The sequence below is a fragment of the Humulus lupulus genome, chromosome 7 (genome assembly GCF_963169125.1).
Source record: "Humulus lupulus chromosome 7, drHumLupu1.1, whole genome shotgun sequence".
Lineage (NCBI taxonomy): Eukaryota > Viridiplantae > Streptophyta > Magnoliopsida > Rosales > Cannabaceae > Humulus > Humulus lupulus.
The window spans coordinates 130,033,148-130,105,236 of record NC_084799.1 but is presented as its reverse complement, the minus strand read 5'-3'; the positions used below and the strand labels follow the sequence as shown (position 1 = coordinate 130,105,236).

At 40.4% G+C, this 72,089-nt stretch overlaps 4 protein-coding genes across 4 annotated transcripts; 3 read left to right on the top strand and 1 right to left on the bottom strand.

The window, feature by feature from the left end:
• Nucleotides 1-27,429: 27,429 nt before the first annotated feature.
• Nucleotides 27,430-27,972, bottom strand: LOC133792191 (uncharacterized mitochondrial protein AtMg00810-like). Its single transcript, XM_062230105.1, has one exon. It carries the CDS (start codon nt 27,970-27,972, stop codon nt 27,430-27,432), a length of 543 nt encoding a protein of 180 aa, XP_062086089.1.
• Nucleotides 27,973-31,927: 3,955 nt separating this feature from the next.
• Nucleotides 31,928-57,082, top strand: LOC133788629 (phosphoglycolate phosphatase 1A, chloroplastic-like). Its single transcript, XM_062226187.1, has 11 exons — nt 31,928-32,266; nt 33,071-33,138; nt 33,279-33,371; nt 33,452-33,523; nt 38,095-38,166; nt 38,860-38,919; nt 39,076-39,128; nt 39,420-39,517; nt 55,724-55,823; nt 56,570-56,673; nt 56,759-57,082. Exons 1-11 carry the CDS (start codon nt 31,987-31,989, stop codon nt 56,863-56,865), a joined length of 1,107 nt encoding a protein of 368 aa, XP_062082171.1. The 5' UTR covers nt 31,928-31,986; the 3' UTR covers nt 56,866-57,082.
• Nucleotides 57,083-58,845: 1,763 nt separating this feature from the next.
• On the top strand, nt 58,846-59,469 carry LOC133792190 (uncharacterized). Its single transcript, XM_062230104.1, has one exon. It carries the CDS (start codon nt 58,846-58,848, stop codon nt 59,467-59,469), a length of 624 nt encoding a protein of 207 aa, XP_062086088.1.
• On the top strand, nt 59,470-60,057 carry LOC133792189 (uncharacterized). Its single transcript, XM_062230103.1, has one exon. The coding sequence runs from the start codon at nt 59,470-59,472 to the stop codon at nt 60,055-60,057; it is 588 nt and encodes a 195-aa protein (XP_062086087.1).
• Nucleotides 60,058-72,089: the final 12,032 nt, after the last annotated feature.

Genomic DNA, 72,089 nt, shown 5'->3' with positions numbered 1-72,089 from the left:
TGAAAATTATCTCCTGTAGCCCAGCGATGAACAGGACTGGGGGTTGGGGCACATTCAGAGAGCTACGCCGAAACACCCCCAACTCCCTGATAAGTCCTTCGCAGAATACTCCGCGACCGCTGTAGAGCTTTGCTTCCCAAGCTCCAGCTCCGGGTCCCGCAAGGCGAAAGGTGGCAAGATCCGCGACCGTTGTAAGCCTTGCTTCGCAGGCTTCAGCTCCGGATCTCACAAAATAATGCATGGCGAGCTCCTCGACCACTGCAAGTTTCAACTCCAGGAGCAGACATGGTCGATCCCCCACTCACAGCAGGCCTTACTTCGCAAAGACCCTGCTCCGGGATCGCACATGGTGGGCGTGGCAATTTCCCCGACCGCAACGAGCCTTGCCTCGCAGGGCTCCATGCCAGGTCCCTGAAGTCAGCCACCATGAGGTTCGCAACGACAGTTAGTTTTGCTTCGCAAAGATCTAACCTTTAGTCTAGCGACGCTCACCAAAAGAACTCCCGTTCCGAGCCATGGAACGGCTCACCTTAGCAATCTCAATGAACAGTATAACTACAAGTCCCGGGATTGGCTATTTGCCTTAGGAAAGCTAAAATACGGTGAAAGGAGTCTGGCCGTTGGAACCAGGAAACCTTCGTAACCTAGAAACTACGTGGGAAAAGACATCCACTGTTAGAGCTTCAAGTTGGAAGTGCATAGGTTCTGGCCGTTGGAACCAAAACCTCATGCGCCCCTACAGCAGTTTCTACCGTATAAAAGTCTACCCTAAACGCAAAGTTAAATAAAGAATTCGGCATAAAAGAAAGGAGAATGCTATAATTATGGAAAATATGTCTGCAATGAGAAAAGAGTACAAGGAGCTTCGCCCCAAAGAAAAACACAAATGAAAAATAATTAAAGATAAGGCCCCTTCAAGCATTGGGGGTGGTAGCAGTATCCGCGTCCAAGGCCTCGAGGTCAGCGGTTTCAACTGGGGCTGGCGGAGTCGGCTCATTGGAAGGCGGAACGTCATCGCGGGCAGGTTCAGAGGTCCCCGCCTCTCCGGGATCTCCTGCCTCAGGGGCTCCAGCAGGTTCGTCAATGTTGTAAGTTTGGACGTACACCTCTGGGCCTTGATCCCACACTTGTAGCTTCTCCCTCATGGCGTCGGCATCCTCTCCCAGATAGCCTAGTACCTCCGGGTTCATTTTCCAGAGTTGATGCATGAGGACCACGTGCGATATATTAATCGTCCTGTTCAGTACCACCTCGGCATCCTCCTTCTCCTTCAAGCGCTCCGCCTCAGAAGTTGCCAGCTTTGCCTCCGCGACAGCTAATTGATCTTTCAGTTTTTCCACCTCGGCCTTGGATGCATCCCGCTCTCCCTTAAGAGAATCAATCTCCTTGCGCTGCACCTTATTCTGGCTCAGCACGGATTGCTTCTCGGTCACATGCCCCCTGGCGGTGAATTGCAAGGCTCCGATCTCTTTATCCTTCTCGGCGAGCCCCAACTCCAGCATAGACATGAGATCCCTACTCCTCTTATGAAGTTGCTCCTCCTCGTGCAGCTTGTTCTGAAGAGTGGCATATTCCTCTTGCCGCTTAAGGAGGAGATCATTTTTCGATTTCAAGCGGGCTTCCAAGGTATCCTTCTCCACCCGGGCTTGGGATAGCTCTTCCCGGAGCTTGGAGTTTTCGGCCTTCAAGTCATCCGACCGCTGTTTGAACTCAGTCTCTGCGCTGGCCCGGTACTCTCGGTATTTGGCTAGATATTTCTTCTCAGCCTCTTCCTCAGCCGTGCGCCGGGCCTGGTCAATCTTCTCCGAAGCCTCCCCCCTTGTGCTCTCGACCTTTTGGGACAGTTTCTGCTTCTCCGCCTCCAAGGCCTGGCGAGCCACCTGGCTCTCCTCCAGCTGAACCAGAACTGCACCCACCTCCCGGAACGAGCGTTCCGCGATCAGAGAGGCCTGCAAGGAAAGACAACAGAATGAGTTAAGCTTAACCAAATGTGCTAAGACAGATGATCCCAAAGCTTAACTGACGGCTTACCCCGGACAATTGTTGCTTCACGGCATGTGTCAGCAACAGCGGATCCTTACTGCTACTGATGGCCCATTTCTCAGAATTGAGCTCGCACAAGCTCAGGGCCATGTCCTCCATCATCTCCGCTCCGAACGGCGCCAATGCACGTCCGAGCCTAGGCACCAGCCTCTTCTCCAAGGCTGGGCCATCCAAAACCGCTCCAGCCGGGTGAAGAGACCTCACCCCCTCAGCCAACTCAGCTCTCTTCACGGCAGACAAGTTGTCTGCCCTTCCCTGAGTAACAGCCTTCTCAGCCTCCAACCGCCTCTTCAAAAAATTATCGGCCCGTCTTACACCCTCCAAGAGGGCAGCGGGGAAACGGGTTGGTTTCTGCGGGAAGTGGAACTTCAGGCCAGGCAGAGGAAGGTTTGTTTGCTGAGAAGAAGGAGACCCCGAAAGGGTGGACTCCCTTTGGGCTGGAGGAGGAGGCAGACGGGGTATTAAGGACGGAAGGGAAGACACTATCGCCCCAGTCTGTTGTTGTTGCTGGTGTTGCTGTTGTTTTTGCTGCTGCGGTGGCGGAGGTGACCGCCTTTGTTGTTGTTGTTGCTTTTGCTGCTGCGGCAGCGGAAGTAATTGCCTTTGTTGTTGCTGCTGGTTTGGCTGTTGCTGTTGTTGTTGCTGCCGCTGTGGCGTTGGTGATTGTCTCTGTTGTTCTTGTTGCTGCTGTTGTTGTAGTTGTGGTTGTTGTTGTGTTGTTGTTGTTGCCTTCGACCGGGAGAAGAGTGTCTAAGGCGTTTCTTCTTGGCGCCCTCAGTATCTCCTCCGGGACGCTTGCTCACCCCAGTCGTCTTCACGGGGAACACAAGCCCTTCCCCGTCGCTGCTACTACTCGAGTTCGCCATGGACTCGAAGGGCCCCTTGGCAGGAGATCTCTCCACTGCCGAAGACACATGCGCCTCGCCACCCGTCTTCTTGGATGTGGCAGCCTTACCTCCCCTACCGGCTCCAGCTTTTCGTCCTTTCCCCTTGGACGGATCTTGGCTGGTGGCGGCTTTCTTGATGAGTAAGGTAACTCTCCCCAACATCTTGGCTTCGGGAAATTCTGCAAGAAACGTACGAAGCAAGGTTAACGAACCAACAAGCAATGTGAAAGAAGATAAGCAGAAGACAAGACAATCAACAATATAAAAGCACAAGCAAGTCTGCCAGCAGGGAACAAGGAACAAGAAAAAGAAAAGTTTGAAAGGGACGACCATGCACGAGAAACGTGGATGGCCTTCCCCGAGAAAAACAAAACACCGCTTCCTGCTCCAGGAAGCTCCCGTACTCCTTGAAGTCCGGGAATGACATGCTGAGGGAAGAAGGGTCAACCATGATGACACCTTCTGGCAGACTACCGTCACTCAGACACCCGAGGAGCTCATCTACCCTATCGCAATATCTGTCAAAGGGTATCCTACGCGGATCTAGCCTAAGGAAGCGGGGATCGAACCCCATCTGAGAGGTCCGGGAAACCTCAGACAAGCTGGGGGTGTGGATCAATCGAAAACTAGTCTTACCTCTCCCGGAGGTACCAGCCCCCGGAGTCCCTTCGTTGGGGTAAGCTGCGGCGTGGCGAGCCTCAATCTCCTCTTCCTCCGGCTGGGGGTCGGGGAACCTCTCCGCCCAACTAGGGGATAAAGTATTCTCGTCCCGGGCTGCTTGGCTGATCACCTTGGACAGCTCCAGGGCAATCTGCTCCCGAATGTCAACTGACACCTGACTTTGCCCCCTGCCACTCACTGGCTCAATGTTTTGGAAAGAGGCGAGTAGCCCATACTCCCTCAAAGATTCGGAAGTCACAAGTCCCTCCACTTTCAACTCTTCCTCCGAGAGCCCTTCGTAGAACTTTGACCTCCTTATCATCTCCGCACAGCGAGGTGTCTGCGGAACGACTTCTGCAAAATCCAAATACAAGCATTAGAGATCCTCCCGAAAGGCAAATCAAACGTAAAGAAACAAAGTTGAAAAGGAGAGGAAGGAGCACTTACCAGGGACTTTGAAGTCCAAAGATAGGGCTGGCACCCTCTTCAGTGGGAAGCCAGTCGTCAGGAACCAGTACTCCCGGAGGTCTGGAACCCTCGCGGTATGACAGGTGGGACACATCACGTCCGGGTGCCTCTCCAGCCTGTAAAATCCCACCTTGTCTGGATGACCTCTCATGGGCTGAGACTTCAACCCGTAGAAGTACAGCACCTCCTCCGGGGTAGGAGCCTCCAGGTTCCAGGACTTGCAAAAGATGAACCACCCCGCTAGGAGCTTGTAGCTGGGGGGAATCAACTGGAAGGGGGCAATCCCCGCCTTCACACAGAAATTGGCAAAGTAACTTCTTAGGGGAAAGTGCGCCCCACACACTATGTGTGCCCAGCTCCAGGCACCAAAACCCTCGTGGCTCTGACTAACCGACTCGCCCAGCACCGACAGACGGTGCCACATCAGGCCTGGGATGTTCTTCAGGCCTGCCTCTGAGGAGTACAGCTCCAGCATGCCGTAGTTCCTGAACAGGTTCGGCTTCTGATCCATCTCCCAGATTGAACTATTGGTAGTCGGTGGGCTAGCCGCGACCACTTTGGTTTTTCCTTTCCCCTTTGCGCCGGCGACAGGGGAACCCTTCTCCTGGGCAGAATCAGCCTCTACCACAGCGATGAGTTGTTCCTTTGAGATGTTCGTCGCTGAACAAAAGAAACAAAGAAGAAAACACTCTAAGCAGTCAGCACCCTTGTCATACCCTAGTGGTATCAAAGGCGTCGGGGAGACCCTCCCCGAAAACTGCTTGGAGAGGCTCCCACCGAGCTTGCCGAGGGGTTGGCACCATGCCACCCGAAGGACAGCAAGGAACCAAACTCAGACTCCGAGCCTAAGCCCGCCGAAAGAAGTGTTTTTCCAGAGAAAGACACCCTAAAGGCGTTCATGCTTATGCCCTAAAACAGCAAACCAGAACAGCGCAAGCAAGACAAGGAACGACTTTCCAAACGCAAATCGTCAAAGCATGCAAAGAGATTACTTATTGACTCACATCAATCGCATGCCTATCAAAGCCCTATTCACGCATGCACATAGGCGATACTGGCAGAAAACTCAACTCTAACAACTACCAACAACCTTAGGTTAGGGAGGAAAGAGCAAAGTAGAAATACTTACTGGTATTCGGGTAGTTGAAGGTTGAAGGAGTAACCGGATCACTGCACAGCACGATCGCGAGAAGTAAAAGCTGCAAAGACGAACGGCGATTCAAACCCTGAACTTCGGCGAATAAACCCACTGCCAAACCAAAAGAAAAGTTTCTAGATTCCTTACCAAAAGAAGTGGCAAGTTCGAAGGAATGGAAGCTTGGAAGCCTGAGAGTTCGAAGGTTTGGGAATCTGAAAATCCGAAAGATAGAGAATTTGAAAGCGTAAAGAGGAAGAAAGGTCCGTTCCCTCGTTTTTATAGCAGGAAAGGAGTCGTTTCGAATTCCTCAGATGGACGGTCCCGATCTTCCCATTCCGTGTGCATCAGATCCAACGGCTGGAGATGAAGCGACGATCCTATTTATGACTCCTCGGATGGGAATAAAGTATTTATTTCCCATCATTATACCACCTCGAGCCCAGTGTACCATTAAAAACCGTCAAATCATTACTCAGATGCCTGACGCACGCATACTCAGCCAGTCGCCTCACGCACACGTCTTGGTCACAGAGCCATTCCCGGCATGACGCGTGGCCCTTGCCGCACTTGAGTACTTGAGTTAAAACAGAAGAAATTTCCTTTCTTTTTCATACTAACACTCAGGCGGGAAAAAGGAACCCTTCCAGGAACACAGGAGGTGGCCCCTCGCCTAATCTAAGAAAGCGGAATACCCAGAGGACTGTACAAGCTCCCGGATCTCTCAAAGCTCCGTGACCTTGGGGGGTAAATGTTATCCAGATTTCCGGATAGCGTTTAGATGGATATCCTCGGGGAAGCAGAATTATCAATTTCTTTCACGGTAGGTGACCAGAGCTCGCGGATGGACAGAAAGGCTTCGCCTCTCCCGTGTAGTGTCCGGATTACTCTTTCAAGCCTCGCACGGAACAAGACCAGGCGGTCGAGTCATGGAGGAGGCATAGTTGGAATGATATCCGTCTGACACAGAATCCCGCCTGACACGCCCGACAGGTCAAAGCCGCACACATCCCAGCACGCCTAAAAGTACTATTTCGCCTACTGTTCCGCTGACAACTTGGAAAAGACGGCTGCCTTTGTGCATTCCCCATACTTTCACGTAAATATACCTACATAGAGCCTGGTAGCCAGGTGACTACGGTAATTGTATCCCCTATTTATGGCTAGTGTAATTAAGACTCATGTGAGTAGAGAAAAACCCTAATCCAAAACCCTAGCTATAAAGACCCCCTCATTTTACAATAGGGGGGGCGGCCAACAAATCACAGAGCAAGAACTCAACTAAAATCTCTCTAGCTTCATCTTCTCCAAGAGAACCCGAGAGAAACACGGTGAGGTGGTGAGTTCCTTATACACCAGCTGTTTGACTGTTATTCTCTACAAGTATAATAACATCGACTCGTGGACTAGGGCTCGTTAACGCCTGAACCACGTAAAAACACTGTTTGTTTATTTACATTTCTGCATTTCTATAGCTCTTGTCTTTTTATTATTCCGTTCGTATTCGTTTCCGAAAAACTCGGTAAACACCACAGTACATCAGGAGACTACCTATGCCCATGTGGTTGAGAATGCCTTTACAGCTAAGGAGGCAGAAAATAAGATATGGAGGGAGAGAACTGCTAGATGAGATGCTCAGAAGGAAGTGCCTCCATCTGTGGGATCTGGTAGGGGCGGAGGCCTCAGTGATCAAAAGAGGAAGATCCTTGACGCCTCAACCACTGCTGGTACTGATCGGAGAGGTCGGGGTGTCCATGGCGGCCTCCAGGGCAGTAGTGAGGCTTAGAGGAGTTACCCAAAGTATGCTAGATGCAATAAGCGCCATCTGGGCGAATGTCAGGCGAAAGCATGCTACTTCTGTTGGGTGATTGGGCATCTCAAGAAAGACTACCTGACTTTGAAGAAGGAGAAACCAAGGAAGGTGGACAACTTGACTCCATCTCAAGTGTTCGCCTTAACTTAGGTAGAGGCTTAGGCTAGTCCCTTGGTGGTGACAAGTCAGTTTTCTAGTGTTGTCACCTCATATACTATATTGATTGACTCTAGCGCTACACATTCATTTGTATCTAGCAAGGTGATTGATAGATTTTGTAGGCATTGTGATTATTATATTGTGGGGTTTGGGACAATATTGCCTACAGGGGAACTGGTAGTTTCTAGGAGATGGGTTAGGTCATTGCCAATGATGGTGGACATCAAGGAACGATCAATAGACTTGATTGAGTTGGGTATGGATGACTTCAACATGATTTTGGGGATGGATTGGTTAGTTAGGTATGGGGCGACTATAGACTACAAGAAAAAGATGGTGAAATTTGGGTTTGAGGGTGAAGACCCCTTTGTTTTTGTTGGTATTGTGCATGGACCTCGTATTCCCACGATGTTAGCGTTGAGGGCCAGAGACCTATTACAAAGAGCTTGTATAGGTTTTCTAGCCATTGTGGTGAATACAAATAGGGTCATGCCAGTGGGACCAGGGGAGACCAGACTGGTATGTGAGCCTTATGTGTTCCCTGAGGACATATCGAGACTACTACCGCACTGGGAGATCGAGTTCGTCATTGAGTTAGCGCAAGGTATAGAACCAGTGTCAAGGACACCATACATAATTGCTTCGGCGGAGTTGAAGGTACAGTTACAGGAGCTATTAGACCTGGGATTTATCAGACCTAGCTTCTCACCATGGGGTGCTTTGGTTTTATTTGTGAAGAAGAAGAATGGGACCCTGAGGATGTGTATGGACTATAGGGAGTTGAACAAGTTAACTATCAAGAACAAGTACCCACTACTGAGGATAGACGACCTATTTGATCAATTGCGGGGTAAGATAGTATTCTCGAAGATTGATCTTCGATCTGGCTATCACCAGCTGAGGATCAAGGACGAGGATATCCTGAAGACAGCCTTTTGCATGAGGTACGAGCATTACAAGTTCCTGGTCATGTCACTTGGATTGACCAATGTCCCAGCAGTGTTTATGGATCTAATGAACAGGGTGTTCAAAGATTATTTAGATCAGTTCGTGATTGTCTTCATCGATGGCATTCTAGTTTATTCCCATTCAGAGGCAAAGCATGAGCAGCATCTCCGATTGGTATTGCAGAAATTAAGGAAGCACTGGTTATATGCTAAGTTTAAGAATTGCGAGTTTTGGCTACCGTAGGTGATATTCCTTGGTCACATTGTTAGTGGAGACGGGATTAAGGTAGATCCAGGCAAGGTAGAAGCCGTTAGAGATTGGTTGAGGCTAAGGAATACCTCAAAAGTTAGGAGCTTCCTTGGGTTGGTAGGGTATTACAGGTGATTCGTGGAAGGATTCTCAAAGATTGCCACACCATTGACTTAGTTGACGTGAAAGAATCTGAAGTTCGTGTGGTCAGACAAATGTGAAAATAGTTTCCAGGAGCTTAAGCAACAATTGATTCTGCTCCAGTGCTCAGCCTCCCTTCAGATGGGGATAGGGATAAGTTTTTTGTATATTGCAATGCATCGAGGCTGGGGTTAGGATGTGTGTTGATGTAGAGTGGTAAGGTTATTGCCTACGCATCGCAACAATTGAAGGAATATGAGCAGCGGTACCCTACTCATGATTTGGAACTAGCAGTGGTTGTATTTGCGCTGAAAGTGTCACGACGCTATCTATATGGAGAGAAGTGTGAAACATATACTGATCACAAGAGCTTGAAGTATTTCTTCACCCAGAAGGACCTAAACATGAGACAGAGACATTGGCTAGAGTTGGTAAAGGATTATGACTATGAGATTCTTTATCACCCAAGGAAAGCCAATGTAGTGGCAGATGCTTTGAGCCGGAGGGGCCCACGACAGTTGTTTATCTCGAAGTAGATATTGAAGGAATTGGTAGAAGACATGACCAAAGCGAAGATAGAATTGGTAGTGGGCCAGTTGGCCAATATTACTTTGCAATCCACCCTCTTGGAGAGAAGAAAAGAGGGCCAGATGAGTGATACACAGATGATGAAGCTTAGAGAGGATGTCTTAGCTGGAGTAGCTAAGGACTATTATGTTTCAAAGATGGGTTTGCTGAGATACAAGGATCGGATTTGTGTTCCAATGGATAAGGATATTAGATGAGAGATCCATAATGAATCTCATACCACGCCATATTCATTACATCCAGGCACCACGAAGATGTATCAGGATCTACAGTCGTTGTACTGGTGGCTTGGGATGAAGAAGGATGTGGTTGACTATGTAGCGAAGTGTTTAACCTGTCAGCAGGTAAAGGTTGAGCACCAGCGACCAGTGGGGTTGTTATAGCCTTTAGGTATTCCTAAGTTGAAATGGGAAGATATTACTATGGATTTTGTGGGAGGCTTGCCTAGGACAGAGGGGCAACATGACTCGGTATAGGTGATAATGGGCAAATATACCGAGTAACCTCCTTTTCTGTCGATGAAGACAAACTATAATGTGGACCAGTATGCAGAGTTATATGTGAGGGAGATTGTACATCTCCATGGGGTTCCAAAATCTATAGTATCGGACCGGGATCCCACTTTTACCTTCAAGTTTTGGGGTAGCTTACAGAAGGCTATGGGGACTCAGTTGAAGTTCAGTACAACCTTTCATCCTCAGATAGACGGACAGTCTGAGAGGATGATTCAGATACTGGTGGACATGCTTAGGGCATGCGTACTGGATTTTGAGGGGTCTTGGAGTAAGTATCTTCCATTGATAGAATTTTCTTACAATAACAATTACCAATCAACGATTGGAGTAGCTCCATACAAGATGCTGTATGGAAGGAAGTGTAGTTCACCCATTCATTGGGATGAGATGGGAGAAAGGAAATATTTGGGTCCAGAGATAGTCTTATGAGGAGCGACGAGTTCAGATCCTAGATAGAAAGGACAAGGTTCCAAGGAACAAGTCGATTCCTCTAGTTAAAGTCTTATGGAGGAATAGCAAGGTCGAGGAATCGACCTGGGATCTAGAGTTGGTTATGCGGGATCAGCATCCCAAGTTATTCATGTAAATTTCAAGGATGAAATTTTCAATAGGAGGGGATAGTTGTAACGTCCGAAATTTGTTAATAAGGCTTAGTGCCTTGATTAGTGTATCGGGGGGAATAATTTGATATATATATGTGTGTGTGTGTGTGTGTGGAATTAATTGATTAAATGTGTGACTATGTGGCATACATGATTTATATGGTAATATGATTATATGTGCATGTTTATGTGTATTAAATATGCATGTGGGCCTGTTCTTGTTAATAAAGGCATATTTGCAATTTTGACCCGTTAAGGGTATAAATGTGATTATATGTGTTAAATGATTGAGACCGCATTATTATATATTTGTGATATTTGGCTCGAGGCGATCCTAGTAAGCAGATTAGCGAAATAGTCACAACGGGGTTAAATACCCAGCTCGAGGTGAGCCTAGGGCTATTTCGGGAACTTAGTTTGTATTCAAGATTTATCGGGTAACGGGTAGTTATTTGGTGATTATTTGGGCACGTCGGGATTAATTGGGAGTTTATAGGACTACTTGAGGATTAGGGGGAAATGTGGTAAATGACGGGTTTGCCCTTGGAGGCATTAAGAGGCTAAGGATAAGTCTAGGGGCATTTTGGTCATTCTCTAAGCTTAGGATAGACTTAGGTAACCCTGAGAAACAACCAGAAACAAAAGGCATTCTCTCTGTTACTCTCTCTCTCTCTCTCTCTCTCTCTCTCTCTCTCTCTCTCTCTCTCTCTCTCTCTCGTTCTTCTCTTCTCTTCTAGGTGCCTTGGTGAGTTTTGATCTTTGGGAAGGAAGAAGCTTGAAAATTTGTGGATTGAAGGTGGGATTGGAGTAGAGAATGGTTCAGGGTCGCAATTCGTAGCTAGGGTAATCTCTAAACCTTGTTTAGAATAAGTTTTTGGTCTTGTTTCTTTAGTGTTTTGAGTTTTGAACTCAAGGGATTAAGTTTGAATTGTGATGAGGCTTTTGGTTAAGTTTTTGGGTTTATGCACTTCTTGAGTGTAGTGAAGATGTTTTAGGGCTCAATTCTGGGTTCAGCTGTTATTTAGGATAGACTTTGAGAATTTGGCTTAGAAAAAATGCTGAAAATATAGGAGTTTCTGAGTTCGCAGGGTCGCGCCACAACGCTTTTCTTGAGCATCATGACCCGCATGAACTCGGAGGCCTAAGGGTATTCGCTGAATCGCCTTAGAGCCACGACGCTGGGCAGGGCACGCCGCAACGCATGTCAAGGAAATAGCTTTATAATTATCTCTGACTTATAGAGGGTCGCGGTGCCTTTGAGGATCATCGCGACTCAAATAGAAAATGTTGGGCAAATAGGATTTTTAAGCACGAGAACTCAAACCTAAGTGCTTGGGAAGGATTCTATTACCCGGGTTTAATAGAATTCGAGGACCCAGAGGCTAGTATATTATTGTGAAGCTTTTAATTGGTCTAGGTTTTGATGGTTATCCATTATTGCGCTGTGAATAGGTAAAACCGCTAAGGCTCGGGATTAAGGTTCGTACTCGGGATCGCCTTATACTTTCAGCTTGGGACTCGAGGTAAGAAAACTGCATCCGGGTTGTGATTGGGGCTTGGACCTTTGTTAACGAATATGAATACTATCATTATATGTGAATGATTATAACTGTATTTGAGAATGTGTGGCTAGGCGTGTTGATTATGCTGCAACTGATTGTGTGTTATGCAATCTATTCATTTGTTTATGTTTAATCTGAATGTCCGACCTAAGGGAGCCGGGGCTGACGATAAGCGTGTGGATTGTGGCCCGACCTAAGCTTGTCGGGGTCAACTATATAACCAGAGGACTCGGCCTAAGGGCGTTAGGCCTAAACGTCACTAAAATAAACATAAGTGTTGTTTGCACTTAACTAATTGTATTGAATGCTGAGATTGAATTATGTGTTCGATTGAGTAGATTATTACTGTCGAGCTTGTTTCTTGTGTTCTATTATTGTTTGAATTGAATGATCTGAGTTTACTATTTATATATTGTTGTTCATTTGTGTTTGTGATTTAAGTTTTCTTGTTGAGCCTTGGCTCACGGATGCCATGTGGTGCAGGTAAGGGAAAGGGAAAGCTAGACCAGCCGTGAGTTGGAGAGCTTTAGAGGGGACATGTACATTTGAAGTTGCTCGACCACCACGGCTGAGGGATCAACAGGGACTAGAGCCAAACTTACTTTTGTCGCATAGGCTGGCTTAAGTTGTAATTATTTTAAGAGTTGGAAATGCCTTGTAAATACTTATTTTTGGGATCTCATGTACAAACTCACTCGTTTTAATGGAAAATAACTATTCCTATGATCAAAATCTTTTAACTGTAATCCATTAATTATCCTTAGTAACACATTTACATCCCAACAACTTGATTAGCAAGTCCAACACTATTTAAAATACATAGTGTAATGGTCTTGGCTATCCAGTGCATTACACAATGTCCCTCTTCTTTTTTTTTCTTGATGTTATATTCTATTAATATAACAATAGAAAAAAGGCATAGCCCTAATCATATTGGGCCTATGCGTGGGCCATAGTCCATTTGGACTGTGGTGGGCGCCAGCTACAGGGCTTTCGGCCCTATGGTATTTTATATTTATAAAATGTTATTTGTTGGGTCTTTATCATCCTATTTTATGTAGTATACAATTATATCACAAAATTAAATATGTTTAAATAAATTTTCCTTAAAAAAATTAATTTCACAAAGTTATCAATATAATTTTATTTGGTATTAAATATTATTTCATCACAAATAATATTTTAAATATTATTTCGCAAATAATATTAATTTGTGAGATTAAAAATAATACTTTATTATTTTTAATTATTTCCTTTTAATACCAAAATCCTACATCTGTGTTATCGAGCTAGTACGGGGACAGTACGGACCCGTAGTTCTAAGCTCCAATAATTTAATTAATTTCACTAACTCTTAGTTTCATCAATTAATTTATTAAGTATCAATTATTCCACTAGAAATTCATAGTTGGACTCTCAAAACTACAGTATTATATTATTAGAAGCTATAACTATAAAGTCGTCAATTGATTTAGTCATTGCATGAGTTATGACCCTCTGCTAGTTGTTCATAATTAAAGCTAGGCCTTATTGTCTGTTAACCTCTCTAATTATGTCTTTATCAATTATTTTCATTGATCCTCTAATGAACATTATACTATAAATTTAATTATAGAATGAAATTTATGTTCTCTAATAGAAATTGAGCGCTCTATGTTCAAGCCCTAAATCAACATGAAAAGGAACAACTAATCTACTTTCACAAGATTCCATATATGTGAAGTATGTTCCCAACCACTTGTATTTCTATGACTCCAAGACATCATGAATCCAGTCGCGGGAATATTGAACCTTCCCGATGAGTCAAAAGTCATAAAAGCACAAATATGAGTTCATTACTCACTTCAGGATTGAGGTCAAGTCTCAAACGACCATCGAATGATGAATGTTGAACTTCTATATTTAAGGGAGATGATCAGAAGTTCTTTCTTTCACAGTGTCCCGGTCTAATACAATCTATATTGTATATGCTACCTATATCTTTTTGTGTCGCTACTCTTAACAAGCTGGATAAACTGCTCTGTCTTAAATAGAAGGTAGGACGTAATCATAATCTTTATTAATAAAAGCTCCCACTTTATTTAGCGATTATGGAAAAAATTTATATTATTATCTTGAATAAAATCATCTTGTATATATATCATTATACATATACTTAATTCAAGACTACATCAATAATATTGGATTTTCATGATAAATGACATGTATAATTTAATACAAATATAAGTGCAAAATATTAACTTTATTTAATTGACAGTAATTGTTCATACAGAAATATGCTTTAAGGGTACAAATCCCAACATTTAATTCAATTGCATTGTCCAGATATAGTACACGATAGTTCATGCAACTAGTTATGTTTAATTAAATGATGATTGAAGTTTCATGTTGTAGTATTTCTTTATATATATGTTTGAATAACTGTAGATGTGATTTCTTACAATTGATTAAATGGGCACCAGTAACCTATCAAGAATAAAGAGAGAGAAAAGAGTTCAATTGGGAGCACCGGTGTGGTGTCAGCCAAAGGGACTCTGACGCTCAATTCTGTTGAATTGTAGTAACAGTTAATCAAAAGTAGTAAAACAACAATGTATATAATGATGAATGGTTGAAGAGAAGAATGGTCAAGGTGACGGTGGCAGAACTTGACAATAGGGTCAGGTCTAGTCAAGTCTGATTAGGCGAACTAATTCGACTCGCTTAATTGGATCACCTCGAGAAAACAGTGCTAGTTCGAGAGAATAATCAAAGTAATGGTTATCATATCCCCCTCTCTTAGCCCCTGAGGGTCCTCTTTATAGTCGTTTTCCTTACCGTTCTAGTTCTGCCTACCTGATCTGTCTAACCCGTTCTTAGTGGTTCTCCCCCCAATTTTCATGGGAGGGTTTGCGTGTACCTTGATTGTTTCAAGGTTCCTTGCTAATTGAATATCTCCAAACTCTAGTCCGAATATCCTTTGATAAATCATATGGGTCATTTTCCATGCATGAGTCCATTTACGTTGGTTTGGGCCTAACTAGTTAGTTTGGCTGGCTTGTTGGGCCTGGTTGGCTAGTCCGACTAATCTCATGGATCATGTAGATGAAATTTTCCCACTACAGTTTGTCCCTCACTCTTTGGTATACAATTCATTCTAATCAAAGAGTAGGAAATTCTAATTCTATCAGAATTCATTCAACTCAATTGGTCTCAAAAGTGAGTCAAAGCGTGTTAGAAAATGCCTTCATTCTGTTTGCCCCTTTCAAGAATCTTTCACGGGGTCTTAAAGGTCTGAGTGACCTGCCTAAAGGGTCGAGTGGCCTGCCTAGAGGGACAATTGGCCCACCGAGCTGGCAGAATGGCCTAGACGAGGTGGCAGAGTGACCCGCCAAGCTAGCCAAGTGGCCAGTCGAGCTAGTCGAGGCGGCCAAGTGGCCCGCAATGCTGACCGAATGGCCTGGTCGAGGTGGCTGAGTGGCCTGCCTAAAGGGTCAAGTGGCCCTCCGAGCTGACCGAGTGGCCTGCCATGCTGGCCAAGTGGTACGTCGTGCTGGTCGAAAGGCTTGCCCATGGGTCCGAGTGGCCATGTGCGTGTGGCCCTGGTGTTTTCGTGGGTCCAACAAGAGGCCGAGTGGAACAAGTAGTTGGCCGATGGGGTTGAGTGCATAGATGAATGAGTGGTCTGCCTGGTGGCTGACTCGATCGCCGAATGGGCTAGCGCACCACCAGGGTGATCGAGTGCATCGCCGGGGTGGCCGAGTGCACCGTCGAGATGGACGAGTGTCTTGCTTCTCATGATTATCATGTTCCTTTGCTTCTTTTGAGGATTTTAGGTGTTTTCTTTTAGAATTCAAGTACTCTTTAGTATGACATTTTGATGGTCGACACTTGGCACCCATCTAATGGTGTTAAGTGCCTATATAAGGGGAGTTTGTTTTTCATGCTTGTACACATTTGAGAAGGGCTTGGAGGAGAGGTGCAAAGTGTGGAATGAGGAAGCTCTCAAGAGGTAAGTTTTCTATCCTTTACTTTCCTTTGAATGTTCTTATGCATTCTCTTCGTGTTCTTCATGTTAGTTTTAGGTAAGTTGAACTGTTATTTTTGTCCGGTCTTGTAGATTTTCCGTAAGTGTTTGATCTTTTCAAGTGGTAAAATTTTCATTTTTACTATTTTTCCTTTAGGATAGCATTTCTCTTCTTCATAATGCATGTGTGTCTAATTCATGTATGATACTTCTTGCTTAGTGACTCGTCTAGCCAGGTAGTTTGTCCGATTGATCAGTGGAAACTTTCGTTATTCAATATGTATGTCTTGCTTAGTGGTCCGTCTGACTGGTTGATGAAGCATATTTTCACCCTAATTTTATAGTAGTATGTCTGAATGATTTGTGGAAACTATTGCTTGTTTAATTGTATGTCTTGATGAGTGGTCTGTTTGATTGACTGGTGAGGAATTTATTGATCGCTACTTGCGCATCTAGCTGAACGTTGATACTTTTTATTTGCCTTTTTATGTTCCTTCAAACGTATTCATTGTTTTTCTCTAGGTGATCAACACATTATGTCTACTAGCAAGCGTGACAGTTGTGGCAGCTCCCTGAGTCGACTGCTTCATTCATTTAGTGGGGAAGTTTGAAATTCCTAGTGAGAAAGTTGACTGCAACTGAGTTACAGTTGTAGAGTCAGGTGATCGGCCTTTAGATGGTGTTAGTAGTAGAGGGATTGATATTGGTGATCCCATTGTTGGTGGTACGCCTAGTGGTATGCTTAGTCACAACCCCAAATATTTGATTAGTATAAGTGAGCTACCTTATTTCTGTCGTTACTATGATATACCTGATACCTTTAGTTTACATGCTCCTGCTAGTACAGAGCGAGCTAAATGGCAGTTACCTAGTTGGGTGTGTCTGTATGAGCTTCCCTTTAAGGATGGTTTTTTGGTTCCCTATCCCTAGAATAGTGGTCGCATTGTGTGAATATCATGAGATATCGCCCAGACAATTAATGCCCAACTCTTGGTGGGTTCTGATGTCTCTTGAATTCCTTAGTGATAGACATAGTATAACGTTTAGGGTGGCTAAGTTACTGCGAGCTTATTACTTGAGGGAACATCTAAATGACAAGGGTAGATATCAGTTAACGACTTGGGGGAAGGACCCACCTCTAATTACTAGTTTGAAGTCTGGAGATAAGTAGTGGAAGAATTGTTACTTCTTCATTCCTTTTGATTTGATGGGGTTACCGGTTTGTTGTACGATTCCTTGTTCATGGTTTTTCTGCATGTGAGTATTTAATGTTCTCTTATTCAGTCATTTATTTCATGAAAGATTGTCTTGACTCGTTATATGTTGATACTTGTATTGATTTGCAGGTAGGCTTAACATTAAGTTTCTCTGGGATTCGAGGGAGTCTGCCTGTTGACTCAAGTGTATTGATGACATTCCAGAGGGGGATCATGATTGGAATGATCTATTGTCTGAGTCAAGTCTTCCTCAAAGCTCTTTGTGGCGCTTTGTCCTTCAACTCCCTAAAGGTATTCCTCTTCTTCAAAGTCTTGATAACCCTTGTATTGTGTTTATCAAGAGAAGACTTGAAGTCTTGGGATTTAATACTACATTGTTGACTGAATTAACGGCCAATGAGTGGTTTTTTGCAGACATATCCATGTCTCAACCATTTACCCTCCCCTTATCTAGTTTCGGTGTTTTTGAACGTTTGCACCGTACGAAAAAGTCATCCGTTGGGAGCACTGATGCAGATAAGGAGGTTGCGCCTACTATTGAACCTCATGTTTTGATGCAAAATCAAAACAAGAAGAAGAAGAAGGCTGCTCAAGCTGAGCCTTCCGACCCGTTCAGTGACACCTTTGACCTTTCCTTCCCCTATTCTGATGCTGCTCATAGTGAGCTTGGACCGCACTTAGGGAAGATTGACAAGCTATTGTGGCCTAAGGATGATGTTAGGATGGATCAAGTTGGTATGGATGGGACAATTGATACTACTGTCTCCCACTTGTTTTAGGTATGTAGATTTCCTTTAGTTTACCACAAGTTGATTAGTTGATATCTTATTTTGCCTTTTCTCTTTATTTTTTGCAGGGTTTGCAGGGGGTTATCTGGCTGAAGAAGAAAATTAAGTCTCTATTGGCAACGTTGAAGGAAGTAAGAGGTCAGAGAGATAACCTTCGGGGTGAAGCTAGTCGGCTGAAAGATTCCAAGAAGGTGCCTAAACAAATTATCTCTGAATTAAGGATTTAGCTGGAGTCCAAGGAGGTTGATGCCAACAAGCTAAAGGTGACTCTCGGGGAGCTTGACGAGCTGAAAGCTAAGGTAGCCTCGTTGGAGAATTGGATGTTAGTGATCGGGCTGGAAGCTGAGGTCCAGTGTCGTGGCCAGATGGCTAGTGAGTTCCAAAATGGTAAGACTAAGAATTAGGATGTTCCTAGGTATATCACGGACCTTGAAGAGTTGGAAAAGATGAGAATTGAGGAGGCGACCCAGGCTGAAGGGTTGGCTGCTTCTTTTGGTGGCATGACTACTCATGATCCTCTTCCGGATGACTAATTCCTCTTTCATTCACTTTCTTTATTGGGGGATGAATGTTTTTATTCTTAGTTATGTACTTCTAGTTGTTGTATGAACTTATGGTTTTTCTTTTATCATGTTGTAAGCTGTCTAGTTGTAGCTTGTTTTTAAAAATATTTAGTTATTGTATCAGATGTTGGCTGGCTATTTGACTTGTGAAGTAATACAAGTACATTATTTCCCCCAATCTAAGTATGAAGTCACTCAAGATATTTATACTTAGATTTGTTATTTTTTCTGCTTGTAGTTTTGTTGGAGGAAAAGAAATGGTTATGATAGGGGTTGTGCTTCGTAGAGATGCCTACATACCCTGTCAGGGATCAAGCCCAAATGTAGTTTTGACTCCCTGCTTGATAGTGTCAGTATGTATCTTGGATGAAGATATCATAAGATCATGATCAAAGTAGATGATAGAAGACTAAGTAGAGTTAAGGATGATACTGTTTTAGGTGGACAATGTTCTAGTTGTTACTGATGTCTCGTCCATATTGAGTTTGTAGCTTGTATGCTCCATATGTCGACTACCTTAGTGACCAGGTAGGGACCTTACCAGGTTGGGGCGAACTTACCTGCTCCTGCTTCCCTAGTGTTTTGGAACAAACTTCGTAATACCAAGCCTCCCACTTTGAATGTCGAGTGTGAATGTTTTTGTTGTAATGTTTGGCAATGCTTTGCTGGTAGGCTAAGATTCTCAAGAGTGCTTTTTCCCTTTCTTTGTCAACGATGTCGAGCTCATGGCACATGTTCTCCCAGTTTTCTTTGTTGGTTGTCAGTTCATATCGGGTTGTTGGTACTTCACTTTTGGTAGGGATGACTTCTTCCATCCCATAAGCTAACGAGAATGGCATTTCTCCTGTTGAAAGTCCTAGTTGTGGTTCGATAAGACCATAAGACTCCCGGCAACTCATCTGCCCATCTTCCCTTAGCTTTCTCAAGGCCCTTCTTAATAGTGTTCATGATTGTCTTATTGGATGACTCTGCTAGTCTGTTTGCTAAGGGATACCTTGGTGTTGAGAAGTTGAGCTTGATGTTCCAAAATTTGTAGAAGTCTTATAAGTCAAAGCTAATGGATTGAGATCTGTTGTCTGTTACAATCTCCTTAGGTACCCCAAATCGGCATATCATGTTTTTCCAAATGAAGTTCTTCACTTCTTTGTCCCTCACTTGATGGTTGGATTCTACCTCGATCCACTTACTGAAGTAGTCTGTTACAGCGAGCATGTAGACTTTCTGTCCTGGTGTAGTTGGGAGCTTTCCAACTATGTCCATTCCCCATTTCATGAAAGGCCATGGGGAAGTGATTGCCACCAAGAATTTCGGAGGCTGATGAGACACTTGAGCGAATCTCTGGCACTTATCACAGCGTCTTCCATAGTCGGAGGAGTCAACTCTCATCGTCGGCCGGTAGTTCCCTTGTGTTAGGGTACGGTGTGCCAAGCTTTGCCTTCTAGAATGGTTTCTGCACTCTCCTTCATGTAACTCAGCTAGTATGTATTTTGCCTCTGCAGGGTTAATGCATCTTAAATAAGGACCAGAAAATGACCATTTATAGAGTTTACCTTGTATGATAGTGAAGTGAGCTGATTGAGCCTTCACTTGTCGCTCCTCATTCTTGTCTTTAGGCAACGTATCTCTTTCCAGGTACTCTAGTATTGGATTCATCCACGTTCGATCAGTTAAGATGTCATTGATCAACTCCTCTTCGCCCTTCCAAACGGGTGGCCACTGAAGATAAACTAGTAGTATTGCCTTGTGGTTGGTTGTCTGGATGGATCCGAGGTTGGCTAGTGTGACTACATGACTGTTCTCCCCCCTTGGTACTTGGGTGATGTTGAACTCGTCAAAGTCTAATTGCAGCTCCTTGGTTTTGTTGAGGTATGTTGTCATCTTGTCATCTCGAGCTTGGTAGCTACCTTGCATCTGATTGACTACTAGCTGTGGGTTGCTAAAAACATTAATCTATCTGACTCCAACTTCCTTTGCGAGCTCGAGTCCAGTAATCATCGCTTCATACTCTACTTCATTATTGTAGCTTTGAATATGCATCTGGCTACCTACTTGATTGATTCTCCCTAAGGGGAGGTCAGGACGAGTCTGAGTCATTTTCCTCTTATGTTACTTGATTCGTTTACATGGAGTTTCCAAATGGTTGCTAACTGTCCCTCGGTTAGGTAGTAGAGTTATTTTTCTGCCTGCATGTGATTGTTAGGTGTAAAATTGACAAGGAAATCAGCTAATACATGAGACTTCAACGAGGTTCATGGTTTGTAAGATATGTCATACTCGCTGAGCTCTATTTCCCACTTGGTTAGTCTGCCTGATAGCTCCGGCTTGTGCAAAATGGTCTTGAGACGGAATGTAGTCAGCACTATCATTGGGTGGCACTAAAAGTATGGGCGTAGCTTTTGCCTTGCGTGGACGAGTGTCAGTGTCAACTTTTCCAGTTGACTATATCGTATTTCTGCATCAAGTAAATATTTACTTACATAATAAATTAGGAGTTGTTTACCTTCATCCTCTTTGATCAGAACTGCGCTAACTACTGTTTTAGATACAGCCAAATAGACGAATAACAACTCATGATCTTTTGGTTTGGATAATAAAGGCAGACTGGTAAAATATTGCTTCAATTTGGTCAATGCTTCTTCACACTCTGTCGTCCACTCAAAGGTTTTGGACTTCATCAATGTGTTAAAAAATAGGTGACATCATTCTGAAGACTTCGAGATGAATCGGCTGAGTGCAGTGATACATCCAATTAACTTCTGTACGTCTTTTATGCATGTTGGAGAGGGTCCTTTGTATTGATTCTATTTGTGTCGGATTAGCCTTGATTCCCCTCTGAGTTACCAAGTATCCAAGAACTTTCCTGCAGTTACACCAAAGGAGCATTTAGTTGGATTCAATTTCTTGTTATACTTTCTAAGAATATCAATGAGTTTAGTTCTGATGTCAGGGACCAATCGTGATTCGATTTGGACTTTGTGGTCCGGGAAATCTGGATGGATCTGAACTTCATCCAGCTCCTCCATGTCTTTTTGGTCTGGCTGGGAGTCAGTCAGTCTTTCCTGTTGTAGTTGTTATAATTGGGCAGGTTTGGCCTTCATGGTGATCTGGTAGCACGCCCTTGAGTCCTTCTGGTGTCCCTTGATTTCCTTTATTCTCCACTTGGCTAGGAACCTCAACACTTGGTGGTAGGTTGATGGTACGACTTCCATCTCATGTATCCATGGTCACCCTAATATGACGTTGTAGGCTGAGGGTGAGTCTATCACTAGGAACCGTGTACACAAGTTGACTCCTTCAACATAGACAGGTAGCTCAATCTCTCCCACCGTGTTCTTTTGCTCTCCATTGAAACCGATGAGGACGGTGGTTTTCTTTATGATCTTTGACTCATTTATCCCCATTTCCCTGAGAGCACTTAAAAACAAAACGTTAGTTGAACTGCCATTATCAATAAGTATACGTTTAGTAAGATAGTTAGCAATGTAAAGCGCAATAACAAGAGCATCGTGATGTGGGTTGAGGAGTCCGGATGACTCTATTGTTGAGAAACTAATAGTTTGGGTTGGTAGGTTGGTGGTATTCTTCTCTGTCCCACTGGACTCCGCTTTGATCCAGCTGGTTTACCTGGTATGTCTTTTGGCTGATGAATGGGTGACTCCGCTTACTTCGGAACCACCGGTTATTACGTTCATTGTCCGTTCATGAGTAGGTGGCTTTGGTGGGGTTACTTCTCTTCGGTCGGCTGACCTGTCTGTCTCCTGTTGAAATGTTCACTTACCTTTGTCTGTGAGTAGGTCAGCCAGGTGATAGCGCTTCAATAGGTTGGATACTTTGAGTCTCAAGGTAATGCACTCATATGTCCGGTGACCATGGTCATTGTGGAATTCACACCATTTCATTTTGTCTCATTGGTCAGTTGGAGTTCTCATCCTTTCAGGCCACTTTACTCTATCCCCGAGTCTTTTTAATACACCAACGGCTTCAATTGGTGAGATCAAAAGATTTTATTCTGGTATCTTTGGTCTATCTCAGGGACGTATCTCAGACGACCGGTTGTACTCCCTTCTTCTGTTCTCTGATCTGCCAGTATATGGGTATGGCTCGGACCGTCTGTCACTCTGTCATCTGTCTACCCTTGAGTCTCTTCGAGTGTCCTTCCTTGGGGAAGAGTGATAATAGTTGACTTTGTCCTCCTCCCACTTGATCTGTGCCTAGGCCTTGGGGAGGACGTCTTCCATTTTCCTGCAAGGGTACTTGGTAAGTTCTTTGTATAGGTCCGAGTCATAGCTGAGTCCTTTGCAGAAGGCTGAGATTGTTGTGTTATGATTTCAATTGGTTATAAACACCTTCTCTTTGTTGAAGGGGCCTGTATAATCTCGTAAAGGCTCACCCCGTCGTTGAACTATGATGTATAGGTCTTTCGTAGACTTTTCAAGCTTCCTGCTACTAGCAAACTGCTCAACAAAAGTGTCAATCAATTGTGCAAAAGTAGAAATAGAACTAATAGGTAAATTAGTATACCACTGGAGGGTTGGTCCAATCAGACTAGAACCAAACCCCTTACACATGCATGCTTCCCTCTGTCTTGTGGGATGGCAACGGTGAACATTCTCTGCTTGTACTGAGCGTTATGGTCATCAGGGTTAAACATTCCATCAAACATCTTCATGTGGGGGAAGTTGAACTTCTTAGGCATCTCGACCATAGATATGCCATCGACGAAAGGTGAGTCAGCGTAGCAGCTTGCTGCAGTCTTTTTAATTGGAGCTGACATTCCAGGAATCTGCTGGATGAGTGCTTCCACCTTGGCCAATTTATGAGCCAACTCAAGATCTTGGATCGGAAGTGAGCTGATGGTGGTACAGCGGGCCGGTTCGCTCATGGCTAGGTGATTCAATCCGATCGTCTGCTGCTCAAGTATACTCTGACTAGCTCCAATTATGGTCTGGCTGGCTCCAGTGGCAGGCTGATTGGCACCTGGAACCTGCTGCTGTCCAGGTCCAGTGGTTGGCTTACTGGTGGCAGGCTGGCTCCTGGAACCTGTTGCTATCCAACTCCCGAGGTTGGTTGGCTGACTCCTGGAGTCTGCTGTGGCCCGAGCGCAGATGAATGTCCATGTTCAGCCATGGTTACCTGTTCGCCTGCATTGACAAAAGAATTATGTATGTTAGGCATGGTTGGTGGAGTTTGATAATTCCTTATCGAGGAAGATGGAACTGTCTGACTCGGTCCATCATTGTTAGAGATAAGGGTGAGGTCACCCAAAGGTTGCACCGGGCTAATTGGGCCTCAAAAGCGGGATGGCTAAACATCAGTAGCTTAAGAGGACATGGCCTCCATTTGCACAAGTAGGTCACCATTCTCAACTTCGAGCCTCCTCATTTTCTCGTGTTCTTCATTAATTTGGGCGGTAAGGGCAGCAAGCTGGGCAGCCAAATCAGGTGTCTCAGTCACGTCTGACATGGTTCTCCGAACAAACTCTTGGATCTTTTGTCAATCGTCTAATTTCTAGGGGCCCGCGGTGGGCGTCAAATTATAGATGTGATTTCCTAAAATTATTAAATGGGCCCCAGCAACCTGTCAAGAACAAAGAGAGAGACAATAGTTCAATTGGGAGCACCGATGGGGTGTTAGCCAAATGGACTCCGACGCTCAAGTTAGTCGGATTGTAGTAACAGTTAATCGAAAGTAGTACAACAATAATGTAAATAATGATGAATTGATGAAGAGAAGAATGGTCAAGGTGACGGCGGCGGTGACTGCGGAACTTGAAAATCGGGTCAGGTCTAGTCAGGTCTGGTCAAGTTGACTGATTTGACTCACTTGACTGGATCGCTTCGAGAGAATAATGCTAGTCCGAGAGAATAATCAGAGTAATGGTTATCAGATCCCCCTCTCTTAGCCCCTGAGGGTCCTCTTTATAGTCGTTTTCCTTACCGTTCCAGCTCCGCCTACATGATCTGTCTGACCCGTTCTTAGTAGTTCTCCCCCCGATTTTCATGGGAGGGGTTGTGTCTACCTTGACTATTTCAAGGTTCTTGGATGACTGAAGATCTTCGGACTTGGGTCCAGATATCCATTGATCGATTAGATGGGCATGTGGCATGCATGAGTCCATTTACGTTGGTTTGGGCTTGACTAGTTAGTTTGGCTGGCTTGTTGGGCCTGGTTGGCTGGTCCAACTAATTTCATGGACCATGTAGACGGAATTTTCCCACTACAGTAACTATATAAATAAATATATAAAGACTTTTTTAGCATTACAAACTTAAATTATGATAATTGTCTTATTTATATTTTAGGTAACCTGTTTCAGATTTTTTGTTGCCTAAATCAATGGTGCTGCTGGAGAAGTCAATCGCGACTGTATTGTTGTGGTTCTTGTGCGTGAAATCAAAGTTGTTGCTACAGGATTGAATTCTGATATTCTATTATGGTTTTTTTCGTTGGAATCGAAATCAGAATCAATGGTGTTATATTTGTCCCAAAGTTGCAAAAGAGGATCGATAATTGCTACTATGTTTTTAATTGTCAAATTGTCGTTTCTAATTAATGGTTATTGATTGAATGCTGGTAATGTAGAGGTTAATCTAATTATGGATGCGATCGACCGAGGAATCACAACAAGAGATAGAGCTTCATATTTTGGTTTCACATTTTGAAAAAATAATGTCAAGTTTGTATAATTCTTGGTGGTAATCTAGTTTATATATCATAATGGACTCCTATAATTTTATCTTTTAGCTTTTATTTTTCGCAAGTTCTCATGACGCATTATTTTTTTTTTTACCATATTTTTAGAAATTTATTTTAATTTTACCATATTTTTATAAAGAAGCCCACTGAATAATGGGGCTTGAGGATTCACAGTGTCAATCAATTAATGTACAACTCACCTGTGCTGGAGTTGCTCTTAAGAACAAAAGAAAAAAGGAATTTTTCAAAAATATGGTTTTTATAGCATCAATGTGTAAAAATATGATAATTATACTTTTCTTAATTTGTATGAGAAAATTTATTAAAGAAAAAATTAAATTATGGGAAACACAATTAGTAGCTAACTAAAATATGGAAATGCCACATTTTTTATCATAGTTATGTTTTCTTTGATTTTGAATATTATTTTATTTTATTTTTTTTCAATTTTATATTTTTTCCTTCATTTTTTGATTATTTTTTCAGTTATTTTTTTCTTTCTTTTTTTTAAAACTTATTTTTTCTTCCATCTTTTCTCTTTTTTATTTTTTTTCTACCAATTTTTTTTTCATCTTTTTTTCTTTCCATTTTTTCCTTCTTCTTCTCATTTTTATTCATTTATCTTTTTTTTTCTTTTATTTGTATTGTTTTGTTTTTTTTTTGTTCATATTTTTTTTTCAGTTTTCTTCTTCTTTTTTTCCATTTTTCCTTCTATTTTTTCTTCATTTTTGTATTTATTATTTTCTTCTTCCATTTTTTTTCCTTTTTTCACACATAAAAGCTATTTTTTTCTTTCTTTTTTTCTTCTTCCATTTTTTCTTTTTTTTTCATTTTTTTCTTTCATTTTTTTTTTCTTTCCATTATTTTTCTTCTTCTTCTTCTTTTCATTTTTATTCATATATCTGTTTTTTTTTCCTTCATCATTTCTTTTGTTTTTTTCATATTTTTTTAGTTTTATTTCCTAAGTTTTTTTCCTTTTTTTCTTCATTTTTTGTACTTATTATTTTCTTATTCCATTTTATTTTTTTTCACACATATTTTAACATTACATAATTATTTTACTATTTTTTATTTATTATCTTTTATTATTACAATTTTTTTTATAGTTTTTTCCACTATATATAAAAAAATTCAAATCAATTTTTTCAGCATTTTCTTTTTTACTGTAACCCTTATAGGAATACCAAAATTTGGAATGAAAACTAATAAAAATATGAAAACGAGAATGGGTAACCAATTACCCTGGTGGGAACATTCAAATCTAAAAAAAAAATTATATGAAGAAGATGGGAGAGAAGGGAAAATTGGTGGATCTGGTTTTTTTTCTATATTCAGATCTGTGGTAACTGGTTACCTTCCCATTCTTTTTGTGTATATTTCTAGGGATAGTTGGTTACATTCACGTTTTTTGTGTGTATATTTCTAGGGGTAACTGGTTACCTTCACATTCTGATGTGTGTGTATATTTCTGGGTTCATTTATGGGTTCTTTATGGCAATGGATACCTATGTTATTAAAATCATAGTTACTTCTTCTTTTTTTTTTTTAATGAAGTGTTCTATCTCTTTTTCCTTCAAATTTAATGTTTATTTTCATATTTAATATGAGTAATCTGTCACCCCTCTTATGGTAACTAGTTACCCCTCTTATGGCAAAAATTTACTCTTCTCAGGATAACTGGTTACCCCTCGTGGTACATGTTATTTAACATAGCTCTAGGATTTCTTTTTTACGTAACTTTCAAAGATCAATCAAGTGACTGGTTACCTTACCCAAGATTTGGAAAAAGAAACTACAATCTAAAAAATGGGAAAAATGTTTATAATAAATAAAAAATAATTTTAAACACAATTCATATTAAAAAAAAAGAAAAAAAATTGCAAAACAATCAAAGAAAAAATTAATATAAAATTAGTAATATAAAAAAAACAAATAAGCAAAAAAAATAATAATCAAATTACAAACATGCCCTTCAAAATTAATAAAACTTGATTAAGTGAAAAACTATGGCATAAACCAACTTTTATACAAAAATATAGGAAAATAAACCCATAAAAGTGAAAATTCTTAAAAAAAATCATAGGTTAATTTTAGTAAGCAGAACATGAAGAAGAAAGAAAATACTCTATTTTCATTAAGTCTTAAAAAGATGATACAGAGCACTATATATAGTGCTAATCAACATGAACAAGCTTATTACAGGTAAAGAAAAACCAACTGACTCTAAATAGAAAAATAACAGACTACAACTCAGCTAAACAAACTAAAACTAAAACAAACAATGTCTAAGTCTGAAACTCCCCCTCAAGATGGATTATATATGCTTTATAATCCCATCTTGTCTTTGAGAACTTTGAACTGTTTTGGAAATAAAGCTTTAGTTAGCACATCAGCAATTTGTTCCTGAGATGAAACATGTGAGGTTTTGATTATTCCAGATTATATGCTTGGTTCTCTCATGAAAAAAAGGATTGACAGCTATGTGTAATGCAGCTTGGTTGTCACAATATAATTCTACTGGCTCTTCATGAACTTGTTTTAGTTCCTTCAATACAAAAATTAACCAAACAACCTCATAAGTGGCATCTTCCATTGCTCTGTACTCGGCTTCAGCTGAAGAGCGTGAAATCGTTTGCTGCTTTTTACTTTTCCATGATATCAATGAGTGTCCAAGAAATACACAAAAACCTGTAGTAGACTGTCTAGTGTCTTGACAAGCTGCCCAGTCTGAATCCATATAAGCCTTTAGCTTAACCTCTGAACTTGCTGGAAATAAAAGTCCCAAACCAGGACACTCTTTAACATACTGAAGCAATCGTTGAGCTACTTGCATATGAGGAATCTGAGGTGTAGCAAGGAATTGGCTCAATTTGTTTACAAAGTAAGACAAATCGGGTCTGGTTATTGTCAAATACTGCAGCTTCCCAATCATCTTTCTATACAGTTGAGGGTTATCAAGTAACTCACCAGATTCTTAACTTAGTTTCAAGTTCGGTTCCATGGGAGTATTAATAGGTTTGCAGCCTAAATAACCAAAATCCTCCAATATCTGTAATGCATATGGCCTTTGAGATATAAAAATCCCTTTTTCATATCTAGCAACTTCTAAACCAAGAAAATACCGTAAGTTACCAAGATCTTTCAGCTTAAATCTAGCATTTAATCTTGCCTTCAATACCTCCACTTCAGCTAGATTGTTGCTAGCTATGATCACATCATCTACATACACTAAAAGAGCAATAAAGCTTCCATTAGTATGTTTGATGAACAATGAATGATCAGTAGCTGAATGTATAAAACCCTCTTGAATCAAAGTTGTAGAAAATTTCTCAAACCACTGCCGAGAGGCTTGCTTTAAACCATATAGAGATTTTTGTAGCTTGCAAACGGGATTAGGTGGCAACTTCCCCTTAGGACTATACCCTTGAGGTAGAGTCATAAACACCTCTTCATGGAGCTCACCATGCAAAAAAACATTATTAACATCTAATTGGTGAAGAAACCAACCTTTAATGGCAGCAAGGGCAAGAATAAGCTTGACAGTAAGAAGCTTAGCAACTGGAGCGAACGTATCATTATAATCAATACCTTCTTGTTGAGTGTACCCCTTGGCAACCAATCTGGCTTTATAACGTTCTATAGAACCACATGCATGGTGTTTTATCTTGTAGACCCACTTGCAGCCAAAACATGTTTATTGGGAGGAAGACTAACAACTATCCAAGTCTGATTCCTCTCAAGAGCAGCAAGCTCATCACCCATAGCCAATTCCTATTCAGGTATCCCAAGTGCTTGATGAAAATATTCAGGTTCACTGTGACTAGAGATAGCAAGAATAGTTTCTTTAAAAGTTGGAGAGAATCTGGGATAATCAAGAACCTGGGAGATAGGATGTTTAGTGACATAAGAAAGATCATATGATAAAGAAGGAGAAGCATCAGTAGATAGAAAATAATGATATTCATTTAAGTATGATGGTTTGTGAATATTTCGAGAAGGTCCAGAAGAAGGAGGAAGTGGCTGAACTGAAACAGAAGTATCACAGGAAGGAGAAACAAAATTAGGATCTGAAATAACATGAGAAGTATTAGTAATCTCAGATAAAGAAGTCGAAAAAGGCAACATAGAATGAGAAAAAAAAAAGAGCATAATCATAAGGTAAATGTGCACCATAAACAAAGGGAAAAATATGTTCATGGAACCGAACATCTCTAGAAACAAACACACGGTAAGTGTCTAGTCAAGCAACTTATAGCCTTTCATACCAGGAGGATATCCAATAAAAGCACATGAGACAGCCCTTGGAGAAAACTTGGATCTATGGCTGGGAAGGGTGGAGGCATAAGCTAAACACTCAAAGGCTTTAAGATGGGTGTAAGATGGAGATTTCTTGTGGAGAACTTCAAAAGGAGATTGGTGTTGTAAATTTGGAGTATGAGTTCTATTGATTAGATAGGTAGTTATGGAAATACAATCAGCCCAATATGCTAAAGGAAGATGAGATTGAAATAAAAGGGCTCGAGCAACATTTAGGAGATGTTGATGTTTTCGTTCTACAACAGAATTTTGTTGGGGTCTCTCAACACAAGAGTGATAATGAATAATGCCTAGTGAGCTAAAAAGTTGAGGAAAATGAAGTTCTTTGGCATTATCGGATCTAATTACTTTGAGCTGAATATTGTATTGGGTTTTAATGAGAGAAATGAAAGCTAGAATCACTTGTTGTGCTTCAGATTTGTGTTTAAGAAAATGAACCCAATTATGGGGAGAACAATCATCAACAATAGTAATGAAATACCGATAACCTTCTATAGTGAGAGTATGAAAAGGTCCCCAAATATCAACATGAATATGATCAAAACAACTAGTGGCAATATTATGATTGGAAATGAAAGGCAAGCGTCGTTGTTTAGCATAATGGCAAACAGAACAATGAAAATCAGAATAAGAGGAATACTGAAAACCAATTCTTTATTCAAAGGATGATTCTTTATACATGAAGGATGGCCCAATCTATAGTGTCATAATATTTCTATAGAAGGTTTTGAATCAGAAAATGAAAAAATAGGTGCAGGAGAAGAAGAATTGGCAGTCAAGTAGTACAAATTTCCTACTCTCTTACCTATCCCAATCTGCCGAGTCTGAGTATTGTCCTGAATAACACAATGATTGGCAAAGAAGAAGAAGGAACATGAAGCAGATTTGGTTAGAGAACTAACAGATATAAGATTGTATTTAAAAGATGGGACATAAAGAACATTTTCAAGAGTGAGGAAAGATGAGAAACAGATAGATCCCATGCAAGAGACATGTTCAGTTTGTCCATTCGGTAAAATAACAGAGGTTAATAAAGGATGAGAAGAAATGTGAGAAAATAAAGCCAAATCATGACAAACATGATGAGCTAAAAGGGCAATGATTTTCTGGCATTGAGAAGAAGAAAGAGAGGAGACCAGATCTTGAGTATTATCCAGATTAGCACCAGTTTTATCATCAACAAACCCTGTGAAATGATTAGTAGTAGCTTTACCCGATTCAGAATTGGAAGGGCGACCTTTCCCATGGAGTTTATGGCTAGGAGGATAGCCGTGTAGCTTGTAACACTTAGCGATAGTGTGCTCGGAGATTCCATAGTGGTTACAAACAACATTGAGATGATTAGATTAAACACTTCCAGCAAAGGAACTAGAAGAAGAAGAGCGAAAATCAACTGAATCAGAAGGAGCATGATTGAGACCCCTTTGACACTCTTCTTGGATGATAGTAGCATACACTTTGTTGATAGGAGGAAGTGGATCTTGCATCAAGATTTGAGAGCGAGCAGCGGAATAGGAATCATTAAGACCAACCAAGAATTCCAAAACTTGATCTTGCTCTTGATATTCAACAATGGTCTTCATTGCACCACAAGTACAAACAGGTTGTGGGCGAAACTCTCGAACCAAATCCCAAAGACATTTGAGGCGAGTGAAATACGTCTGAAATTTGTTGCTGCCTTGAGTAAGAACCTGCATCGAGCGTTTCACCTCAAAAACACGAGGGCCATTGTTTTGGTGAAAATGATCATGAAGCTTAGACCAAATAGCAGAGGCATCATCAAGGTACATAATGCTATCTGCGATATCACTTGATACAAGATGTAATATCCAAGAAATAACCATACTATTGCATCTACTCCAGACATCATAGTCATCATCATCATGTCGGGTTGAGGAATCTTACCATTGATAAACTTCAACTTGTTTTGGGCAAGAGGAGCAACAGTCATAGAACACTTCCAAGAACTGTAGTTTTCACCTCCAGTAAGAATCATGGGAACCAAATTCGCACCAGGATGATCACTGCGAGTAAGGAAGTATGGATTTCGAGCATCATCAGAAGAAGACCGAGTGGGCTGATCAAGAGCAGAAAATTGATTTGTATCAGTCGAAGTGGTGGCAGTATCAGTCGAACCATTCGAAGGAGCAGCACCTTTGCGAGATCAAGCCATGGATTTCGAGAGAAATCAAGGGAAGAAAAGAAAAAATTGGACCCAAGGAGAATCCCTAATCTGATACCATTTTAGTAAACAGAAAATAAAGAAGAAAGAAAATACTCTATTCTCATTAAGTCTTACAGAAAAATAACATACTACAACTCAGCTAAACAAACTAAAACAAACAATGTCTGAGTCTGAAAGTTAACTTTTTTTTAAGGAGAAAATCATATTTTTACACACCCTATTAAAATTCTCATATAAAATATAATTTTCTCAACAAAAAAAAATCATATTATTACATCCCTCTCGCTTACGATAGCTTAGCTTCACATGATAAAGTGTGGGGAAGTTACTCAGCCACTCATACTTGGCACGTCAGCACAAACCAACCTCTTCAAAACCCAACGGCCTTAAACGACCCGTAAACACACGAGTGTTAAAAATCATCCCAAATAGAAAGAGAGAGAAATGCTGGGCAGAGCAGTCACAGCCTCTCTTTCAATTTCTGCCATTTCTCCAAATCCATTATCGAAGTCCTTCTTCTTCGGCAGAGTTACCAATGCCCAACTCTCCTCTTCTTCTACGAACCCTTTTCTCACTTCCTCAACCTTTTCATGGAACATCAGGAGAAGCTCTAGCAAGTCATCCAGAATGAAGAAGAGCTTCACTACTCGAGCCTCCGCCCAGCCCCTCACGAATGCTGACGAGCTTATTGACTCTGTCGAGACTTTTATCTTCGACTGTGATGGTGAGACCATTTGCTTTTCTGGGTCTTCTGTCGCTGTTTTTATTCTGTTTGACTGTTTTAATTTTTACCATTCGTGGTCAGTTTTGAAGTGAAGTTGCTTTTGGATCATATCTAGACTAAGTAAATACATGCAAACAAATCCAGTATAATTTCACTTGGTAGTACTAGTAATCAGCCCTTTTGTTTTGGACTCTTGGGTATTTCATCCTAGAAAAAGAATGACAGTGTATTGTAAGATGGGTTGGATTTGGAGTTAGTTAAGCTGTCTTAAAACCAAATGCCAGTAATTTAATTTGTTAATATTTGACACCGATACAGTCTTCAGAAGTAGTTCCAACTGTTCAAAAATTAGTTATCTCGATCATAAAACTCCTTACTACTAAAGGGATTCCTTGGCAAATAGATCCATGAAGGTGGTTTTTACTAAGCAAAGCCAAGCAGTGTTCTTGATCACGTTTAACACCATAGTCGATTATGCAAAAGATCATTCAGCAAAGAACTTTGAAGCATATGTTTTTTTCCAAATCGACATTGGTATTACAAAATTGTCTAATTCTCCTAATTTCCCCCCTATTTTGTTGTTGGCGTAGAGGCTCTAAGAGGTTTCATTTATCTATGGCTTCAAAACTACTCCACTCTTTGTATTATTTCTCCTTTTATTAAATAATAGAAGTAGTGCTGTTTTTTTTTTTTTAAATGGCTTCAAAATTACTAGATTTTCTTGTTGGTTGTCTACGATGAGGTGGGTGGGAGAAAAAGTATTACAAATGTACTGTTTTGATGAGAAATGTTCCATATATGCAGGTGTTATATGGAAAGGAGATAAATTAATAGATGGAGTCCCAGAAACTCTTGATCTACTGCGGTCAAAGGTTTGTTTTATGGTTTTAGTCATGGAATTATCTAATTTATATGCCTTCACCGGATAATATTTCATTAATCTTGTTAGCTTACTTATCAATCAAACATTTGTTTAACATTCTTATGGATTTGCTGATTTCCTTTTCATTAGGGAAAGAGATTAGTTTTTGTTACCAACAACTCCACCAAGTCTAGGAAGCAATATGGGAAGAAGTTTGAGACACTTGGCCTCAGTGTCAGCGAGGTTAGTTTGTCATTCAATTCTCTGCCATCGTAGTAAATGTTCCTTAACTCAGTATTCATAGCCACATCAGATGCTTTCAGGAGGAAATTTTTGCATCATCTTTTGCTGCTGCTGCTTATTTGAAGTCTATCAACTTCCCAAAAGATAAGAAGGTAATATCGGCAAAGAAACACTCCGTTATTCTTATATGCTGGCAAAATCAGTTAGTGTGATATATGGTGTCAACCAATAAGTTTCTTATTTCATATTTCAGAAGCCACATTATTTTAAGGCTACAATCTCAGGTGATTTTAGACATTTTAGTGGATGTAGCATTTTATTTTTTTCTAGCTTAAATGGTTTTTCCTCTTCGTGTGGTTATCAAAAGCAGAGGGTTGATATGAATCGGCCATTCTTTCAATGTTAAATGCAGATTACTATTAATTTTTGTAGAAATATATATTCTTGATTGTTATTTTCATTTCTAAAGGAACAGCCTTTAAATAGGCTGAGTACAAAAGGTATATTCTAGATATAAACTAATTTAAATTAATTACACTTTAGCTGTAAAACACGAACTAATGAGCCGTAAAACACTAACTAATAATTCAGATTATTTCTACACCCTCCCTCAAGTTGGTGCATACAAGTCCCACATGCCCAGCTTGCACACTTGCTCATCAAAACTTTCTTTTGATAATACTTTTGTTAGCAAATCAGCAGCTTGTTGTTTGCTTGGCACATAAACGACACAAAGTTCTTTTTCTTCAATTTTTTCTTTTATGAAATGATGGTCCACCTCCACATGTTTGGTTCTATCATGATGAACCAGATTGTGTGCTGTATTAATAGCTGATTTATTGTCGTTGTATAGTTTCAAAAGATTCGCTCTTTGAAGTTGTAGTTCTCCAAGCACTCGTTTGATCTAGATCAATTCGCATACTCCTTAAGCAAGAGCTCTAAGCTCAGCTTCAGCACTGCTTCTTGCGACAACAGGTTGCTTCTTGCTTTTCCAAGTAACAAGGTTTCCCCATACCTTGGTACAATATCCAGATGTTGATCTTCTGTCCTCAATTGAACCTGCCCAGTCTGCATCAGTGAAAGTTTCTATGCCTCTTTCCCCATTTGTTCTAAACAACAGACCTTTTCTAGGTGTCTTCTTTAGATACCGTAATATCCTGTAAAATGCTTCCAAGTGTTCTTTTAAAGGGTTGTGCATATACTGACTAACCAAGCTAACTGCAAAGGCAATGTCAGGTCTGGTGTGAGACAAATAGATCAATTTTCCTACTAGTCGTTGATACATCCCTTTGTCTACAAGTTTCTCCTTTTCATTCTTCTTGTACTTCCCCTTGGGTTCCACTGGTGTTGCTGCTGGTTTACATCTGAGCATACCAGTCTCTTTGAGTAGATCAATAACATACTTACGTTGAGAGACTGAAATCCCCTGCTTGGTTCTTTCAAACTTCAGACCCAAAAAGTATCTCATCTGACCAAGATCTTTTACCTCAAATTCTTGGGCTAGTAGTCTTATAAGCTCCTCCATTCGATTAAGGTCATTTCCAGTTAGAATCATATCATCAACATGGATCATAAGAATTACAATCTTACCATCTTGTGAATGTTTGAAGAATAGAGTATGATCCGGTTGACCTTATTTGTACCCATGCTTCTTGATCACTTGATTGAACCTCTCAAACCATGCTCGTGGTGACTGCTTCAAGCCATAGAGAGATTTCTTTAAGTGACATGCTGTTTCTTTTCTATATTTTCCTTCGAGGTCAGGAGGAATCTTCATATAGACCTCTTCCTCTGAATTTTCGTTTAGAAATGCGTTCTTAATATCAAGTTGCTACAATAGCCAATCAAGATTAGCAGCTATTAATAAGAGAATTCTTATTGTGTTTAGTTTTATCACTGATGCAAATGTCTCTGTATAGTCCACCCAATTAGTTTGAGTGAACCTCTTTGCAACCAGTCTCGCCTTGTATCTTTCTATAGTACCATCACATTTGTATTTCACTGTGAATAGCTACTTGCATCCTACCACATGCTTGTCTTTTGGCTCAGCAACTATTTTCTAGGTAGCATTTTTTTCCACCCCTATTTCCTCTTCAACTGCTTTCTTCCTCTCAAGAATGCACAAGGCTTCATCAATATTCTTTGGAATAATTGTCTTCTCAATCTTTGCAGCAAAGGCTCTGAATTTTGGTGTGAGTCTGTTGTAGCACACGTACTTAGATATAGGATGTAAAGTACAATTCTCCACTCCCTTTCTTTTTGCAATGGGCCGGTCTGATTCTCACACTTGAACTAGGATTAGAATCAAATGAAATTGGACTCAAAGAATCACTTACATTGGGATTTGTCACTGGTTAAGACTCATGGGAGATGAGATCCGTAGCTGGTGGTATTACTTGATGTTTGTCTCGTCGTCTAGTATAAACCAACAACTCTTTTTCTGCATTTATTCGGTCTGTCTTTTCCATTTCAGAAGTGTTTTGTTCAGAATTTAGCACAGAGTTAGACTCAATTGGCAGATTAGACTCAGTTGGCGGACTAGACTCGATGGGTGGACTGAATTCAGGTCCTATCATTGGTAAACAGGTATCCCAGTAGTGAGTATCCCTAACAATCCCTCCCTGAAGCGAAGTGTTGGGATAAAAAGGTTGCTCTTCATTGAATGTGACATCTGATGAGACACTAAGGTGACGAGTGAGAGGGTTGTAACATTTGTAGCCTTTTTTGGTGGAAAATACCCAAGGAAAATACACTTTTGAGAACAAGGATCAAGTTTGGTATGATCAGGTCCTAAAACATGAACATAGGTTGTACATCCAAACGTTTTTAGTGGAATATCTTAGAGTAGGTGAGTCTGAGGATAAATCTTAAGAAGAGAAGAAATTGGAGTTTGATATTGTAAGACACGAGAAAGCATTCTATTGATTAAATAAGTTGCTGTCAAAACAACTTCTCCCCAAAAAATCTTAGGAACAGAAGTAGTAAACATGAGATCCCTAGCAACTTCTAACAGATGTCGATTTTTTTGGGGAGTACGAACACATGAACTTTGATGGACAATGTCATTAGAGATAAGATAATCACTTAACATTAAATTAAAATATTTTGTACCATTATCAGTGTGCAGAACTTGGAGATTAACTTGAAATTGATTTTTAATCATTGAATGAAATTTTTTGAAGGTGGTAGCGGCATCAAATTTGTCTTTTAAAAGAAATACCCAAGTTAAACGAGTATGAACATCTATAAAGGAGATAAACCAGCGGGTATTAGAGATATTTGTAACGCGGGATGGCCCTCACATGTCACTATGAATGAGAGTGAAAGGATGAGATGTCTTATAGGAGCGAGAACGAAAAACACTTCGAGTATGTTTTGCAAATTGACACACTTCACATTTGAACATGTTCAAGTGTTTGTTTTTAAACAGACTAGGAAACAGGTGTTTCAGACCGGGAAAACTAGGTTGTTCTAATCAGTAATGTCATCTCATAATATCAGAATTAGAATTAGTACAACCAGAATGCAACCTTTTATTCCCTTGAGTAGATGAAGGGTCAACATCAAAGTAGTACAGCCCTCTACATTCTCTCGCACTTCCAATCATCTTCCCTGAGGACAATTCCTGGAAAACACAATGTAAGGGTGAGAATTTTGCAATACAACATTGTTCAAGGGTAAGTTTGCTAATGGAGAGGAGATTACAAGATAGATTTGGCACATGGAGGACATCTTTAAAAGTAGGGAGAGGAGATAGATAAACGGAACCTTTACCAGCCACAGTTGAGAGAGAGCCATTAGCAATTTTTATTTTACTAGTACATGGACAAGGAATATAAGTAATGAACTGATGAAATTGACCAGTCATGTGGTTAGTTGCATTGGAGTCGATTATCCATGGCGAAGTTTGTGCATTCAACGCAGTAGAAGTGTTTGGAGTGGAGAAAAATCCCGGAGAGTGCAGAGTTGGTGCGGAAGTCGACTTGAGCAACCTATGGAGTTGAGCAATCTGATCTGTGGTGAAAGGGAATGTGTCACGTTTAGCACCCATCATAGCATACCAAGTGGTGTTGGGATCAGTTCGAGAAGTGACCATGGTTGATTTTCAATGGTCCGAATAAAAAAAACTGAACAAACCAAAAAAGGACAGCAAGGGCAAGAACAAGCCAAGGTGAGTAGGAGAACCACAGATGAAGGAAGCCATTGAAGAGGACACCGAAAAAATGGCTGTCGGAGGCTGAACGCGCCAACATGCACCGACGCATGGCGGAGAGGGCAGTGGCTGGAGGCGGAGCGTGGGGCTCACGCACGGCTCTATTGGGCATCGGATTTTGGGGTTCTACCGATCAGAGGCTAGGCAAACTCTCTAGATCGGAGGTGAAAATAGAAAACCACTCCAAAATAGTTTTCTAAGATTTGAACCTCAAGAGTACCATACCCTAATTTATTTTAAGAAAGGGCTGAGAAAAAATGAAAAGAAATTCCTAATTTTTTAGCTTCTGAATCTCTGATGCTATGTAGAAAAATATACTCTTGATTGTTATTTTTCATTTCTAAAGGAATAGCGTTTAATCAGGCTGAGTACAAAAGGTATATTCTAGATATAAACTAATTTACATTAATTACACCTTAGAAAAGTAAAACACTAACTAATAATTCAGATATTTCTACAATTTTAGTGCTCCTTAATCACAATATTCACTGATGGTTGGAGATATTGCAGGTTTACGTGATTGGAGAAGATGGAATCTTAAAGGAGCTTGAGCTTGCTGGAATTCAGTACCTTGGTGGACCAGTAAGAAATCTACTGCACTAATAATGTACTTGAAGTTTATATAGTTACTAAATTTAGCTACGCAAAGTGATGTAGTGTTCAACTGACAAAAGCACCACCTAAGACTAAACAGCTGCAATTTCCATCTTCAATTTTCTTTTGGAAGTCTTAGGTCTGAGCTGTGAAATTTATATGTAATTCCAAATCATAAATCTTGCTGCTTGCCAACTGTTGAAAGAATCAATCTTTATTCTTTCGTTTAGTGTTCTTTTTCTTCCTCTTTTGTCAAAATCTTGAAAGTAAGTACAATATTTTACATGGTATGTAGATTCCTGATAATGAAGAAAATTTTCATGTAAACGGGAATAAGATTTATTTCATGTTGAAAATGACCATGGTTTTTTACTGGGACCAGGAAGCTGCCACAGGTATGAAACTTTTACTATCTCCATCCACCCACAAACAATATTGCTTTATGAACATATCTTTCTGTGCTTGTTTTACATGTATCCTTGTTCTTGTGTTCCTTAACAATCAGAAGGCATAAAACAATATTTTCACTACGAATGGTTGCTCATAACTTTTTATCTGAATGCTTAATTGGTGTATCTTGCTTGCTATTCGCCTGCCATAGACTAATTCGAGAGAGATATGGACCTTGTGATTACAAATGAAGCACATCATATCTTAAATTTCAATTGGCTTCTATTACAGACAGATGGTGATAAAAAGATCGAACTCAAGCCAGGATTTCTGATGGAACATGACAAGGATGTAAGTTTGGGTTTCTATTTTGAAAGCATAGTACAAAACGAAATTGCTTTCATTGATTTATGGCTTATCTATACTTTCTGGATTGCACAACTGAAGAACCAAAAGGCAAAATGCTTTTCTTAATCTTGTTAATGAAATTTGTTTACTTATTTCTAGGTTGGGGCAGTTGTAGTAGGATTTGATCGTTATTTCAACTACTACAAAATTCAGTAAGTTTTTCTCACAATAATAGATGTGGCCTTTTGTTGTCTTCATATGCTTTCAGTACTTCTCTTTGTTTGATTATCTTTTTACCCCATGATTTTTTTGCAAGAAAGTCATAAAGCAGACTTCACTTCTTTTTTTTTTTTAAAGGCAGACTTTGCTTCTAAATAGCTGGATTTTAGGACATTTATCTGCTACATAACTTGTAGAGAATCCATTTTTAATTCTTTAGTTAAAAATTAATTAAGGTATCATTTGTGGTCACTGATCATAAATTATCGTTTCTCCAACTGAAGGTATGGAACACTCTGCATACGTGAAAATCCAGGCTGTCTTTTCATTGCAACAAATCGTGATGCAGTCACTCATCTTACTGATGCTCAGGAATGGGCAGGTTCGATTCTCTTTTTCCTTTCCTTTCTTCGTTTTGTTCTTAATATATATATATATATATATATCTTCTACATCATTAATGTTATAAAAGAAATTGTTCAGTTTTTTATTTTTTAATGTTAACTTTAACGGAATATTCTTATATTTAACAGTAGTTTGTAACCACTCAAACTTAAATAAAATAAAATAAATAATTAAAAAATTTAAATAAAATATTTTATTATTTTAAAATAATAAATAATTAAATAAATTAAAATATGATATTTTTGAGATATTTTACAATGATAATTATTTTTAAATAATAAAATCATATATTTTATAACTTAAATAAAATTTAATTAAACTTAAATTCACTTATTATAATAGTATCATATTAAACATATAATATAATCTATTGTCAATTAGCAACAAATTACTTTATAAAAAAAACTAATAAGAAACTTAAATGTAAAATCCACGTATAATATTTAATATTACATTAAAGATATAATATATAATCTCTTGTTGTCACGCCTGTTTACCGAGTTTTTCGGAAACGAATAACTAACAGAATAATAAAAAGATAAGAACTGTAGAAATACTGAAATGTAACTAAACAAACAGAGTTTTTACGTGGTTCAGGCGTTAACAAGCCCTAGTCCACGAGTCGATGTTATTATACTTGGAAAAGGTTACAGTAAGATGGCTGGTGCATAAGAACTTCACACACTCACAATGTTTCTCTCGGGTTCTCTTGAAGAAGATGAAGCTAGAGAGATTTTGGTAGAGTTTTTGCTATGTGATCTCTCGGTCCTCCTTCTTGTAAAAGGAAGGGGTCTTTATAGCTAGGGTTTCGGATTAGGGTTTTTCTCTACGTACATGAGTCTTAATTACACCAGCCATAAATAGGGGATACAATTACTGTAGTAGCATGGCTACCAGACTCTATGTGGGTATATTTACGTGAAAGTATGGGGAACACACAAAGTCAGCCGTCTTTTCCAAGTTGTCAGCGGAACGGTAGGCGAAAAGGTACCCTTAGGCGTGCTGGGATGTGTGCGGCTTTGACCTGACGGGCGTGTCAGGCGGGATCCTGTGTCAGACGGATATCATTCCAAATATGCCTTCTCCCGGACTCGACCGTTCGGTTTTGTTCTGTGCGGGGCACGGAACTGTTTCCGCGGAGACCACTCGAAGAGCCTCTCCTGGAAGGGGCCTCCCCGAGGGGTATCCTTCGGGAGTCCGGGAGAGTCGACGAGTTTCCGTGTTGTGCTTGCTTGGAAGAGTAATCCGGATACTAGACAGGAGAGACGAAGCCTTTCTGTCCATCCGCGAGCTCTGGTCACCCTCCGTGAAAGACATCGATAATTCTGCTTCCCCGAGGTCATCAATCTAAACGCTATCCGGAAATCTGGATAACATTTACCCCCCAAGGTCGCGGAGCTTTGAGAGATCCGGGAGCTTGTACAATCGGTTTCTTAGACTAGGCGAGGGGGCACCTTCTGTGTTCCCGGAAGGGTTCCTTTTTCCCGCCTGAGTATTAGTATGAAAGAGAAAAGGAATTTCTTCTGTTTGAGATCAAGTACTCAAGTGCGGCAAGGATCACGTGTCATTCTGGGAATGGTTCTGCGACCAAGACGTGTGCGTGAGGCGACTGGTTGAGGATGCGTGCGTCAGTCATCTGACTATTTGACGGTTTATAATGGTACTCAGGGCCCGAGGTGGTGTAATGATGGGAAATAAATACTTTATTCCCATCCGAGGAGTCATAAATAGGATCGTCGTTTCCTCTCCAGCCGTTGGATCTGACGCACATAGAATGGGAAGATCGGGACCGTCCACTCGAGGAATTCGAAACGGCTTCTTCCCTGCTATAAAAACGAGGGAAAGGACCTTTCTTCCTCTTTACGCTTTCAGATTCTCCATCTTTAGGATTTTCAGATTTCCAAACCTTCGAACTCTCAGGCTTCCCAGCTTACGTTCCTCCGAACTTGCCATTTCTTTTGGTAAGTATCTGGAAACTTTTCTTTTTGATTTGGCAGTGGGTTTATTCCCCGAAGTTCCTGGTTTGAATCGCCGTTCATCTTTGCAGCTTTTACTTCTCGCGATCGTGCTGTGCAGTGATCCAGTTACTCCTTCAACCTCCACCTACCCGAATATCAGTAAGTATTTCTACTTTGCTCTTTCCTCCCAAACCTTAGGTTGTTGGTAGTTGTTAGGGTAGAGGTTTCTGCCATTATTGCTTATGTGCATGTGTGAATAGGGCTTTGGTAGGCATGTGATTGATTGTGAGTCGATAAGTAGCCTTTTCTGCGTGTTTTGGCGATTTGCGTTTGGAAAGTCGTCCCTTGTTTTGCTGTTTTAGGGCATAAGCATGAACGCCTTTAGGGTGTCTTTCTCTGGAAAAACACTTCTTTTGGTGGGCTTAGGCTCGGGGTCTGAGTCTGGTTCCTTGCTGTCCTTCGGGTGGCATGGTGCCAATCCCTCGGCAAGCTCGGTGGGAGCCTCTCCAAGCAATTTTCGGGTATGACAAGGGTGCTGACTGCTTAGAGTGTTTTCTTCTTTCTTTTCTTTTGTCCAGTGACGAACATCTCGAAGGAACAACTCCTTGCTGCGGGGGAGGCTGAATCTGCCCAAGAGAAGGGCTCTCCTGTCGCTGGTGGAAAGGGGAAAGGAAAGGCGAAAGCGGTCGCGGCTAGCCCACCAACCTCCAATAGTTCCATCTGGGAGATGGACCAAAAACCGAACCTTTTCAGGAATTATGGCATGCTGGAGCTGTATTCCTCTGAGGCAGGCCTGAAGAACATCCCAGGTCTGATGTGGCACCGTCTGTCGGTGCTGGGCGAGTCAGCTAGCCAGAGCCACGAGGGCTTTGGTGCCTGGAGCTGGGCACACATAGTGTGCGGAGCGCACTTGCCCCTAAGGAGTTACTTCGCCAATTTCTGTGTGAAGGCGGGGATTGCCCCCTTCCAGTTAATTCCTCCCAGCTACAAGCTCTTAGCGGGGTGGTTCATCTTTTGCAAGTCCCGGAGACTGGAAGCTCCTACCCCGGAGGAGGTGCTGTACTTTTATGGGTTGAAGTCTCAGCCTATGAGGGGTCACTCAGACAAGGTGGGGTTTTACAGGCTAGAAAGGCACCCGGATGTGATGTGCCCCACTTGTCATACCGCGAGGGATCCAGACCTCCGGGAATACTGGTTCCTGACGACTGGCTTCCCGCTGAAGAGGGTGCCAGTCCTATCTTTGGACTTCAAAATCCCTGGTAAGTGTTCCTTCTTTTCCTTTTCAACTTTGTTTCTTTGCGTTTGATTTGCCTTTTGGGAGGATCTCTAACGCTTGTATTTGATTTTTGCAGAAGTCGTTCCGCGGACACCTCGCTGCGCGGAGATGATAAGGAGGTCCAAGTTCTACGAAGGGCTTTCTGAGGAAGAGTTGAGAGTGGAGGGACTTGTGACCTCCGAATCGTTGAGGGAGTATGGGTTACTCGCCTCCTTCCAAAATATCGAGCCAGTAAGTGGTAGGGGGCAGACTCAGGTGTCGGCTGACATCCGGGAGCAGATTGCCCTGGAGCTGTCTAAGGTGATCACCCAAGCCGCTCGGGACGAAAATACTCTATCTCCTAGTTGGGCGGAGAGGTTCCCCGACCCCCAGCCGGAGGGAGAGGAGATCGAGGCTCGCCACGCCGCGGCTTACCCTAACGAAGGGGCTCCGGGGGCTAGTTCCTCCGGGAGAGGTAAGACTAGTTTTCGATTGATCTACACCCCCAGCCTGTCTGAGGTTTCCCAGACCTCTCAGATGGGGTTTGATCCCCGTTTCCTTAGGCTAGATCCGCGTAGGATACCTTTCGACAGGTACTGTGATAGGGTAGATGAGCTCCTCTGGTGTCTGAGTGATGGTAGTCTGCCAGAAGGTGTCATCATGGTTGACCCTTCCTCTCTCAGCATGTTCTTCCCGGACTTCAAGGAGTACGGGAGCTTCCTGGAGCAGGAAGCGATGTTTTGTTTTGCTCGGGGAAGGCCATCCACGTTTCTCGTGCATGGTCGTCCCTTTCAAACTTTTCTTTTTCTTGTTTCTTGTTCCCTGCTGGCGGGCTTGCTTGTACTTTTATGTTGCTGATTGTCTTGTCTTCCGCTTATCTTCTTTCTCATTTCTTGTTGGTTCGTGAACCTTGCTTTGTACGTTTCTTGCAGAGTATCCCGAAGCCAAGATGTTGGGGAGGGTTACTTTGCTTATTAAGAAGGCTGCCACCAGCCAAGACCCGCCCACGGGGAAAGGACGGAAGACCAAGGCTGGTAGGGGAGGTAAGGCTGCCTCCCCCAAGAAGACAAGTGGCGAGGCGCAAGCGTCTCCGAGGGTAGAGAAGTCCCCTGCTGAAGGGCCTTCCGAGACTATGATGGTCTCGAGTAGCAGTAGCGACGGGGAAGGGCTTGTGTTCCCCGTGAGGACAATTGGGGTGAGCAAGCGTCCCGGAGAAGATGCTGAGGGTGCTAAGAACAAACGCCTTAGACACTCTTCTCCCGGTCGAAGGCAACAACCACAGCAACGACAGCAATCACAACTACAACAACAGCAGCAACAGGAACAAGAGAGACAATCACCAACGCCGCAGCAGCAGCAACAGCAACATCCAAACCAGCAGCAGCAACAAGGGCAATTACTTCTGCTACCGCAGCAGCAAAAGCAACAGACCGGGGCCTTAATACCCCGGCTGCCTCCTCCTCCAGCCCAAAGGGGGTCCACCCTTCCAGGGTCTCCGTCTTCTCAGACAACCAATCTTCCCCTGCCTGGCCTGAAGTTCCACTTTCCGCGGAAGCCAACCAGTTTTCCCGCTGCCCTCCTGGAGGGTGTAAGACGGGCCGATAGTTTTTTGAAGAGGCGGCTAGAGGCGGAGAAGGCTGTTACTCAGGGAAGGGCAGATAACTTGTCTGCTGTGAAGAGGGCTGAGCTGGCCGAGGGGGTGAGATCTCCTCACCCGGCCGGAGCGGTTCTGGATGGTCCAGCCTTGGAGAAGAGGCTGGTGCCTAGGCTCGGACGTGCATTGGCGCAGTTCGGAGCTGAGATGATGGAGGACATGGCCCTGAGCTTATGCGAGCTCAATTCTGAGAAATGGGTCATCAGCAGCAGCAAGGATCCGCTGTTGCTGACACACGCTGTGAAGCAGCAACTGTCCGGGGTAAGCCGTCAGTTGTTATTTATTTTATTTTTTTGGGACCACCTGTCTTTTGGTCCTGCTTTAGCTCATTCTGTTGTCTTTCCTTGCAGGCCTCTATGATCGCGGAACGCTCGTTCCGGGAGGTTGGTGCAGCTCTGGTTCAGCTGGAGGAGAGCCAACTGGCTCGCCAGGCCTTGGAAGCGGAGAAACAGAGACTGACCCAACAGGCCTTGGGGGCTTCGGAGAAGATTGATCAGGCCCGGCGCACGGCTGAAGAAGAGGCGGAGAAGAAATATCTTGCCAAATATCAAGAGTACCGGGCCAAGGCAGAGAATGAGTTTAGACAGCGGTCGGATAGGATTAAGACCGAAAACTCTAAGCTCCGGGAAGAGCTGTCCCAAGCCAAGGTGGAGAAAGATACCCTGGAAGCCCGCTTGCAATCAAAGAACGATCTCCTCCTTAAGCGGCAAGAGGAATATTCCACTCTTCAGAGTAAGCTGCACGACGAGGAGCAACTCCATAAGAGGAGCAGGGATCTCGTGTCTATGCTTCAGTTGGGGCTCGCCGAGAAGGATAAAGAGATCGGGGCTTTGCAATTCACTGCCAGGGGGCATGTGACCGAGAAGCAATCCGTGCTGAACCAAAATAGGGAGCAGCGCAAGGCGATTGATTCTCTTAAGGGGGAGCGGGATGCCTCCAAGGCCGAAATGGAAAAATTGAGGGCCCAACTAACTGCCGCGGAAGCACAGCTGGCAACCTCCGAGGCGGAGCGGTTGAAGGAGAAGGAGGATGCTGAGGTGATACTGAACAGGACTATTAATATATCGCATGTGGTCCTCATGCATCAACTCTGGAAAGTGAACCCGGAGGTGTTAGGCTATCTGGGAGATGATGCCGAAGCCATGAGGGAGAAGCTACTCGTGTGGGATCAGGGCCCAGAGGCGTACGTCCAAACTTATAACATTGACGAACGTGCTGAAGCTCCTGAGGCGGGAGATCCCGGAGAGGCGGGGACCTCTGAACCTTCTCATGACCAAATCCCTCCTTCCAATGAGCCGACTCCGCCAGCCTCAGCTGAAACAGATGCCCCCGAAGCTGCGGTCGTGGACGCTGTAGTTACCCCCAACGCTTGAAGGGGTTTTATCTTTAATTGTTTTTCATTTTGAGTTTTTCATTGCGGACATTTTTGCCATAATCATAGCATTCTCCTTTCTTTTCTGCCGAGTTCTTTATTTATCTTTGCGCTTAGGGTAGACATTTATACGGTAGAAACTGTTGTAGGGGCGTATGGGGTTTTGGTTCCAACGGCCAAAACTTATGCACTTCCCACTTGAAGCTTTAACGAATGATGTCTTTTCCCACGTAGTTTCTAGGTTACGAAGGTTTTCTGGTTCCAACGGCCAGGCTCCTTTCACCGTACTTTATCTTTCCTGAGGCAAATAGCCAATCCCGGGACTTGTAGTTATACTGTTCGCTGGGATTGCCATCTTTTGCCTTGCGGGATCCGGAGCTGGAGCATGCGAAGCAAAGCTTTACAGCGCTCGTGGATCTTGCCATCTTTCGTCTTGCGGGACCCGGAGCTGGAGCTTGCGAAGCAAAGCTCTTCAGCGCTCGCGGATCTTGCCATCTTTCGCCTTGCGGGACCCGGAGCTGGAGCTTGCGAAGCAAAGCTCTACAGAGCTCGCGGAGAATTCTGCAAAGGACTTGTCAAGGAGTTGGGGGTGTTTTGGCGTAGCTCTATGAACGTGCCTCAACCCCCAGTCCCGTCCATCGCTGGGCTACACAAGAGATAATTCTCATGATACATAATGGCAGGCATTTCTGTGGCAATTTTCACTTAAGCACATAATGCACATATGACACGTAATGCAAGCATGTTCATGGCAACAAATAAACCTAAGCTTAACAATTAGAGCAAAACAATTTAAAAACTTCAAACACAATGCTAACACATAAGTGGTGTTCTGTGTACGTTTTGTTCAAGGGGCGTATGGCTAAGCCTTAGCCATGTATACCCCCCAAGTGAGCGTGGGGTCCGGACGTCTCCGGACCGCGTGGTCACTTGTTAAAACGCAGCTTTGAACATAGGGATAAAAAGTGCAGTAAAAGCGGAGTGAATCCCTCCGTGTTTCATTAAAATAGCCTGCTAGGCGTTAGTTTTACAACAGGGAGGATTATTTCCACATTTTTCACTTTTGTTATTTTCACCAAGGACTTCCGACTGGATGGTCCGGGGCTTACTGGTAGTAACGGCGGAGGTGCTCCGCGTTCCAGGCGCGCGGGACTTTAGATCCGTCGAGTCTCTTTAAGTGATACGTCCCATGGCCCACTTTTTCTTGGACTTCGTAGGGGCCTTCCCAGTTGGGTCCAAGGACTCCTACTCCCGGATCCTGCGTAGCAGGAAATACTCTCCGTAGGACAAGGTCCCCAACTTCGAATGCACGGCTCTGGACTCTCGTGTTAAAGTGTCGGGCTATCTTGCCTTGGTACATTTTTAGTTGGACCTGCGACTGCTCCCGGAGCTCTTCGATCATGTCTAAGGACTCCTGGAGGAGGGCATGGTTCCGGGTAGGATCGTAGGTGTCTTGCCTGTGAGAGGGGATCATAGCTTCTACTGGGATGACGGCCTCGCAACCGAAGGTCATGGAATAAGGCGTGTGCCCCGTCGAAGTTCTCTCTGTTGTGCGATAGGCCAAAAGTACTCGCGGAAGTTCTTCCGGCCAGTGAGCCTTGCAGGCTTGGAGTTTTTTCTTCAACGTGGTCTTTAATATTTTGTTTACAGCTTCCACTTGCCCATTAGCCTGGGGTCTGGCGACTGCGGAAAAGCTTTTGATAATTCCATGCGAAGCACAGAAGTTCGTGAAGTGTTCACTGTCAAACTGCTTTCCGTTGTCGGACACAATTTTCCGTGGAAGCCCAAAACGACACACTATATTCCTGATGACAAAATCCAGTGCTTTTTTAGATGTGACCGTGTTCATAGGTTCAGCTTCAGCCCATTTGGTGAAGTAGTCTACCGCGACTATGGCGTACTTCACTCCACCCTTTCCAGTGGGGAGGGAACCTACTAGGTCAATGCCCCAAACGGCGAATGGCCAGGGGCTGGTCATTAGGGTAATTTCCGTAGGCGGCGCTCGCGGAACCTTGGCGTACCTCTGGCACTGCTCACACTTCCTGACATAATCCACACAATCCTTCTTCATGGTGGGCCAGAAGTATCCTTGTCGAAGGATTTTTTTGGAGAGGCTCAGCCCGGAGGTATGATCGCCACAGAAGCCTCCGTGAATCTCATGGATGATGGTGCTGACTTCGGTTCCGGCAACACACCTAAGGAAGGGTATGGACAACCCCCTGCGGTAAAGCTTTCCATCCATAACCACGTATCGGGGAGCTTGATACTGGAGCTTCCTTGCGTCAGCTTTATCGGTGGGGAGTTCTCCGGTGGTGAGAAATCTGAGGATGGGTCCTATCCAGGAGTGGGAATGGTCGATGATGGCGTTTATCCTTCGCGTCTCAGTACTGGGGGCTTCTAAGTGCCCGATGGGGACTAAGCCATACTGTTCAATCTCCGGGTCCGTTGCAAGCTTGGCCAGCGTGTCCGCGAGTGAGTTCTGGTCCCGGGGGACCTGGCGGATTTGGTAGCCTTTGAAATGCTGCAGTAGGTCGCGGGAGAGAGACACGTAGGCAGCCATCCTTTCGCCTTTCGTCTGGTATTCCCCGGATATTTGGTTTACCACAAGTAGGGAGTCGCTGTACACTTCGATTTTTTGGGCTCCGACTTCTCTGGCCAGTCGTAACCCAGCTAACATGGCTTCGTGTTCTGCCTCGTTGTTGGATGCTGGGAATGCGAAACGGATGGCGCTCTGGAGCTGATGCCCTTGGGGAGATATTAGGATAACCCCCGCTCCAGCTCCTTTTTCATTTGAGGCTCCGTCTACGTAGACCTTCCAGGTGGGAAGTTCCGGGACAGGATCTTCTGGGAGGTCATTCATTCCCGAGCACTCCACAATAAAGTCCGCGAGAGCTTGACCTTTCATGGAAACACGCGGTTGGTAGTGGACGTCGAACTGGCTTAGTTCCATGGCCCACTTAAGCAATCTGCCAGAAGACTCGGGCTTCTGCAGGACTTGTCGGAGAGGGTGGTTGGTGAGTACTTTGATGGTGTGCGCCTGGAAATATGGCCTCAGCTTCCGTGAAGCGATCAGCAAGCAGAGGGAGAGTTTCTCGATCATCGAATATCTGGACTCGGCGTCCAATAACCTCTTGCTTACGTAATACACAGGGAGCTGGATACGGCCATCTTCCCGGACGAGAGCGGCACTTACTGCGTGCTCAGTCACAGCTAGGTATAAGAACAACGCCTCTCCTTCGACCGGCTTGGACAGAATGGGGGCTCGGGTTAAATGTTCTTTGAGGTGTTGGAAGGCCGCTTCGCATTCGGGGGTCCACTCGAACTTCTTGTTCCCTCGCAGAACATTGAAGAAGGGGATACACTTGTCGGTGGCCTTGGATACGAAGCGGCTGAGAGCAGCTATCCTTCCGGTAACGCTCTGGACATCCTTATGCTTCCGGGGGGAAGGCATATCTATGAACGCCTTTATTTTCTCAGGGTTGGCTTCCACGCCGCGGGAGCTGACAATAAAACCGAGGAACTTCCCAGACGAGACCCCGAAAGTACATTTCTTTGGATTTAGTTTCATCCCGTACTTTCGGATCACGGCGAAAGCTTCCTCAAGGTCGTTACTGTGGTCCCCGGAGGTCTTGGACTTTACCAACATGTCGTCCACGTACACCTCCATGTTCCTCCCCAGTTGGTCCTTGAACATTCTGTTTACCAGACGCTGGTAAGTCGCCCCAGCATTCTTCAAACCGAAAGGCATGACCACGTAACAGTAGACACCCTTATCCGTGAGGAAGCTGGTGTGTTCCTGGTCCGCGACATGCATCTTGATCTGGTTGTATCCGGAGTACGCATCCATGAAGGATAAGAGTTCGTACCCGGAAGTAGCGTCCACCATCTGATCGATTCGCGGGAGAGGGAAACAATCTTTCGGGCAGGCCCTGTTTAGGTCCGTGAAGTCAATGCACATTCTCCAGGACCCATCGGGTTTCGGGACCAGAACTGGGTTGGCCAACCACACGGGATAGTGCGACTCCTGGAGAAAGCCTATGGACATCAATTTGTCCACTTCAGCTTTGACGGCTTCGGCTCTCACTGGGTCCAGCGGCCTCCTCTTTTGGCGAATTGGAGTTGCAGCTGGGTCTATGTTGAGTGCGTGGCACGCAACATTGGGATTAATCCCCGTCATATCAGCGTGGCACCATGCCAGGATATCCTGATTATCCTTCACAGTGGCCACGATCTTATCTCGAACGGCCGACGGCAGGTTTTTCCCCACCTGAATGACCTTGGTGGGTTCTCCCGGATTGAGGATCACCTCTTCGACTTCCTCCATCGGCTCTATTGCTTTCTCGATTCCCACTCTTGGGTCGAGTTCGTCAAAGTATGCCTCCTGAGCATCCCTAGTTTCTGGCAATACTTCCGCCAAAGGAATGGCAGCAAACGTCTCTCGGACCGTGTAGACGACTCGGACGGAGACGTTATAACAGCTCCGTGCACTTCTCTGGTCTCCTCGGAGGGTGCCAATACGCCCATCGTCGCAGGGAAACTTCAAGCATAAGTGACGTATCGAGGTTATGGCCCCACAATCGATCAGGACCGGTCGGCCTAAGATGGCATTATACGCCGTGGGGCAGTCGACCACCACGAATGTGCTATGCTTGAAGGCACAAGCGTCGCTTTCTCCTCTGAGGGTGACCGGAAGTTGAATTTTGCCTAATGGCATGAGTGCGTCCCCATTGAAACCTTGAAGCTGGATGGGGCATGGGGCCAGGTCCGTCTCGGTCAATCCGATCGCGTGGAAGGCCGCTTTGAAGAGGATGTTCACGGAGCTTCCGTTATCGATCAAGATCCGTGAGACCTTCTTATTGGCAATCTGGGCTTCCACCACGAGGGGATCGTTGTGGGGGAAGTGCACATGTCGAGCATCGTCCTCCGTGAAGGTGATGGGAAGATCCATCATTCGGGGACGTTGAGCAGGTGATTGGACCAAGGCGCACATCTCCTCGGCGTGCTCTAACTCCCTCAAGTACCTCTTCTGGGAGTTGCGGGTGCTTCCGGCAAGGTGTGGTCCTCCGGAAATGGTGGCGACGTGTCCGTCAACGGGTGGCAGAGCAAGGCCGGGCGGATATGGGTTGCCTGGCCCTGGAGCCAACAAGGCAATGGGCGCCGGAGCAGGTGGAGGAGGAAGTGCTGGGAACTGAGACCCGGGAGCTTGGGGGTGACCGGCTCCAGGAGCGCTAGCGGCCCCCCCCTGTCCTGGTGAATATGCAGCTCCGTGCACTACCCCCTGTCCGGGATAGATTATGGGTATTCTCACCCACTGACCGAGGTGTCCCGCTCTTGCCAGGGACTCGATCTCATCCTTCAGCTGAAGGCACTCATTCGTGGTGTGCCCCACGTCTCCGTGGAACTCACACCTCTTATTGGAGTCTCGCGGACGCCTTCCTCCGTGAGACACTTTCGGGGGCTTCCTGTAGTTGACCATATTACAGGTCGCCCGATAGACATTCTCTCGCGAGTCTATCAAACTGGTATATTCCGTGAACTTGGGCTCATGATCCTTTCGGGGTTTCTTTGAATGGTCTCCCCGGTTGGAGTTTCTTCCGCTTCGTTTGCTCCGCGATTGGCTCAAACTTCGTTCCGGGGCTTCCGCTTGCGGCTGCGGCATGCTAGGAGCGATACTACATCCGGTTTGTACCGCTCCATACCCAGAGAAATGGGTTTGACCCGGCGTCTGAGCAGACGCGGAAGGCCCATACACACTCGGAGTGAATCGGGCTCCTGGAAGCGTGAGGACTGGTGCGGGAGCTTGCGAAGCAAAGCTCGGCGCAGTCACGGAAGGGGTTGGAGCCGGGGGAACTCCAAAGGCTTGCTGGTAGGCATCCTCAAGGTTGATGATTCCCTGAGCTTTTGACATGAATTCGGACAGGGTTTCTGCCCGTCTCCTTTGCATTTCCCCCCATAGCAGGGAGCCGACAGTAAGGCCCGATTGAAGGGCGATCAGCTTCATGTCATCGCTGACCTTGGTTTTTGCAGCAGCTTCCATCATTCTCTGAATGAAAGCTTTGAGGTTCTCAGTGGGTTGCTGCTTGATGTTGGTTAAGGAACCAACCTCCATGTCGTGGTCGCGGGCAGCAATAAACTGCCTCCTAAACGCGGACTGTAGCTCCTTCCAACTGTGGATTGATCCGGGAGCTAATCTTTTCCACCAGTCCTCCGCAGACTTGGTAAGGGTGAGTGAGAAGCACATGCATTTGGCGTCCTCACTGACGCGCGCCACTTGCATCATTTTATTGTATTTAGCTAGGTGGGTACGCGGGTCTGTCCTCCCATCATATAATTCTATGTGAGGCATTTTGAAGTTATCCGGGAGGGACGTTTCCGCGATCCTCCTAATACATGGTTCCGGGTCTTCCTCCTCAGAATCTGACAGGGCCCCACTTTGCTTCCGGACCAGCTTGGTCAAGGCAGCAATCTGTTCCTCAAGCCTCTTCGTATCACTTTCCGGGAGGTCACGTCCCCGGAGCCTGTCATTAATATGATTTCGGAGGTCATCTCCGCGAGGCCGGGCTTTTTCCCCTTTGGCCTTCTCATACTTGGCCTCCAACCTTCTTCTTAGGTCCACCGTGGACCAGCTATCTTCGGAGTGCGAATTCGCAGCCCGACCGTCCTGATTGACGGAATCACTGGGGCGGTTGTTCCTTCCCCTAGGCCTGGGTGCCTTAGCACCGGGCCCTTTAGGCACAGAGTGCCCCCTTGGGGCTGAAGGGCGTCTGGGCTTAGGAGCGCCAGAGACCTTCTGCGCGCGGGGGGGGCAGTCGGCCTGGTGATTCACGCCTTTAGGAGGTGCAGGGGCGTCAGCGCGCACAGGCTCTCCAACTTTTTCTTTGCCCTTGTTAGGGGCGGCTTTGGATGGTCCAGCAGCGGCTGGATCCGGCATGGGGGCATCAGCACCACCTCGAACAGAGGTATCCTCGTCCGAGTCGCCTAGATCTCCGAACTTACTTTGGAGGCGTTCCATCATGCGTTGCATTCTTTCGGAGACGCGCTCCTGCTCAGCAAGCTTGGCCTTAGTGGCCACCAGTTCTTCGGCTACTTGGACCAGTTCTGGGTCCTTCTCATAGTAGCAGCCGTCCTTGTAATAACCGTCTTGGACATACTCTTCTTCGTCTTCTAAGTATGTTGTATCTTCGGTACTGACCTGATCCTGGCGGGATGTCGGGTCTTCACCTCGGTAGTCTAAGGGTTCGCTTTGCACCACATCTTCCATCACGGTATCGGGGTTGACCGTAGCATTTTTGTCAACAGCGGATTTTCGCGTAGTCACCATCTCTTTAGTACGAAGTGAATACAAAAAACGTACACAGAAAAAGAGCTGACTAACAACTTCCTACAGCTCTCAATGAAAGCACCAAAATGTTTACCGAGTTTTTCGGAAACGAATAACTAACAGAATAATAAAAAGATAAGAACTGTAGAAATACTGAAATGTAACTAAACAAACAGAGTTTTTACGTGGTTCAGGCGTTAACAAGCCCTAGTCCACGAGTCGATGTTATTATACTTGGAAAAGGTTACAGTAAGATGGCTGGTGCATAAGAACTTCACACACTCACAATGTTTCTCTCGGGTTCTCTTGAAGAAGATGAAGCTAGAGAGATTTTGGTAGAGTTTTTGCTATGTGATCTCTCGGTCCTCCTTCTTGTAAAAGGAAGGGGTCTTTATAGCTAGGGTTTCGGATTAGGGTTTTTCTCTACGTACATGAGTCTTAATTACACCAGCCATAAATAGGGGATACAATTACTGTAGTAGCATGGCTACCAGACTCTATGTGGGTATATTTACGTGAAAGTATGGGGAACACACAAAGTCAGCCGTCTTTTCCAAGTTGTCAGCGGAACAGTAGGCGAAAAGGTACCCTTAGGCGTGCTGGGATGTGTGCGGCTTTGACCTGACGGGCGTGTCAGGCGGGATCCTGTGTCAGACGGATATCATTCCAAATATGCCTTCTCCCGGACTCGACCGTTCGGTTTTGTTCTGTGCGGGGCACGGAACTGTTTCCGCGGAGACCACTCGAAGAGCCTCTCCTGGAAGGGGCCTCCCCGAGGGGTATCCTTCGGGAGTCCGGGAGAGTCGACGAGTTTCCGTGTTGTGCTTGCTTGGAAGAGTAATCCGGATACTAGACAGGAGAGGCGAAGCCTTTCTGTCCATCCGCGAGCTCTGGTCACCCTCCGTGAAAGACATCGATAATTCTGCTTCCCCGAGGTCATCAATCTAAACGCTATCCAGAAATCTGGATAACAACGCCCAAATTAAAAAACTAATAAAACAAATATAAACTTAAACAAAAATAAATATATTATTTAATTAAAATAGGATGTTTATTTGCAATTTATATCACAATAATATAAATTTTATAAATAAAACTAATCAAATATGCATATTGCACGTTGTTTATATCTAGTAAAAAAATGTGTAGATGAAGAAAATTCTTGGTTTTAACAGCTTTTTATTTTTTTCATTAACTTTATTTAACAGAATATTCTTCTATTTAACTGAAGACTATAAACATTACTTAAATTTAAATAAATAATTAAACAAATTAAAATAAGCTATTTTTTAGATTTTTTACCATGATAACTATTTAAAAATAATAAAATCGTATATTTTATAACTTAAATAAGATTTAATTAAACTTAAATTTAATATTATATTAAACATATAATATATAATCTTTTGTTCTCACTATCAAATTCAAAAGCTAGAACAAACATAAACTTAAACAAAAATAAATTAATTAATTAATTAATTAAAATGGGATATTTTAAAGATATTTTATGATAATTTAAATAATTAAATCATATTTATTTAAAAATAATAAATGCATACATATTATTTATTTTATTTTATAAATTTATGTGATAGTTTGTTTTTTATCAAGTGATTGGAGCTATTTATCTTCATCAAATTCACCAAAGGAAATTGTGAGATATATTAAAAACTAAAAATAATTTATACATGTATACTACTGTCTACAATATGAATTTTTCTATTATTATTTTATTTCTATTATTAATTTCTTTTTAAATATTATTTTATTTTATATTATATATATATGTCATGTAGCCATACAAATATATGTATTTAGATGTCATGTAGAGATTATTAATATAAATATTTATATATATTATAGAATTATAATTTATTCTATTATATATATTTATATAAATATATATTTTTTAAAACTAAGCAATTATTTATTATAGTTATAGACAATGTTTATAACTTTAAAACTAAGTAAACTTGCTGCTTCTACCTAGTATAGAAGATATATATATATATATATTGCAATAACTAAATCTCCATAAAACCAAGATGTAACTGTTGCTTGGTGTTTCCAAAGGTCTTTGGTTGGCATATTACATCTTAAACTTGTTTTCGTTAGAACTGTGTAAACCCTTTATGAATTTTAGTGAAACACTATGCTCTCTTCCTAAAGCCTATACCTGTGTTTGGTAAACCGGACAAAGGTGGGATTGGACTAAATTATTCTAATCCCATGTTTTGGTCCTTCTTTGAACCACATAACTAACTGGATCCCACATGGGCGGAATAGTTCATTGCATTGAAAAGTCTGGATATTCCCCCCTTGTTCCCATGAAAAAAAAAAAAAAAAAAATCCTCGTCTGTCAATTTCAAAATCATGACCTAGGCATCCAGTACTGTATCAACCGCAGCATAGTACTCAACACCATTCTTTTCATATCCTGCATGCCAAATGCAACCATATATGACAAATCATTTTCAATTTTCATACTATGGGTTTCAGCTTTTGTTTTTTGATTTTTCTCTTCTTTGTGTTGAGCAGGGAGCTTTAATCGAGAACCTTAATGTTTGCTTATTTATGACATTACTTTCTTCCTAAGACCGCAATTAGTTATATTTGATTTCAGGTGGTGGTTCCATGGTTGGTGCTCTTGGTGGATCAACTCAACGTGAGCCACTTGTAGTGGGAAAACCCTCAACATTTATGATGGACTACTTAGCAAACGAGTAATTCTAAAGTCTTTATATATAAATAAATATTCTTTGGTTTATTTTTCTAATAACAATAAGTGCTTTAAATCTTATTTCCAATAAGTAGTTAATATTAACCCAAGAGGGTTAGTTCAAATAGTTAGGTATGTGGTTTGCTCCTACAAAGTCAGTTTGAGTCCCTCCTAGGCACCTACATAGCAAATACAGTTTCCTACTCCCTAAATATTGTAGGGTTAGGCAGAGACTCCATTTAAAAAAAATATATTGAGCTGCCAATGTTACATATCTGAAAGTTGAGTCTCATACATGGGATGATGTTGGCACATGCTACATCAGCTGTTACTTATTCTTGTTTGAGGTAGCATTTGATAAGTAACCTTCATGTTGAGACAACATCTTTGTGATATCATAATTTGAAATCATCTAAAAATGAGAAGATAAGCATGATCATCCTTATTTGTAGTAGAGAATGCATAAGAAGAAGCATCAGGAAAGAACAGTTTAAATATTGAACTGAAAGTAAATTTCACTAATGAGTTAGCTAAATATTTATTTTGAAGGACCTAGAATGATGTCAGCTACTTTGAAACAAAATAGTAGCTTTACTGGATTTTAGAATAATAACAAAGTCGAAATGAAATCAGATTGGGAAGAATATGCATACATGAGTGCATAATAGGACACATGTATTTCAGTAACATATTTATTACAAGGAATATCTGATCACTAACATTATTTCATTGGATTAAATGCGTTGACAGATTTGGGATCCAAAAATCGCAGATCTGCATGGTTGGGGACAGACTAGATACTGATATTCTGTTCGGACAAAATGGCGGTTGCAAAACCCTTCTTGTCCTTTCTGGTAACTAAATTTCTTTTGGTGTTTTCCCAGGACATACTCATTTTCTTCGACAGTTAATTAATAAAGCATTTTGTTTGTTTGATAGGTGTCACAAGTTTGTCAATGCTCCAGAGCCCCAACAACTCCATACAACCAGATTTTTACACCAACAAGATCTCGGACTTCCTTTCTCTCAAAGCTACCACTGTATGATCATTTTAGAACTTATAAAAATGCTGTTATTGTTCCCCCACCTTTCATTTTTCTTATCTTTGTCAACTTATAGCCACTGCAATGTCCCTGTATTTTCTTCTTCCCTTATAATTGATTAAGGACTTATGATGACATATAAAAACACATTAATAATAATTGTACTTGCACCATTCTTATTTCAAAAGATTCAAATGAAATGTACAAGTTACTTTCCTTCTGCTTCTTGGCAACAAAACTGAACATATTCAACTACTATTCATTGTCTATCTTTTCTTCTTTTTTTTTTTCTTTGGTACCATACACAGACATGTAGTTCTATCTTTAAACCTTCTGAGATCCCAAATAGCATAGTTGATACTAATCTAACAACAAAACCAGTTGAGGAAATACTGACTGACCGACTGACTGCAGAGAGAAAGTTGTTACCAATAAACAATCTTTTTCTTATGCACTGTTGTTGCCCCCTAACAATGAGAGCATGAAAGTTGTCTGGGCTAAACCATTTCTGGGTTACCTTTAGTCACTTTTTCCAATTAGATTATAGGAAGAAATGAATGACCTGTTCTTAAGCAGATATCTTGCAAGTTCAAGTTCACAAGAATAATACTTGAGGGGTTTGTTAACCAACAAAAAAAAATACATAAAGCATGTTACTTAGATAGCAATTAACGATGGGAACAGAAAACTTGAAGTTCACAACAAATGTGGTTTGTTCAAACATCTAGAGCAGAATAAAATGTGGTGCATAAGAAAGGTGATCATTCTATTCATTTCATCATATATTATAGATGGTGACATAGAAGTGGCTACATCTAGTTCTTTGGTTGGAACCAAATGATCTTTTTTAATAATAATAATAATAAAAGAAAGAAAAGGATTTATTAGTCCAAATCAACTAGGCCTTCTTAAAGACAAGTGAAAGAACTAGCTAGAGCATGGACTGTCAGCAGAATTTAGTAACGTAACATCAAAGATCTCATTAATGAGTGTGAATTATATTTATATACAACACTGAAAGGGCCATGGTAGCCATAGAAGATTCAAAAGAAGAAAAAGAAAAACTCTCATCAGTTGAGTTTCGTATTTTAAAGCATAGATAAAGATTGCTCTATAAAGGTGGAGATTTTTTTTGGGACTTTTACATGATACTTTTTTATCAGATACCAAACCAACTTTTGATGTTGAATGGAAATTTATTTATTTATTTCCAAAATGCATAATGTATTTATAAATTTATTAATATAAAATATAAAATTTCAAAAATTAGTTAAATGTTTTTCTTCTGAATTTGTACAGTGTCCATTTACATAAATTCTTAAATTAAAATATTAATATTAAATTATTTTAAAAAATATTTTTTTTAAGAAAAAAAATGATATTATTATAAAATAAAGTAATATATTTAAAATATAAATATCTATGTATAAAAGTGTAATAGATTTTTGGTTTAATATTTTTTTTTGGTCAACTTTAAGGAAATATACCTTCAAAATCAATTAAAAAAAGTATGGTAGACTAGATATATAATCATTATATTAATATAAATTCAAATATTATAAAATATTATTATAATAATATTTAATACACAATTCTAATTTTTTTATCATTTATATTTTTTTTTTAAAAATATGTTACTTTTTTTTATTATTACTTAATCCAATTTATATATTTATTTAATTAAATAATAATAAACATTATAAATAAATTTATATACAGGTGGCATGTATGTACAAAGAGTGTGATAGTGTAACTACATAAAAAATTTCTCCAATCACTTCTTTAATAAACCATAAATAATTTTTTTTGTTTATTTTTTTTAATATGTTTATGTCATTTTTTACAATATATGATATTGTCTATATATTTAAAATTTATATGAGAATTAAAAAAATATAATAAAAATAAATTAATATATTTTCTAAATAAAACTAGTATATATAAATAATATAAACAAATTTAAAGCTAGAACTCTATTCTTTAATGTGCAAGAGGCGACTGCTTTTCTGGTTTAATGGTAATTGGAACTTTGGCTTAATCAATGAGGCTTTTAATGTGCAAGAGGCAACTGCTATTCTTTCTATTCCTCGCAATCATCTTCCTGTTACTGATTGTGTTATATGGCATTTTGAGTCTTCAGGTTTTTATACCGTCAAAAGTGGTTATTGGCAGGCCATTTGTTTGTTGGGGATGGGCCAGGCTTCAGGTTCTAATGGAGTTTCGGTGTTATGGACTAAAATCTGGCAATTAAATATTCCTGGGAAAGTGAGGCAATTTCTGTGGAGAGGTGCTAATAACTGGCTGCCCACCTTTTCTAATCTTTGCAATCGAGGTATTCATGTTGCTTCTTTATGCCCTTTTTGCCTGAAGGGTCCTGAAACTGCAATCCATGCTTTATGGAATTGTGATAAACTGAGTAATTGTAGACATACGGTTGGTAATATTATGCATGTTCCCCCTTACACTGGAATGGACATTTATGAGTTTTTGTTAAATTGCTTAGATTCTTTATCTGTAGCTGACTTTGGCAAACTCATTGTGTGCTTATGGCGTATTTGGTATCGCCGTAATATTTTTGTTAATGAGAAGACTACTCTTCCTGATTAGATGGTTATTGAATGGAGCTTGGCTTTTCTAGATCGTCACTTGAATGCCAATGGTGGTTCTCTCCCCGCCAGTGAGTCCTCGAGGGAAGCCTCGAAAGTGCATCAATGGGAGAAACCAGTGGAGGGTGTTGTCAAAATTAATTGTGATGCTGGTCTTGACCATGTTGCAAAGAAGGCTGGTGCTGGGGCGGTTTTCCGTGACTTTCATGGCATGGTCCTTGCCTCTAGTACGTGGTCATGGGATCATTTATTGGACCCTATTATTGCTGAAGCCTTGGCGGTTTATCACAGTATTTTGTTGTGCTATAGACTTGGGTATCATACGGTGGTCATTGAATCTGATTGTGCCAATATGGTCCGTGCTATTAACAGTCACAAGATCGAGCATTCTTATCTAGGATATATTTTTAGGGATATTCTTGCTTATTGTAATTCCTTTCATAGTATCTCCTTTACTTTTTGTCCTAGAATGGCCAATAGTGTTGCTCACTCTTTAGCTAAGTTTGCTTTATCTCTTTCTAATGATTTTATTTGGTGGCTTGAATACCCCGAGTGTATCAATGTTGTAATTCAGGATGACATTACTTGATCAATATATTTTATCGGCACTCTTTTTCCTCTTGAGGTTTATCCCATTGGGTTTACTCTTGAGGTTTTAATGAGGCTTTTTTCTCAAAAAAAAAAAAAAATTAAGCTAGAAAACTATACATGTATAATTCTTATTAACAAAAAGATTTCAAAGTTATAACAATTAAATATATATATATATAAATGAAAATTAGTGTACATATTGATTACATCAATGCAATTGATATCGTGACAATTCATTAATGAACTCGTATTAATGCCAATTCAAAACAATATTTAATAAACTTACAAATAAATTCAAACTTGTTTATTGTCATAATTTTTTTGTACAATTACAAACGGTTTATAAAAATCATCCACGAGTCATGAGAAAATACTGAAGTAAAACTTCACTTTCCCTTTAAAAAAGAAAAGAAGTAAAACTTCACTTTATATTTAATAGTTTTTGGTTAGAAACTATAATGCTACACCTGAATCAAATGATGGATAGTTACATTATGTTGTTACCTTCGCTCAATAAATATATATATATATATATATATATTAATTATGAGCATCTTCATGGGTTTTCAAAGGATCAAGGAATATCCCCATTTTTGTTTTAACCTAAATATATAATATAGTTTGATTCCTACATATGTGGACATCTCATGATACATAATATGAAAATTGTACTTTGCCCAAACTTGGTGCCACCCAAAAGGCCCTTCAAGACAGTAGTACTCCTTAAGTTAGGGTGGTTGCTACATTGCTATCTATATATTTGTACAAACGTATATATTAATGTTTTGGTTTTTGGTGCATTTTTTATGTGCACACATATCATCACTCATATAATATTTTGGTCATATTTAAAGAATAGGATTTGATTGAATAATTTTTATCTTGTGATTTTGTTATAAAATTAGAGAAACATTAAAAAAAATTAATGCAACTCTATATAATTAATTGAAGATGTTAGGATTAAATTAAATAATTCTCGAAATATGGAATTACTTAAACTTATTAAAAAATTAAGATTATTTTATTTTATTTAATCCCCATTTTTATGCAATTATATGATTAAAAAAAAGTCACAACTTTACATTTAATTTATTTTTTCTTAATTTAATATTCACAAATAATCGAATATTTCATTTTTCTATATATTTTTTTAACCAAATTCTACTTTTTAAACATATATTATTATCTTTGTCATAAAATTTCCATCGTCCTTGTATCAAGGTTCACATGATTCTATATGTACTTGAAAAACGTATTATTCTGAGGACAGTGACTTCTATTTTGACCTATACTTCATGAAATTACAAATTTGCAATGATGTGCAGAATCACTATGGTCGGCTAAATATATAAAAAATTTCAAATGGGGTCAGAATATATTAAGGTAGCCAGAAAAATGAAATTGAAATATATAAATCAAAATCCAACTCTTGCAATATCAAAAGTTGAATAATTTATTTTGTCAAAAAAGAAAAAAAGTTTAATAATTTATTGATTGTGGATATTCCTGGATCATATCTCATTTATAGGCCACCATGTTGTACTTTAATAATCACTTGGGTTTTCATTGAATAGATCTTCTTTTTTTTCTTTCCTCCTTTTTAGATTAAAAATCTCCTAAAGTTCAGCAAGTGGACATCAATATTGGAAATTGGGTTACCTTTTTTGCAATTGATTTTTGTGGTCTTTATTTATTTATTTATTCTATTTTTCACTTTTTGTATTCTCTAGAGTTAATAATGTGTAAAACTGCAATAGTATATATAGTTCACTCCCTAGCTCAATTGGCTCTCACTATAGAGATGCTCTTGGTTTGGTGCAAGGATTACTTATTTGTATTTGGCTATAGACTATGTCTTTTCTTGTATACTTGATTGGCTTATTGCCTTAATGAAATTACTCTTTACACTAAAAAAAAAAATAATGTGTAAAATTAATCAATCCGCTTCACCCCTACATTAAAGTGAATTTTAAAATCTGAAATATTTAGTAGTATCAGTACTTTTTCTACAAGCTTTTCATCTAATTTTCGGGAGAGATCATGAAGTAACACAACAAAATATTAAATTATTTTTCAAAATTTTATACCAAAATTATATGATAATTAATTTTCTATTCTATTTTACATCGTGTGCCATTAAATAAATTAGATTGCATTTTAAGAATTTAAATGTAGTAGGTCAAAATTTAAGTAGTGGGGTCTAATATTATTATTGAACTGAGTATTAATTCGGTACAATCTTGGATATAAATTATGCTGCCATAATTTTGTAATTAAAATATGTGTTTTGTTTGTCAGGCTTGAACTAGTTAAAACAGTGCGCGAGTCATCAATATATGTATATTTAAAGCAAAAATCAAGAATTATCAAAGTATATTCTGTGTTGTCAATGTTAACTAGGTATTGTCTGGTAGGTAGCAATGCAATATCATAGACCAATGTTTTGTGATACTTTACATTATAAGTTTATTTTGCTTAAATTAGTTTGCTCTCAATTTTATTGTAATTTTTCTATTTTAAAATGCCTATTATTTTATGTATATACAAATATAACAATGAGTGATGGAAAATGCACATGGTAATGGTGCCCTTTAAATGTCGGTGGCTAACACAAGTCAATATCACAATACACAATATGTCCCACTCATGGCCATTTTGTATTCTATTTTACTGATGAAAACAAGGTAATTTATTCAATTCTTTGTTTTGTATGGTGTAATCTTTTTATGGGAATTGTGATCTTTATTATTTTTATACTTAGTATGTGATTTTTTTAAGCCCTAAAAAAATTTGATGTAGAAATAAGATTACTCCATAAGAAGGTGATCATAAGTACTTAAAAAAAAAATTAAAAAAAAAAGAGTTGATATGTTATTATTGGTGCATTAGTGAATCTTTTATATAATAAATATTGATATAGATAAAAGGTACTTATTGTGGGTATTAGTATTATTTAAAAAAAAAATCTGGGTATTTTAGTAATTATATGACAATCAATAAGGAAAAATATTATTTTGGTCCTTATGTTTTTTCAGAATATGCATTCAAATCTCGTGTTTTGTTAAATGATAATTTGGACCATGTGTTTTACAAGATGTATCAAAATAGTACTCTAGATCTAGTTTCGATCAAAATATTTTCAAATATAATATTTCATTCTCAACTCCTCGACCATCTTCTCCACTTCTCTAAATTTATCGTATCGCTAACAACCCAATAATTGTTCTTATAATTTAATATATTTTGACTAAAATTTGATCTAGGGTACTATTTTGATCCATTTTATATAATATAAGATTTGAATTGTCATTTAACAAAATACAAAATTCAATCGCGTATTCGGAAGAAAAAAAAACATAGGAGTAAAAATAATATTTTCCCCATTTTATAAAGACACTCTTTTACAACATTTTTTTATTACATATTTATCCTTAAGTAAAATGGCTAAAATATACCCCTTTAAATCTTTAATTTTATTTTATAAAATTTCAAGTTTTATGAGTACATCCTAATTCTAATTAAATTAAAATTTTAAATTTCTCTTCCGATAAATAGAGTGTGTTGACACCGCTTTTCGTCAACTTAAATAGTAGAGCAATTAAACAAATGAAAACTGGAGCAAATGAATTAAAGAGGAGGACAAGAAGATTTGTACGTGGTTCAGTAGTTAACTCTGCCTAGTCCACGAGTCTGTGTTATTAAGACTTTTGAGTTTTCTGGAAACTTTTCAGAGAAGAATTCCCCCAGAGTTTTCTCTCCAGAAATCAGAATCTCGTCCCTACAAATGGTAATTCCTTTCCTATTTATAGTGAATGTTGTAGAATTCATTCCCACATATTTTGGGAAGATATTTTGTAAATTAATTGCAATAATAATATTAAATACATTATCTCTTATATACACGGAAACGTCTCACGAAGATCGAGAACGGATAACAGATTAAATGGTATCCCTTAAATATTGGGAATTTACAACAACCAACATGTTCACGCGTAATGGGTTATTCCAGATGATTCATCAAATCTTTCGAGATCAGCAATTGTCATTGAGTCTGTCGAGACCATGAGTCAACCTCGAGCTTGCCACCTAACCTGTGTTATGCTCGGGTGAAATAGATGCTGACGAGGCTAGAACATCCGAGCTTGCGCTTCCCGAGCTCGAGCTATCTTGCTTGAAGGCAATCGGTGACAAATATACTCAAGTGTCAAGCCACTACGAGCTCGGAGAATACCCGAGGCTACACATCCTCGAGATCGTTGTTTGCCTCAGAGAGGTTTAACGGTTGGACTATATGATAACCGCATGTATTTTCGAGCTCACACCTGACGAGCCTAGTTTTCGGGGTTATAATTTCCCATCTCGAAATCTGGGTGTAGCAGAGTATTTTAAAATTATATCCATTGTTATAACAACACAATAATAAAAAAATTATTAAAAATTTATTTAATATAAAAGTAAGTTTATTATAGGGTAAATACCATTTTAGACCATGTGTTTTACAAAAATTATCGATCGGATCCTGTGTTTTGTTAAATAACAATTTGGATCCATCGTTTTGCAAAATCGAACAAAAAAGTACCATGGACTAGATTTTGGTAAAAAAAAAAAAATATATGACCAAAATACCCTCATGTTTTTTAATTGATTAATTAAAAGTAAATTTTATAATAAAAAACAAATTAAATTGATTTTAAAATAAATAAAACAATTAAAATTAAATTAAACCCAACACCTTCTCTTTTCCTGTAACCCTAAATTTAATCTAGCCCAACCCTAAATCTCCAATTTTCATCTTGCTCTTCCTTTTCTTCTTCTTCTTCTTCTTCTTGGCTGGGTGACGAACTCACAGGAAACGCCCTCACAGTGGAAGGTTGCGCGATGGGTACACAGGCGGAAGGAGGGTTGGATGACAGACCTTCTTCTTCATTTCCTCTTACGCGCGCGAAGCTGCTAGGCGAAGAAGGTTGATCGAGCTTTTCTCACTAGTCGGAACCCATGGTGAAGCTTCGTCCCTTCGAATGGCATAATCGAATTTGGGTTTAGGCAGAGATGAATGAAGGCGCAGTCCCTTCCAACGCTGGAATCAAATCTGAGTTCCTACCCAGATCTACGACAGAGCTTTAGCTACATTGTTGGATGAAGAGCTTCTGTCTCATACCCATATTTGCAACAGATCTTTGTTTGGGTTTGTTGTTGAAGGAGGAGCTTCGTTCTCGGAGGAGCTTTGGCCTCCTACCCAAATTCGAGACGAAGCACCGCGATGGAGAAGGGAGGTCGGACGTGGAAGTGGCGATCTGTGTAGCTTCACAATAATGGTGGACAAATTTTTGGATTTTTGAACATATCTTAGATCTTATTTTGAATTTTTGTATATGTTATGTGTAATTTTGTTTGCTAATGATTTTTGTAAGAGGTTGAGATTGTGATTATAAGTTTTGGATTTGAAATTTTTTATTTGCAAATTTGGGTCTCCAAGAAGAATGAACTCAAGAACATAAAATTTGATTTGATTTTGGTTTTGGTTTGATTTATGTTCTTCATTATTTTAAATTTGATCTGTTATTTTTGTTAATTTTTAGAAACTATTTACGTTAATTTTTCCTTATTTAAAATAGTTTTTTTTAATTATTTATTATTTAAAAATAATTTAATTTATCTTTTATTTTAAAATCAATTTTTCATTATTTATTTATTTAATTAATTAATAAAATGTGAGGGTATGTTGGTCATATCTAAAAAATTGACCAAAGAGTGCTCTATTGTTCCACTTTGCAAAATGCATGTTTAAATTGTCATTTAACAAAATACAGGATCTGATTGATAATTTTTGCAAAATACAGAGTCTAAAATAGTATTTATCATTTATTATATTCTTTAATTACATTTTCATAAATTTTTATATTTGATAATGTATTAAACCTTTTCATTTAATTATTTATTTTATTAAAAATTATTCAAATTTATCTTTTAAAAAAACTTTAATTCCTAAATTTTGATAAATAATATAGCAATTTTATTCAATTTTATTTTTATGTAAAATGGTGTATAAAGCATGTCCTAAAATTGGAAATATATGAGGTGTAGTTATAAATAAAAAAGAAATATATTATTTATGGAATATGTCTATTTAGTTTGGGGTGCATATATGATGAGTGTAAATATAGCTCTCTTAATCAATATTTGTAAAAAAATATTTGTAAGAGTGAGTTATATTTACACCTCATAAATATATAAATACACTAAAATTAATTACACACATTTTATAAATAGTAAAATGTATTTATTTATAACTACACCCTTTATATTTTCAATATTAAGTTTGAATTGTACAATTTTTTTTTATAAAAATAAAATAAAATAATTATGCACCTCATTTATTAAAAATTACAAATTTGAATAGTTCTTTATCAAATAAATAATTAATTTAAAAAAAATATATTTAACACAATATCAAATATAGAGTTAGGATTTATTCTATTTTGTTCCCCTCTACTTTAATGAAATTGCATAATGGAGCACAATTTTTCAAAAATTGTAAAAGGGACATCCTGTTTAGTAAATTTATAGAAAATAGTCTCTTAAACGTAATTTTGGTCCAAATTTTCTCAAGTAAAACAAAAAAACCTCAATTTTATATATTAATCTATTAAATAATATATTAAAATTAATTTTGGGCTTTCTCCTCTTCTTTTTTTAGAGGCATCACGAATGAGGCAATATGGTCGGTGACTTCACTAGAACAATGGGCTTTGATGTGACCGTTGAGATGGGTTGCCGCTCTTCCACACTAGAGTTCTGTGTTTAGATTTTATCTTTTGCTTAGTTTTGACTTTTTTTTTTTCTGAGATTGTGATAGTAATGTTCTTGATTTGTGACTTTTTTTTAATGTTGATATGTGATTTGGAATTTTGATTATTTATCTGATCGGGCTTAATTCTAAATTTTTAACGAGAGTATGAGTTTTGCAGTGTTCTTGGTTTGGTATAGGGTTTTATATAGATTTGTAGTGTTATTGGTTCTTGTTTTTTTTTTTGAAAAATATCAATTTGAACCTTATGTTTTGCCCAAATACTTTGCCCAAATACTTAATTAGCCACTATATTTTGTTAAATGATAATTTGGACAGTGTGTGTTTACAAAATAATTGATCAAAATAATACACTAAACTCAATTTTGTACAAAATATTTTTCAGTATGACCAAAATACTATTAAATTTTATTAATTAATGAATTAATTAAAAATAAATATCAAATAAAAAATATCTAAAAATTGCTTTCATTAAAACATAAATACTAATTTAAAAATAAAATTAAGATATATATTTTTTTAAAATCTATAATTAAGATCTAAATAAAAAGTTGTTCTTGAATTCATCGTGAAATCCAAATTCAAAACCCATATTCAAAACTAAAAACTAAAACAAAACATATTGTTGAGTTCATCTTTAAAACACATATTCAAATATTTAAGACTCATATAAAAAACAAAACATGCTTTTGAGGTCATCATTAAAACCATATTCAAGAACCTTATCCAAAATTATTAGTTCATAATTCAGATTCAAAACAAGATTATTAGTTCATAATCCATATTTAAATATCAATGTGACACCCTTATCCAAAATTCAAGCCTTAAAAAATATAACAAAGATCAACAATGATAATTAATAAACCCAAAATTTTTGAAATGATAATCTCACAACAAAAATTTGCATAATGACCAAAATTTCGAAATCCAAAATTTATATTCTTACAATAACCCAAACAAAGTTGAAAAAACTTTAAATGTATCAATGACAAAAAAAAAAAATCTTGATACTGTCTCCCTGAATTCCAAGTCGTGGTCTCATCCCTTCATTAATCCAACCCATAGTCTCCATCCAGCCGATACTGGCTACCTGAGTTCCAAGTCGTGAGCTTGGCTCCAAACCATGGTCTCCTTGCCTTCCTCCAACCAGTTGTAGTCTCCATCGTCCTCGCATCTTCGCGGCCCTCATGAGCCCATATCCAAGCCCTGCATCATCAGGTTGCATGAAACTGACGAAGACAGAGCCCAAATCCAAGCCATGCATCCAAGCTCAAGCAACTAATGAAGGTCAAGCGACAAGTTGCACGTATTAGCTGACACAGGCAAGAAGAAGAAGAACAAGAAATTAGGGCTGGCTAGAATGAGGGAGAAGATAAGAAGAGAGAGGAAAGAGAATGTGTTTGAGAGCGTACATATGATTTTTTTTTAATTATTTTTAAAATTATATCAATTTTTTCTTAATTTTTAATTTGATAATTCTTTACTTTATATAATTTAATTCATTAATTAAAAAGCACGAGGATATTTTGGTCATAATGATTTTTGATTAAAATTTATTCCAAGGTACTATTTTGATCTATTTAGCAAAACGCGATGGCCAAATTGTCATTTAACAAAATACATGGGTCGATCAAGTATTCAGGAAAAATATGAAGGCCAAATTGATATTTTTTCTCATTTTTTTATTTTGTTTTTGTTTAATTTTTCATTTATGTCATATTTAAGTTTAATTTTAATTAATTTAAATATATTAAAATATGATTAAATAATATATAAAATTGAGGCTATTTTGATCTTATTTGATAAAAGTTTTGACTAAAATCACACAAGGAACAATTTTTTTACTAATTTACTAAATAAGAGAAATTCGGGGTCCATTTTGGTGTTTAGTTAAATACAAAAAGAACCAAAATGGAATTGAAAAATTAAATTTTTTTTTAATAAACATACTTTTATATTTGTTATCCCTGTTTCCTGACATAGGCCTGGGAGGGAGGTCGGGGCCCATGGACTGAGCGTTCGAGTGTGGGCCCGGCCCAGGCCCGCTGGATACAGGAATGTCCATGGGGCACGACCCTAGTGCGATCCTGGGCCCGGATGGTGTCCGGGGCGGTGTTCCAGGACAGTTGTCCGGGAGACGTACAGAGCTCAGGATCGTGTCGAAGTATACATGAACGGTCATGGACACTGGTAAATGGTCCTGGACACTGGTAAACGGTCCGAGCCTGCGGTAAACGAACCCGGATTAGGTCGTCCCCGATTGGTAGGGAAAAGCGTCTGGGACCCTGAAGCCGCCCCACTTCGCGTGGGGGTTGTCCCTACTTTTCACCTGCGGAAAAGGCCACCTCGGGATTGCACGCCGCTATTTTTGGTCTGCACTGCCAAGTACTCTGACTGATCTTGTCCCCTGAATCTGCCTCGTAACTCGAAGTGCCCAGACCAAAAGCACCGTTTTGTCGGGCGAAGTATAGCTCTTGGGCCACCTTATTGGGCCTTAATTAGTCTTGAATTTATGTATGTTTTATCTTTTATATTGGGCTTCCACCAGAGAAGCCAAGAGTATCCATATCTCTGATGGGCCCGGGTTATACTCGGCCCAGACCCAGTGTTCCCATGAGTCTATAAATACAGGCTATAGAACACTGGAAAAAGGATCTCTTTTCGACTGATATACAGTTACTCTGTCAAAATATGGAGAAGAACTCCATTGTAAAAGACTTTCCAAGCTCTAATACAACTGACTCGTGGACTAAGGCTTATTAACGCCCCAACCACGTAAAAATCCTATATTAATCCCCTACATTCTATATCCTTATTCTTAGCTAATATCTATTAGTGTGGTTTCCGAAAATCTCGGTAAACAATATTGTATGATTTTTCTATTTTTTTTATTATTATAATTGTGGCGTTATAAATTTTAGAGATTGAAAAAGTCAATTTAAATGAAAAAAATAAAGTTTTAATTCTATTAGAAATAAATTGTATTAACTAAGCCTAAAATTTTATAAATGAAATTAAAAATATAATATGAACAAACCTTGCTCTTTAAGCCTTGAGTGTCCTTGTCTATCACTGGTCCTCAGGTGACCCTTTTCGATTTCGATCTCTGTTCTTTATTCATTCTCTCTAGTTGTGGTACGAATTCTGCCGTCTCACTAAGTGGATGATGATTTACTTTGGCTCTCTTCAATATTATGGATGATATCATCAACAAAATAGTGAACTTATCTGTAAAAGATGAGAAATCTTTGGAGTCGGTTGAAGTTGTGATTGCTACACTCGCAACTAACTCAAATATTAAGAAAGTTTTGAAAAAATGGAAGTATAACAACAAGTTCCTAAAGACAGTTTTCGGGAGTATATGGGAACACAAAATAGGTTGGGAAGTGAAAGTTTTGGTGAATGACAGTTTGAGTACGATTGTTGAAATTACTTGTGAGGATAAAATGGTGTACAAATGAATATTATATAGGATGCCTAGGTTCTTTAATAGTGGTCTCCTAAGAATAACTAGCTTTGGGAACTGGAAAATGACAAATTGGATGGTGTGGATTGTTGGATTCAAATGGTGGACTTCCACCCAAAAGCTTTGACATTGATTAATGTTTAAAAATGGGGAAGTATGGCAGAAGTTGTTATTAAAGTAAAATAGGACAACCCAAGTGTTGACCGATTTTTCGTCAACTCACACGGAATAATAAATGAAGAGTTGTGTTTGTGTGTAAAATCCAAAATGGAATCTTTTCTGTGAATAGTGAACCAAAGAAAGAGAAATAATTACGGTAATAAATGAAAGAAACACAGGTTTATAATGGTTCGACCCCAAAAAGATGACCTACAATCCACTTTAGTCAGTAGTATTTATGATGAACTTTGAACCTACAAGAACAGTTACAGTGAGTTTGATTATGTTCTTGAGGCATTTACAACAATGATTTAGTGACCAACTTGACCAACCAACCCCTTTTACATTTCGAATTGCAGTGTTTATAGTCGCGAAGATGGGAAGAGGTTGCAAGTTGTTTCTCGATCCGACTAATTTCAGAGACACTGCTGATGGAGGCCAGGGTTTTGTTTCTCTAAAAATGGCAATTTAGCGTGTCCTTTGCATGAAGAGGTTGTGTTCACATTTCGGTGCTGAGGAAGGCTCGTGTGGCGAGGGCCACCAGTGAGCAGTGAGGGTGACCGGGGACCGGTGAGGGCCACCAACCACTGGCTAGGGTCATTGGTGATGGGGGACTGGAAAGGAGTCCCTTGTCCTGAATGGCAATGGTCGGGGGCCAATGGTGATGGTAGAGGGCCGATTGATTCCTCCAATTGGAGAAATAGACTCTTGTTGATGAAGTCCATTTCTGCCTAAGTATCGAAGGAGTGATGAGGATCACTCTCTTGGTGGGCCATGGTGATTGTGATGTTTTTCCACTTCACCACTTGTTTTGACACGCTATCAGCTACACAGGCTGACACATGGCAATACTAAAATTGGGTATAACATTTGCCCCCCAAGTCAGGCTTCACGTTGGCGTAAGGCTGACTTGATTTAGCAAGGTGTGCCCCGCTCGCTCTTGTCTTCTTTCAACATTTTTGATATTCTTCTTCTATGGGAATTTCCTTGGGAGATGGACTTTGCTTCTCCCGACAAGTATTGAGGGGTCCTACTTATTGATCCATCGTCTCAACGGTGGTAGGGATCCACCTTGGCGTGCCCTTTTAAGAGAGTGGCGAGGGGTATAATCTTGGTCTCATTCACACTGTAACCCAGCATGGGAAAGGAGGTATCGACTTCTCCTTGATTGACATAATGGTGATTTTGAAACTTTAAGCAAATTAGAGGATACCACAAGGCCAACCATTCACCCAACATTTTGTAAGGCGCTAGAGTTCTCGCATCCTTTCCTCTCGCATGGTGCCATCCTCTACTCCATCTCATTGAACTCAAGCATCTTGTCGAACTCATCTCCCCTAGCTTTGTCCTTGCATTAGTAAGCTCTATTCCTCTTTCTTTTATCCATCAATTTCACATATTGCATGGTTTTTTGCTTGAATCCCATTGAATGCATGAGCTCTAGATCTTTTTGATGGACCAACAAAATTGGGGTTAGAATTCATTGGGCTAGGTGGATTGGTGCTTGCTCTTGTCAAAATTATATTTTTCGTGTTCTCTAGGTTCGCCGTAGAGGGGCGTGATAGGATCTGGACACTTTGGATGGGGAGTGCTTCAA

Excerpts from the sequence above, each read along its gene's own strand:
- LOC133792191 (XM_062230105.1), bottom strand. The coding sequence starts at position 27,972 with ATGATTGGGAAGCTGCAGTATTTGACAATAACCAGACCCGATTTGTCT.
- LOC133788629 (XM_062226187.1), top strand. The coding sequence starts at position 31,987 with ATGCTGGGCAGAGCAGTCACAGCCTCTCTTTCAATTTCTGCCATTTCT. Across the intron at positions 38,167-38,859 it reads TTCAGTACCTTGGTGGACCA|ACAGATGGTGATAAAAAGAT; the intron begins GTAAGAAATCTA and ends CTTCTATTACAG. Across the intron at positions 56,674-56,758 it reads AACCCTTCTTGTCCTTTCTG|GTGTCACAAGTTTGTCAATG; the intron begins GTAACTAAATTT and ends TTTGTTTGATAG.
- LOC133792190 (XM_062230104.1), top strand. The coding sequence starts at position 58,846 with ATGTGCAAGAGGCGACTGCTTTTCTGGTTTAATGGTAATTGGAACTTT.
- LOC133792189 (XM_062230103.1), top strand. The coding sequence starts at position 59,470 with ATGGTTATTGAATGGAGCTTGGCTTTTCTAGATCGTCACTTGAATGCC.